General features: G+C 41.8%; 3 protein-coding genes and 1 long non-coding RNA gene across 4 annotated transcripts; all 4 read right to left on the bottom strand.

The window, feature by feature from the left end:
- Positions 1–2,951: 2,951 nt before the first annotated feature.
- Positions 2,952–3,881, bottom strand: LOC120545475 (olfactory receptor 142-like). Its single transcript, XM_039779826.1, has one exon. It carries the CDS (start codon positions 3,879–3,881, stop codon positions 2,952–2,954), a length of 930 nt encoding a protein of 309 aa, XP_039635760.1.
- A 14,465-nt stretch (positions 3,882–18,346) lies between these two features.
- On the bottom strand, positions 18,347–28,173 carry LOC120545448 (olfactory receptor 142-like). Its single transcript, XM_039779777.1, has 2 exons — positions 27,277–28,173; positions 18,347–18,466 (listed from the first exon to the last, which is right to left on the bottom strand). The coding sequence occupies exons 1-2, from the start codon at positions 28,171–28,173 to the stop codon at positions 18,347–18,349; spliced, it is 1,017 nt and encodes a 338-aa protein (XP_039635711.1).
- Positions 28,174–36,783: 8,610 nt separating this feature from the next.
- LOC120572178 lies at positions 36,784–37,644 on the bottom strand. The gene is made up of 2 exons (XR_005641380.1): positions 37,133–37,644; positions 36,784–37,009 (listed from the first exon to the last, which is right to left on the bottom strand). It is a non-coding gene; the product is annotated as an uncharacterized LOC120572178 (long non-coding RNA).
- Positions 37,645–57,612: 19,968 nt separating this feature from the next.
- Positions 57,613–62,525, bottom strand: LOC120545443 (olfactory receptor 11A1-like). Its single transcript, XM_039779763.1, has 3 exons — positions 61,609–62,525; positions 58,749–58,875; positions 57,613–57,642 (listed from the first exon to the last, which is right to left on the bottom strand). Exons 1-3 carry the CDS (start codon positions 62,523–62,525, stop codon positions 57,613–57,615), a joined length of 1,074 nt encoding a protein of 357 aa, XP_039635697.1.
- Between the last annotated feature and the right edge of the window lie 9,564 nt (positions 62,526–72,089).

Raw genomic sequence — 72,089 nt, 5'->3', positions numbered from 1 at the left:
AATATGGTAGATAATTTGCGGGGGAATTATTACTTTACAAATTACAGACATGACCGATTCGCACGGGATTAAGATCACAGACAACCTCCGCAATTATTACAAATGACTGGAGGTCACCAGGTAATACTTATCCTGTGCGAATAGGGCTTAAGCTAACTATAGAACTATATCTAATCTCCCCTTTCTCTCCAAGGTCCTTGAGAAGGTAGTCACTAATCAGTTACTGTATGTAACTTTCTACATAACAATAGTTTGATAGTTTTTGATGATACCAAATTATACCTATCAATCAAGCCAGACAAAACTAGTCAGTTAGTTAAACTTCAAGCATGCACTAAGGCCGGGACACATATAGCTGATGGCCGACCGTTGACAGAAAACCCCGTCGATATGATCAGTCGCGTCCCCGAGGTCCAAAAAACTGCCACAGAACAGACCAAAAAGACGAGAGGAGAGCGAGACGTAATACATCTCCATAACAGCAGGCGGCGCTAATCTGTAATGTTGCCCAAGAAATGAAAACCGGCAGCTGATTGGATGAACGCGTCACATGGGTTTGTTTTCTCCGGATATTGAGAACCAGACTGTCATGGCGGCTCATTCAGAATACAATCTCATATTTTACTAAAATAGTTCACTGAAACATGTTTCTGAAAACATTTTAAGTGAGAAATAGGCCATGCAGTTGCTGAATCTGTCTTCATTTCAGATCAACAAAGGTCTGTTTAAAAGATTTTCATCAGATTTTGAGAGACTCTAGTCACGCTCATTGCGCTCGTCATTTCCGGGTGAGTCCCGATTTCCCTGCCGCCGACTGAACATGTCAGGTCGGCCAAAATGAACGCCGACAGCCCCCCAGACGGACGACGGCACGGGACACACTGAACAGATTTGAGTCACTGACCTCACCAGACTGTCCCACGGCCGATAATCGGGTTAATGTGTCCCGGGCCTACAGGACACAAAATCCTGGATGACCTACAATTTCCTGATGTTAAACTCAGACAAAACCGAGGTTATTGTGCTGGGCCCTAAACATAGATATAGCTACTCTGGATGGCATTGACAACTGTCAGAAATCTTGGAGTTATTTCTGATCAGGATATATCCTTTAATGCCCAGTTAAAACAAGTCTCAAGAACAGCTGTTTTTCACCTGGGTAACATAGCCAAAATTAGGCACATCCTGTCACAAAATGATGCTGAAAAACTAGTCCATGCATTTGATACTTCCAGGCCAAATATGTCCCTTAAGACTCTCCAGCTGAAAATAGATCATATGTCTCCTGTATTAGCTTCTCTATATTGGCTTCCTGTAAAATCCAGGATTGAATTTAAAATCCTTCCACTGACCTACAAAGCTCTTAATGGTCAGGCACCATCATATCTTAAAATGCCCATAGTACCTTATTGTCCCACTAGAGCACTGCGCTCTCAGAATGCAGAGTTACTTGTGGTTCCTAGAGTCTCTAAAAGTAGAATGGGAGCCAGAGCCTTCAGCTACCAGGCTCCTCTCCTGTGGAACCAGCTCCCAGTCTGGGTTCGGGGGGCAGACACGGTCACCACATTTATGAGTAAACTTAAAACTCTCCTCTTTCATAAAGCCTTTAGTTAGGGAGTGAGGAGTTGCAGCGTTTGCCTAGAATGGTGGGGGAGTGTGTATTACTACAGACACAGCACCCCTTCTCTTCTCTATTACTATTTCAAACTTTTTAATACAGGTGCACGGGAAATGTCAAAATGTGTCCTATGTATCCATCGGACAAAAGGGCATACTTAAGGAATAATTTAGGACACTTTGGAAAGACTTTTGGGAAGACTTTTACAGTTTAGTTCAGGATACTTCGGAGGATTCAATACCCCATTTAAAAAAAAGTGAATTTGCATCTATTCAAGCGTTGACTATGAATGTGGTCGCATCAAACAAATATTTTATACTCCGTTTGGTGTGAATACAGCATTAAACATGACTGGTCTACCCTGCAGCATTTGTGTACATGCTTAGCACATTCTTGTGCAGATGTTCTTCACATTTGTGGATTCAAGTGCCCATTATCAATAATATCAACTACCAACATGACCAACCGAACCACTGGCAGGGTCCATTACGGTTCTTATAACAGTCAAGCTGGAAATATGCTTCTAAAAAGTTACAGCTAAATATCTCTGAACTAGGGCTGCAACTAACAATTATTTTCATAGTTGATTAATCTGTGGATTATTTAGTGTTTTCCTAGCCAAATATGACATCCTGAAATGTCTTGTTTTGTCCATAACTCAAATATATTTTTACTGTTTACTGTCACAGAAGAGAGAAGAAACTAGAAAATATTCACATTTAACAAGCTGACAACAGATAAGTTTGACTTTTTTTCACAAAAAAATGGCTCAAACCGATTAATAGATGATCAAAAAAGTTGGAGATTAATTTAATAGTTGACAACTAATCGAGAAAGCTTTGAAGCACCATACATTATAATAGCTTAGGTCACACGCTTGTGATTTATGCAAACATTAGTACAAATGTATATGTGCTGACATGAGTAGTCGTGCGAATCCAAAGTCCTTGACTGAATTATTAACGGTCTGAGATAGGCAAGTAGATAGGTATATGTATGTATGTATGTATGTATGTATATATTATAAAGATATATATATATATATAAATAAAAAATAAAAATATTAAGTTAGGTGTTAACTGTAAATTTGATTTCATGTCCGATAGTAAATACCTTAGAAAAGCTTATTCTGACATGACATGGTGCACACTAAAATTTCTATAAACGTAAGATTAAGAGTATTGTGGATGTTTTGTTCCTGTATTGACAGAGTAAAAGCAGGTAGAAAAGCTTAGTAAACTTTATTTGTCACATTATACACAGTGCACAGTTCTACAATAGAACAGTCTGATAAAATTTTTTCAAACAAGAAAACCTGTTTTACTACTTTTTATTAATAGGCTGCTTTTGATATGAGACTTTTGCATATGACACGGATTTTAGACATTTGCAGGCCGTACAGTACAGGGTTGAAAAGTGGCGGACATGTAAGAAAATACAATGACAGAAAAATGCGCAACATATTGGGTAAACTGCTCATATCAAACCTGCTCTGTAATACTTCAAAGCAAGCTCCAAAAGAAAAGTTCAAGAGGGAAGCGAGGTGAGGTGTGCAGGTACTAAGAGCTTTCTGTCTGGTCTGCTTAGAACCAGAAAAACACACTTTAAGAATGCTCATGTAAGTGTAAAGGATTAACAGTAAAGAAACAGAGATTGTACTAAAAGTGGCAATGAGTCCATACATGTTGATTGCATTTGAGTCAGAGCAGGACAGCTTCACAACAGAGTGTGTATCACAGTAAACTTTGTTAATGACGTTCCCACACAGCTGTAAAGGAGAACGCAAAGACAGCAAAACAACCATTGCAAAACAAGGATATAACCATGTTACAGCAATAAGCACGGCTATCTTTTTAGATGTCATACGAGTGTTATATTGTAGAGGATAACAGATGGCAAGGTATCTGTCATAAGACATGATGGCTAAGTTTAAATATTCAACAGCTCCATAAGAGTGTGCACAAAATATCTGCAGGAAACAGAAGGGAGCAGAAACAGTGTGAATGTCAGAGAGGATCTGAACAAGAAGGAATGGAAACAACCCTGTACTACCATACAGTTCATTTACAAACAGGCTGCACAGAAAAAGGTACATAGGTTCATGTAAGCTTCTGTTCATACAGATAACCACAATCAGCAAAACATTGGCCCAAACTATGAAAACATATAAAGACAAAATAAGCAAGAAAAGTAAGTATTTAAAACCCCCGGTGTCAAAATAGGCAGCAAGTATGAAATATGAAACCTGTGTAGAGTTTATCATGGTCCTCACCTTGGTTTATAACAATTAGACACACCAACAAATAATTGTTAACTTTTGTTCTACATTTGTAAAACTATATGTTAACTAGTTTAAATGTGGACTAGGTTGGCACAATGTGTAACTTAAACACCAAGCACATATGAACATAAGTCAGTGAAGTAATACTAAACAGATTCATTATCATGGAAACAGTTTTAACAAACACCCCCAAATGTACCATTTAGTTCAACATAATATTCAGGTTACAAATTATTAATAAAACATCTGTGACATTGTGTAAATTTGAGCTTACACCCACTGTAGTCAGACTGAATCCATCCTAACTGAGCTGAAACTTCGTTGTGACTTCTTTTATCCTTTTCGATCCAGAGGAGGACACCCACAGCAGCAGAATGACCTCATTATGAAAAGGTCCCATTGAAAGATTCTGTTTGGTCAATGTCAGCAAAAAGTAAACTTTGTAAAAGGCATTTCAAACAACAGAAACATAAAGAGAAAAAAATGGTTTCTATTAGAGTTGTTCCAATACCGATATCAGTATCGGAAAAGAAACTTTAAAGTAGTTTCCCCCTGATATATCGGCCGTGATAATTGATATTTTTAGAGATTATGTTTGATCAATGTCCGCAAAAAAGTAAACTTTCGAAATGCATATAGAACATTTCAAGTATGGGTGGGGAAGTGGAGAACTCCCTACTACATCTTGCTATGTCCTGCTACGCCCTGCAGTGCCCTGCTACGCCATGAACTACTACAACTACTATTTCTAGTCATAGTTCCATTATCTTTATTTTGACTATTATTGCCACTGTTCATCACATCCCCAACCAGCACCGTCAGACACCGCCTACCAAGAGCCTGGGTCTGTCCAAGGTTTCTCCCTAAAAGGAAATTTTCCTCACCACCTGAAGTTTTTCCATCGCCACTGTCGCACTAAATGCTTGCTCTTGGGGAATTACTGGATTGTTGTTGGGTCTTTGTAAATTATAGAGTGTGGTTTAGACCTACTCTATCTGTAAAGTGTCTTGAGAGAACTCGTTATGATTTGATAATATAAATAAAATTGAAATGTAAGTTAAACATGAGTCTTTTTGCTATACTTGTATAACATGAGCACGTATGTTTATTTGGTTAATTTTGCAGTCGGTAATGATTTTGGTAACGTATACCATGTTATGGAACGACACAGAAGGTGGGACCCAAAAGCAGATGACCAACACAAAAAGTAAGATTAAATTATTTAATGCGTGAAGTATATACAATAAATGTGCTGGTGGCAAAAAAAAGGGGAAGTTGAGTCGAGGGAATCCAGTGGCGAGTGGTGGGTGCTGTGTGCTCTCCAGAGCGTGCCCCGTGACGTGATTGTGATGACCATGTGGTAGGCCTCCTCCAGAGTCCAACAAACAATTGAGTCCAATCCTTACTGAGAGAGAGAGAGAGAGAGAGAGAGAGAGAGAGAAGCAGGTGTGTGGAGCAAGCAGGCAGGCACACTAGTTGACTGTACAATCTGGCGACGAGTGGATCACAGAGCCAGCCTTAAATACTGCAGGAGGTTGATTAGGGAATGAGCTTCACCTGGAGCCACCTGCCAGCTAAGCCACGCCCACAGCAATCAGCACAGAAGGGAGAACATGAGTGAAAAACAAACAAAAAACACACAGAACAAGAAGCAGCACAGGCTGCCATGATGACATCATGACATACCATATTTGTATCGTTTTGTAACATTCTAGCAAGCTAACCTTAGCTAACAGCAGCACAGTTTAACCACTGACGAATAAGTTATAACTTAACGTTACATGTGTTGTAGCCATACTGGAGAGTCTGAAGTCCACCCTCATGTCACTTTCCCCATCAAACTAAAGTACAGTGCCAGCACTGGGACTGTATCGATTAGCTGGCAGTAACATTATGCCCTGGGGATTGGAGCCTGTACTATAAGCACAGGACCATCTTTTAAATAAAATTCTATTAAATGTATTTAATGTGTTATCTTTTGCATTGCACTTTGCATGACTGCAGCATATAAAAGAATAGAAGAATGGGATCTATTTAAATGTTAATTTAAATTAACATTTAAATACAATGGGATCCATTTAAATGTTAATTCTGTTGCCTTTATAAAATGCGCAAAAACGAAGCAGGAATGTATTTTTCACAGAAAACAATAGGTGGCTGGAATGCTCTACCCGGGTGTAAATTCACAATTTTACTGAAGAAGGGGTAAAATGTTGTGATCGTCATTTCCAGTAATTGGACACTGGCTGTGCACGATTTGAGAAAACACTCGCCTGTCGAAATTTACGCACTATACAAGTGTACAAAGTTTACTGTCTGTTAGTGCACTTGAAAAGGATTTTGGGTGATGAGGGAAGTAGTTCTTAATTTCCGGCAGCAACCACTACAGGGTGTCCAGTCAGAACACAAACACCAGGCTTGCCAAGGTCGTTCAAAGATTTATTGCACATTAAGTCTTCACACCCACAACAACACAGAACAGAGATGATCAGGTGAATGAAAGCTTGGGAGCTTGGGTGTGGTTCTGGAATTAACAAGAGAAACAGCCGCCCCCAAATCTGTTGTGCAGATTTGTTTCTGAAAATCCATCTATCCATGGTCGTTTGGAAGCGCAGGAAGACTGATCAATCTGGCCACTGGTCGGAGATAGGTACGGTCCTTGACCAGTACTTCAGCTGCCCTCACTCTTCCATCAGAGCCGGGATGGACTGCCTTGGCGGTTCCAACAAGCCAAAGGGCTCTCGGTGCCTGAGGGTCCACGATCATCACCACTGTGCCATTGGTCAGGTTCTCTTTCTCCTTTTGCCATGTCTGACGTGTCTGTAGCGTTGGCAGGTACTGGCGGACAAATCTGGCCCAAAACTGGTCAGCCAGGACTTGACTGTGCCTCCATCGTTTGCATTTTAGCAACTCATACTCTGGATAGATCACTTGGGGCAGAGAGGTGTCAGGCCGTCCAATGAGAAGAGAGTTTGGACTCACAGGCTCTGGATCCGAGACATCCGAGGACACGTAACCCAAAGGTTTGGAATTAAGTATGCCTTCAATCTCTACCAAGACTGCCCTGAGCAGCTCTTCTGGCACAGTCTGTGCTCCAAGGACTGTGTAAAGTGCTGCCTTAATGGATCGTATTTCCCATTCCCATGAGCCGCCAAAGTGGGGAGCACTTGGTGGGTTGAAGCAGAAATCGATCTGTTGGGCTGTCAGCTGCTCTTTCAGGTCTGGCTGGAGGACCCGGAATGCCTCTTTAAGCTCCTTGTCACCGCCCTTGAAGTTTGTTCCTCTGTCACAAAGGATCTCATGTGGCTTTCCTCTTCTGGACACAAAACAACGGAGCGACATTAGGAAGGAGTCAGAGTCAATGCATGAAAGAAGGTCTATGTAGACTGCTCTGGTTGAAAGGCACTTGTACAATATGCCCCAGCGCTTTTCATTGCGCCTCCCCACTCTGATCTGAAGTGGGCCAAAACAGTCTATTCCGGTGGAATAAAAGGCTGGTTTGTAGAGCCTTAGACTGGAGGAGGGCAAGTCAGCCATCCGTGGGATGTCGGGTGTTCCACGCCACTTGCGGCACTCAGGGCAACTGTGTTGGAACTTGCGTATTGCCTCCTGGCCTCTCAGGATCCAAAAGCGCCGCCTGATCTCTGCGAATACCCTTTCTGGACCAGGGTGGTGTAGGTCATTGTCGTAGCATTTGATGATCAGCTTGGTAATGGGATGGGCAGGATCAAGCACGATTGGATGTTGCACTTCCTGATCTAGTTGATCACATCTACGTAGGCGGCCTCCAACCCGAATGAGCTGGGTATCAGTGTCAAGCGCAGGGGCAAGTGTGACTAGTCTACTATTCGCAGAGACTGGATTTGCCGCTTGTAACTGGGCCACGTCATCTGGAAAACCCTCAATCTGAGCTCGACTAGGAATATCCAATTCAGCTGTCCTGAGGTTTTCTGCTCACAGGCAGTGGGTCTCCGAAGCCGCCCCGTGTAGTGGACAGGCTGCAGCTTCAAGGAGCTCCTGGAATGTGTTGTACTGACTGACATCAAGCTGCGGTGGACCACTGTTGACATTGATGTCATCAGCTGATTCAACATAGCGCCAGGTTCCTGCATCAGACCATTCCTGCACTTCTGCAACCCTAGTACCAACAAAGACTTTGTATTTGCAAGATTCAGATTGCAACCAGGTAAGTACCGTCATAGAGTCTGTCCAGTAGATGGAGCTGTGGACTTCGAGGGTCAGCTCTCTCTTCAGGACTGACGTCAGTTGGGCACCTGTTAAGGCAGCAGAGAGCTCCAGTCTCGGGATAGACAGTTGCCGTTTAGGAGCCACTCTAGAGCGTGCGGCAATAAATGCAACTTGGATCCGTCCACTGTTTTCAGTGCGAAGATACGCAACAGAGCCATATGCCTTTTCTGATGCGTCACAGAAGACGTGGATGCTACGTTTGCAGGGGTTTGCATCCAGCTCTGCTGTGGTGTAGCATCTCGGCAATGTGATGTGTGCCAGCTGTGGGAGTTCCTCTACCCAGGAGAACCATGCTTGAAGGAGGTCATGAGGTAAATCTGGATCATCCCATTCACGCTTCCGATCCCATAGCCTCTGTACCAAGATCTTGGCCCTGGTAGTAAATGGCACAATGAAGCCAAGTGGGTCATACTGCTTGGCAAGGATCCTGTAGATACTGCATATTGTGGGCTGTGTGTTAGTCTCCAATTGGCCATGCTTGTAACAGAGTGTGTCCGACTGCCAGTGCCATATCTGTGTAGACAATTGTCTACACAGAAGCACTGCTCAACTGAGGTGCGCAACTTGTCTCCAGCCTCCGTATGGTTGGCCACATGTGTCTGAAGAGCAAAAGTGGCGCAGCAGGGGCTTGAGGTTGTGCCGAAAGGCAGCACTTGCCACTCATAGTCAGGGGTCATTTCTCCTCATCTCTCTCCAAAGGAACCTGAGGAGTGGCTGGTCCTCTGGGAGAAGGCGGACCTGATGGAACATGCCCTTTATATCTGAACTGATCACAAAGGCACGTTCACGGAAGCGGAGGAGAACACTGAGCAGTGTAGCACCCAATACAGGTCCAGGAAGGAGGTGATCGTTTTAAATGATACCCTTGTGGGAGAAGGAACAGTTGAAGACGATTCTATTCTTCCCATTATGGTGAACCATATGATGTGGAATGTACGACACGGAACTTGTGGCCACTTACTCCATTGGGATCTTCTTAACATAACCAGCTTCAACCAGCTTGCTTATCTCCATGTTGTAAGTGGCAGCTTTCGCAGGACCACTAGAAAGCCTCTTCTCGGTACCACGCAGTTGGGCCTTGACTGATTCCTTCGGAGCAGCTAGGGGGGGTAGGTCTCTTTTCCACAGCAATGGAGTAGCATACCGCAGAACTCCTTCCACTTTCATGCGAACTGTCTTTTCCTCCAGAATCCGAATGGCCTCTGTGTCTTGCCTGGATCGTGTCACAAGTTTCTCGCTTCGGTAGGGCAGAATATCTAATTTCCACAACTTTTCTACATGGCTGAGTAGCTCTGAAGTCACAGGAGCAATGGATGTCAGAAGGCATTGCTGGGTGGTCAGGCTGTGTTTCAGCATTTTCGAGGGACCCTGAAGTGACCATCCCAACCACGTCTTGACCGCAGCTGGCCCTCCTGGGGGGTCAGTATATGGATATCTGCTGTGACTGTAGGAGTCAGCGATGAGTAATGCTTCTTCCACTTTCAGGTGATCCAGTAGAATCTGGAATTTGAAGCGCTCTGTGGCATCAGTAGAAGTAGGTTGTCAAGAGCAACCTTGAGCCTTGCGAACTCACGTGGATCTTCATGAACAAAGTCGGGAATCTTTGGCTTTGGGCACCGGTATGTGAACTCCCTCTCCCCTGGAATACGTCGAGGATGCCGCTCAGGTGAGTAGGAAGGTTCACGGTCTCTGGGGCTGTAGTGCCGACTCGTGGTATAGTCTCTTGGGGTGTCATATCTATGTTTGCTTGAATAGTCATGACGATAGTTGGCAGATGCACTCACATACTGATATCCATGAGACAGTGAAGATCTGCTAGGGCAACCTGTCCTCCCGCTATGGTGGTCTCGAGAGGGGGCTCGGCTGAATGGTCGTCCCATCCTTTCCAGACCATGGGCAATGTCATCAGCGATGTCATCAACATCCCCTCTTTCCATTGCATGCTGTAGCTTGCCCTCAGTAGCTGTCGATTCGTATGGATACATTGGAGGATGTGGATCCTGTCAATCTCTTGGAGACATCTCCATGCACTGCGAAACCGGCGACCTTGATCTGGAGGGTGAGGCCCTGGCCCCAGCGCTATGATGCCTTGGACATGAGTAGTACACTTGTTGCTCCTTCATTTCCTCTAGGCTGCGCCTTAATACTGTGTTCTCTTCAGCGAGGATAAGTAGACACCTCTCAAGGCCCGTGGCGTATGATCGTCCTCCTTCTGTGTCTTCGTGTGTTGTGGGTGACTGACGCTCCTCTTTGGCCGTCATGGTTAGGCTGTAGAACTTGCTACTCCGGCTTGAAAGACCATGAAAAGGATTTTGGGTGATGAGGGAAGTAATTCTTAATTTCCGGCAGCAACCACTACAGGGTGTCCAGTCAGAACACAAACACCAGGCTTGCCAAGGTCGTTCAAAGATTTATTGCACATTAAGTCTTCACACCCACAACAACACAGAACAGAGATGATCAGGGCCTGTTTCACAAAACCATGATAAGGGATTAAGCCAGGATTTCCCAGTTATCCTGGATGAATTAAGCCTTGATTCGGTTTCACGAAAGCAGAGGCACATAAATCACCATGGAGATTTATTCTGTACAGCTAGCCTGCTCCTGACCAGGCTTACAGTCAGGATTTATTTAATCCTGGAGCCTTTTCTGATCACCCAGCAGTGGTTTTACCCTATTGTTATTATCAGCCTGGATTAAAATACAACAGGTGCATATTGCTGTTTATTTAAGTACTGTTATTTAAAGTTGTGACCATTATTTTTTTTATTTCTAATTATTCATGTGACAGTCATTGTTACTGTTATATTGCTGTATGAAGACTGCTGTTCATATTGTTGTTAGAAGTTTGATGAATATATTATGGCAGTTGTTGAGATAATTAGAAAAGGCTGATACAATTTCAAATGTGTTTTAAATGAAGTCTGTTACTAAGGGCAATACATACAATGCTGTACATTTCTATAGTTGGCCAATGCACCTTGAATTATTTTAGTTGATTAATTTTTTTTAAATTCTTTAACAATAAGGATCATGTTTGTTCCTCTTCCATGTACATTGTATTTGGCATTCTTAGCACACAATTTATGTTGTCCAGTAAACTGGGAATATAATTTGGGAGGATTGTACAATTTAAGAACATATCCTAATTGTACAGTCCTCCCAAATGATAGTCTTAGTTCACTGGACCAGTAACTATCTAGTGATGTAGGCTACTGTACATTCATGTAACAACAGGGAGAGGACACCTCAATGGTTTTTGACCTCATATTTGGGGGGAAATAACTGATGAATACTCTGTTCCATTCAGTGTGCATGGAATTTATCACTTAATTATCTTCATAGTTTCTAGATTTTAGAGTCCAATTTCTTCAGTGTCTTTATTTTCTATGTCCATATATACAGGGAGCAAGGCATATAATATGTAGAGAAGGAAACTCGGCCTCTATAAAAAATAAAAAAATGAAACGCGAGAAAAAGCGTGGCAGATATCGGACCGACTGAATGATAGCCTAAAAATATACATTTATGAACTACTGCTCTTAATTGAAACCATTCAATGAGTCACTGTCATTTGCAAAAACGAACAGTTGTACACTTTGCATTAAAAGCGAGCAGTGGAAGTTAATATGACTTAGGAAACTTATATTTTAGCCCATGAGAGAGAGGGAGGAACAGAGTAAAAGAGATATTTACGCATCATTTTCTGGCGTTGTAGAAAATTGATCTTCATTGTAAATTTCCTGAGTAACATTATCTTCTGCTCACTTTTAAGGCAAAGAGTACAACTGTTAATGTGTGCAAATGATTAGTAGACTAATCCTTGAATGGAATGATTATGACGACTTCAATTCAGAGCCGTGGTCAGTTAATGTATATATTTAGGCTACAATTACGCATTCAGTCGGTCCGTGATCATCTGCTACGCTTTCTCTCGCTGTTTCATTACAGCGGCCGGGTTTCTTTTCTTTTTATACAAATAATGTGTTTCACGTCGTCATACTTCCACAAGAAGCTGCTGCTCACTCTGTATAAAGTATGAACAATGCGTATTCTCCATTTTGGCATCAGTAAATCTGTGATCGACCTCGCGGTCTTTTGAGGAAAGCCGTGGACGCGCATCTATCTGAATTACTTCAGCCTGGCTCAACCTAGTCGCTCCTCCTCAGCCTGGCTTGGCCTTCGTGAAACGCACCAAGCCAGGATGTACAGATTAGACTAGGTCAAGCCTCGCTTTATCAGTTATCCTGGATTTATATATTCTGCTTTTGTGAAACAGGCCCCAGGTGAATGAAAGCTTGGGAGCTTGGGTGTGGTTCTGGAATTAACAAGAGAAAAGACGATTCAATGTCTTATGAAAACATGCAATTAGCATAGGTAACATTACATCCTGGCCTGCTAAGCTAATACACTGCCTAAGGCTAAGCAGCTTGGCTAACAATAGCTAACAATGAAACAACTAAAGCTAGCATATTAGCAATTAGCATGTCCTAGCATTAGCATTAGCATAGCAACATTAGCACAAACAATTTAGCACACTTCTGTCGATGGGCTACATAAACTTAGAGTGGTGTCTCTAGTAAGCAAATGCAACAACATTGCAGCTAGAAACATACATTGAGTAACTGGTATCAACTCACTATTAGATGCACGCACACCAAATAACTATACTGCATGAAAAAGATCTAACCTGATGCTGCACAATCTTGCCCTGCACATGTGTGAATGACTTTAGAAAGGAGGGTCCTTCTTCTTCTTGAGTTATAGAATAGAATAGAATACACTTTATTGTCCCCGAGGGGAAATTTGTCTTGTGCACAGTGCCACATCCGTTGCTTCACAACACAGACAATATGTAACATAAAAACATTCTCAAGTTAAATACAGTCAAATAAAGTGAAATAAAATAAAATCAACATAAAAGTGAGATCAGCACAGCGTCCTGAGACACAAGGACACAAAAGCACAAAAGACAAAGAGGACACACATGACAGCACAGAAAGCACAACATCCTGAGAATTAACTGTAATAATTAAAGTGCGAAATGCTAAAATAGCTGGGGTATTTACTACACCCCTGCTCTGCTGGACTAAAATGTACTATTGGAGTTCAGCAGCTTAACAGAAGTTGGAATAAATGATAACTTTAGTCTGTTTGTTTTACATCTTGGCACACGGAATCTTCTGCCTGATGGCAGAAGTTCATATTCAGGGAAGAGAGGATGTAGAGAGTCTGCGGTGATTCTTTCAGCTTGTTTTCTGACTACTTGCTCATACAGGCTCTGTATGGGCTTGTACTCTTTCCTCCCTATTATCCTCATAGCTGCCTTGTGTGTGCTGACCAGCCTGCTTTTTAGCTGCACTGTTAGGTTGCCAAACCATGCTGTAATTCCATATCTAATAATGCTCTCCAGAATCGCCCGGTAGAACATAAGCATGATCTGGCTACTTACTCCATACAGTCTCAGTCGCCTTAAAAAGTATAATCTCTGCTGCAATTTATTACACAGATGGTCAATGTGTGTTTTCCAGCAGAGAAGATTGTCTATGTGGACACCTAAGTATTTGTAAGACATGACCTTGAGTTGCTTGTTTAACGGCGGATGCGGACTAACTTAGCGCACTACCACCACCCTCCAGATAAATTCTGCATGACCATCACTATGGCTTACATCCTTGAGAATACTGTAGCCTGCAAGCTACAAAAAATAAACTAACAAAAAAAAACCTATAAAGGAGGGTCCTGACAGAGTGCCTGATCAAAATAATAAGACCTAGTCACAGAAATTGAATAACATTGCCTGACTGAAATACAATAACAAGAAACAAAATAAACAGAACTGGCTGATGGGCTTTTGTACAGCACTAATGGAAGTGTGCAGTTTGAGACACACTCCCAGCCTATTTAACTCTTCCGGGTCGCCGATCACGCCGGCGTGATCAAGTCACATGAACAGTTTAAGACGTCGAAGCATAACAACAAAGTCACGTTGAGCGCTGCTGTCCGCTTCTGTCGAAAGTGCAGGCTTGAAACTCCATTCTAGTTTTTGTTTTATGTTGATAGACCAAGAAAAAAATGGAGATATGATCATTTAAACTTCATATAAAAGAACACAAGATGGGATGCGGCGGGCGTTGCATTTATTTTAATAACTTTGAAGTGGCTGGTATAATTGCCTCAGCATTGCTTCTGAGTTTAATTGTTTTACAGGCTTCTTCAGACGGTGATCTACATGCCAACACTTTGAGACCGACTGTGAGGGTCAGCACCTCCAAGTCTGAGTCTATGGTAGCCTGCTGAAAATGGTGTATTTCTCCCTGCGGATTGGTAGTGCAAACCCGGCCCGGTGACTCTGTAAATGCGGTTGTTTCTCTGTCTTTAGGTTATCTGTTGATGTATTTGTCTGTGTATATTACCATGTGCATGAAAACAGACGGATAAATCTCCCTCATGTAACAATAAATATCTATCTTACACAAATGACTGTGTTTTACAGAATCATGTAAAGAGCTAAAACGGCTAGCATTACAATAGATGCTATGAACAAATACATGTAGAGCAATAAACCAATTATCTGATACATTGAAACAAAAATGACATCCATCCATCATCCATCCATCGTCAACCACTTATCCCGCGCACAGGGTCGTGGGGGGGCTGGAGCCAATCCCAGCATACGTCGGGCGAAACAAAAAACTTGCTTAATCTCATCTAGTGTTACTTCAAATCATATTCACTGTATGTTATCTACACAGCAACACTCACATGCTCAACTACATGTGCTAAAAACATTCACAAATACAATGGTGTTAAGCATCACCTGCCACAAATACCCTTCAATTCAAGTAAAAAAAAATAAAAATAAAAGGTTCACTTACAGCCAGTGATTTACTAAGCATTGCAACCAAGGATTGAAAGTGATTACTTCTGGGGCTGGCGTATTGCTTACAAACAGAGAAGCATGAGGATGGGAGGCTTTTAAAAACTACCTATTTCCTACTTCCTGTTCCCTGCTTCACGTGTGCAACAAACCTGCATGGGAAAGTCCAATAGGTATCATGATTTCACATGATTCCAGGCAGAGGACAGAAGAGCTGTGTTTTAGTTGTTAAAATAGTGTAGTGATGTAATATACGATCGGGAGTCTTCACAGGGTGTTTATTTTGAAAATAGGGTGGGGTTGGCAACCTTTTTATGAAGTGGAATTTTAATGTTCTTGTTAATCAGCATTAAGCCTGCCATCATCTACCAAGCTGGCTCAGGCAGTGTTATTTTTTCCCCTCTTTGCGCCGCATTCTGTGAAGAAGGCAATGGATACTAGCCAATCAGAGGCAGAGTAGGACGGGTCTTCTCTGATCAACATTTGTCAGCAAAACGTGTTAATTTTGTCTTTACAACATGTGCATCTGTGGGTATCATCAAAGATATACAAAAGTCCATACCAACAAAAGGAGTCCACAAGGCAGCAGGCAAAATCCCTCCAGAATATGGAGGACAACAAAAGACAGGAATACCAAAAACTGGAACACAGAGACAACGGGGTAGACTGCACACATGAATACAGAACAGAACAGAATACAATGATCTGACAACAGACAGGTAAAACATAAAACGGTAGCGTAATAGGTAACAAGGTAGACACTACGGGGTAACGATCATCAGGGTGGACAAGGTGAAAAACAGACGGCAGGAACCAAAACCATATAGGGCTAAAAACAGGGGAGAAAAGACAGACTTCAAAATAAAACAGGAAACAGAACATACACAACCATGACAGTGGGCTTCAAGGAGTTGAATCAAAATATAATTATTACAACTGTTTCATGTTTTAATTGAAATTGTGTTGAAAAACAAAAGAAGGATAATGATAAACTCTACACAGGTAGTATGTAAGTGTAAATATTAAAAGTATAGGAATAATTTGTTATTTACTATGGTGTTGGAGTATGCCAGTTTAACGATGGAGTAATTGTCACAGTACACTTTGTTAATGACATTGCCACACAGCTGTAAAGGAAGACTCAAAGATATCAAAATATATATAGCAAAATATGGGTATAACCATGTTAGAGCACTACGCATGGCAACCTTGTTAGATGTCATACGTGTTATATTGCAGAGGATAACAGATAGCCAGGTATCTGTCATAAAACATGAGAAATAAGTATTTAAAGAGCCCAATATCAAGGTTTGTTGTGTATTTTGAACGGTTGAATGGGGAAAGAAGATGGCTCGGGTCTGTGTTGCTTGGCTTCGTTTTGATGCTTGCATGGCTTCTTGTTCTGAATGGGGATACTGTTGATGTGTAACTGTGCTAAAGACTTGCTGCTTCCTGTAGCTCTGCATGGCTTACTGAAAAAGCTTATTTGTTGCTCTAGCTGTCTGTATGGTGTTTTGTTGACTTCTCTCTGTATAGTTTAACCTGTACTGATGTCTTGCTGTTTCCTGTTGCTCTGGTCTAACATCATCTGGCCAAAGGACTACATTTGAAAATTAGCCGGCTGGCTCACACTGGCACATTTACAGAAATGTTAATTAATGTGTGTTGTCCTTTATAAAATAAAGAATAAGAATATTTTGGGCAACAATCCGATCTGTAGTTGAGATAAACCTGATGGATTGTAGGTAACTGTAGCTTCCGTTGTTGATGTTAGCCACGCTGCTGTAAACACATGCAGTTGAGCTAAGAGAGGGTTAAAATGCCATCATAGTCCAGGTAATCATTGTTATATGAATGAATATGAATTAATGAATATTTTTTATTATTGTGTCATGCATCCAATAAAATATGCCCAGCCCACACAGGCTTACTCACCATTACTGAGGACAAAGGACAACATGCCAAAGTAACCATATACTCTCTATATAGAGTAAAACCTTCTAGTCTTTTTTGCCAAGCTTTAGAAAAAAAGTCCCCAACTTATAAATATTAAATTTAAACAACCACTCCAATTGGTCCTCATCCGTGCACAAGAACATTTCAGGATTTTGGACAGACATTTCACGTAAGATTGGTGTTCTTAACTCATCATAATACGGACAATACAGAAGAAAATGTGATTCGTTCTCAACTTCTCCTAGTTCACATAGTGAAAGTGTAAACTATTTCGAATTTCTTTGGGTAGGACCACCAGACCCCCTGATTAATGTGTGACACCCCCTCACCCAACAGGTCTATTCTGAGCCAACAAAAATCCTGAATATGACAAATATAAACATAAAAAGACAGAGGAAATAGAACCCTGTCCGCCGGAAAAACATACCCATAGATAATTTGTACAAGCAGTAATTACGACACATATTTAAGTTTTGCAGCAGCGGCTCACCCTATCAAAATTATTGCTGAGGCTTCCCTCAAAATTTTATCAAACATGTCTAGCTGAGCTGAGCTAGAGGGAACAATGTAGTTGGCATGCACATTATATGACAGCCACCACGTCCCCCACATGTTTTATTATTATAGTACCCTATCTTCTCTGGACCCTCTACAGTTTGCCTACCAGCCTCGTCTGGGAGTGGACGATGCTGCCATCTATCTTCTGCAGCGAGTTCATTTGCACCTGGATGGCGGTGGCGGCACTGTGAGCATCACATTTCTTTGATTTCTCCAGCACATTCAAATCCATCCAGCCACTGATACTAGATGAGAAGCTGCAGATGATTGGTGTTGGTGTGTCCACGGTCTCCTGGATCACTGACTACCTGACAGACAGACCACAGTTTGTCCGTCTGGACCGTGTTCTGTCTGATGTGGTGGTGATTGGTACGGGGGCTCAACAGGGGACTGTGCTGTCTCCCTTTCTGTTCACATTATACACCACAGACTTCCAGTACAACTCAGAGTCATGTCACCTACAGAAGTTCTCTGATGACTCTGCAGTTGTTGGGTGTATAAGGGATGGACACGAGGGACAGTACAGAGCGCTGGTGGACAACTTTGTGGAGTGGTCTGGTAAGAATCACCTGCTGCTGAACGTGGATAAGACCAGAGAGATGGTTATTGACTTCAGGATGAAGGGAACAGCTCATGTGGACATGGATGTGGACATGGTTGAGGAGTACAGATACCTGGGTGTCAACATCGACAACAGGCTGAACTGGAAAAACAGCACTGCTGTTCACAAGAATGGGATGAGCAGACTCTATTTCCTGAGGAAGCTGAGATCCTTCAACGTGTGCAGCAGACTGTAGGTGAAGTTCTACCAGTGTGTTGTGGCCAGCGCTCTGTTCTCCTCCGCCATCTGCTGGGGCAGCAGCATCGGAGCCAGCCACACAAACAGACTGTACAAACTCATCAGGAAGGCTGGCTCCGTTATTGGCTGCAAACAGGACACATTTGAAGCTGTGGTGGAGAGGAGGTCACTGAACTAACTGTTATCGATCATGCATAACCCCGACCACCCTCTCCACCCCCACCCTGTCCAACAGAGGAGCACCTTCTCTAAGAGGCTCTGACAGCTTCGATGTCGCATGGACCGCTCCAGGAAATCATCCTACCACAGCCAATTAAACTTTTTAACACGTCATCATTGAATGTTAGATAAGACTCATATACATCACAGCTGCACTAAGTGCACCTTGCACAACCTTGCACAATAGGTTTATCTACATCTTTATCAATACTAGTTAAACAGTTGTACATTTTTATTCCCAACTTGTATATGTTTTAAATATTTGTTCTTGTATTCTATCCTATTATTATTTCATGTACATTGTATCCTATTTTTTAATGTATATTCTGTATGTGTGCTGTGTGTCTGATATTTTGCTGCTGCATGTTATTTCCCATTTTGGGATCAATAAAAATCTATCTATCTATCTATCTATCTATCTATCTATCTATCTATCTATCTATCTATCTATCTATCGACCCAAAAGTTTAATAATGTGTGCAATTAGTATTAAAAAAAAAAAAGATACTTGGCTTCAGTGCATCAATATAGGAAAATATCTGGATACTATGCTGTATTGATCCCCACCCCCCACCCCTAATATTAATAATAATAATAATAATAATAATACATTTTATTTATATAGCGCTTTCCAAGTTACTCAAAGACACTTTACAATAAAACACATTAAAAGCAAGTAAAACAGTAAAACCAGCAAATAACAGCAGGTCACTTTAATATTATTACAGGGTTAAGGCTTATCTAAAGTGTTAGGCTTTGATACGTGATTAGCATGTATCCAGCTCAGTTCAGTTACAGATGTGTATGGGTAGGGAGTTCCAGAGGTATGAGGTCACTCGCCAGAACACCTGCCCAGTTCTCCACTGGTTCTCACAACTCAATTGTTTGCAGAAGACTGTTTCAGTTCTACATAATTTTCCTACAAATTGATTTATGGGGGTCACCAACCAACAAGACGCTCTTTAACATTAGTTTACATTTTACCACGGATAATACTTTTACATATGCTACGTATTTTAGTCATTTGCAGTCCATAAATTAAAGGGTTGAAGATCGGTTGGCAAGTCAGGAAGTATAATGACATCAACATCATGGGTACACTGCTCATATCAAACCTGCTCTGTAATATTTGAAAGAAAGAACCAAAAGAAAAAGTTGAGTAGAGAAGCGAGGTGAGGTGTGCAGGTACTGACACATACTTTAAAGATCTTAAAGTATGTGTAAAGGATTAAACTGAGAGGACCAAAGATGATAAGACAAGTGGAAATGAGTCCATACATGTTATTGACTCTAGTTTCAGAGCAGGCCAGTTTGACAATAGAGTAGTTATCACAGTAAACTGTGTTAATGATGTTCCCACACAGCTGTAGAGGAACACTCAAAGATATTGTGACAGCAACTCCAACAAATGGGAATAACCATGTTAGAGTAATAAGCATGGCAACCTTGATGGATGTCATTTGTGTGTTATATTGCAGAGGATAACAGATAGCAAGATATCTGTCATAAGATATGATGGATAAATTATGAAATTGTATAGTTTAATATGCATACACACAATAAATCTGCAGGAAACAGAAGGGAGCAGAAACAGTGTGAATGTCAGAGAGGATCTGAACCAGAAGGAATGGAAACAACCCTGTACTACCATACAGTTCATTTACAAACAGGCTGCACAGAAAAAGGTACATAGGTTCATGTAAGCTTCTGTTCATACAGATAACCACAATCAGCAACAGATTGGTAGAAACTATTACAGCATAAAAAAACATAATAATCAGGAAAAATACATATTTAAAGAGCCCAATATTAAAGTATGCACCAAAAGTGAAATATGTAACCTGTGTAGAGTTTATCATAATTAGTGTTTGGTTCACAACACAACCTTTCAAGTTTGCAAAGGATGAACAATTAACAGTGTTACATTTTGTAAGAGCTATATAGAAATCAAACTATTTTAGATGTCACATTCATGCTCATTCTGGATTCACTGCATTAACACACAATCAATATTCAGCCTGCAGACAGTAAAGATATCAATTCTTACAACACAGATTCTCCAAACTTACCATTTACCTTATTTAACAGTTTATGACATTGCATGAATATTTACATTCATCATCTGTCTAGCTGCAATCATGCTGTGACTGCTTTGTAACTGAGATGAAACTCTGTGTCTGTTTCTTTTAAATCTTTTCAAGTCAGAGGGTGTCTGAACATCTACTCTGACCATACAACAAAATTATCAGCAAACATGAATTGATTCTTTCTTTCCCATTTCACATGGCTGTAGTTGTTAAAGGTCCCATGGCTTGAACATTTCACTTTATGAGGTTTTTTAACATTAATATGAGTTCCCCCAGCCTGCCTATGGTCCCCCAGTGGTTTGAAATGGTGATAGGTGTAAACCGAGCCCTGGGTATCCTGCTCTGCCTTTGAGAAAATGAAAGCTCAGATGGGCCGATCTGGAATCTTCTCCTTATGAGATCATAAGGGGAAAGGTTACCTCCCCTTTCTCTGCTTTGCCTGCCCAGAGAATTTGGCCCACCCATGAGAGAGAGAGACATCATGGCTTTCAAACGAGGCAAAGTGGCAGTTGGTCAAGGCCACACCCCCACCCTCCACCTTGCCCCCCCACCCTCTCTCCTCAATACCTACAGACACAGAAATGGCACATTCTAAGGAAAGCTCATTGTGGGACTGGCTCTAGTGGCTGGAATTCTGCACCAAGGCTGAATTTCAAGAAAGAGACTTCAGATACAGTATTAGAGGACCACTAAGGCCTATATAAAGGAGACTTCAGATACAGTATTAGGGGACCACTAAGGCCTATATAAAAGAGACTTCAGATACAGTATTAGGGGACCACTAAGGTTTATATAAAAGAGACTTCAGATACAGTATTAGAGGACCACTAAGGTTTATATAAAAGAGACTTCAGACACAGTATTAGGGGACCACTAAGGTTTATATAAAAAAGACTTCAGATACAGTATTAGGGGACCACTAAGGTCTATATAAAAGAGACATCAGATACAGTATTAGGGGACCACTAAGGTCTATATAAAGAGACTTCAGATACAGTATTAGGGGACCACTAAGGTCTATATAAAAGAGACTTCAGATACAGTATTAGGGGACCACTAAGGTCTATATAAAAGAGACTTCAGATACAGTATTAGGGGACCACTAAGGTCTATATAAAAGAGACTTCAGATACAGTATTAGGGGACCACTAAGGTCTATATAAAAGAGACATCAGATACAGTATTAGGGGACCACTAAGGTCTATATAAAAGAGACTTCAGATACAGTATTAGGGACCACTAAGGTCTATATAAAAGAGACATCAGATACAGTATTAGGGGACCACTAAGGTCTATATAAAAGAGACTTCAGATACAGTATTAGGGACCACTAAGGTCTATATAAAAGAGACTTCAGATACAGTATTAGGGGACCACTAAGGTCTATATAAAAGAGACTTCAGATACAGTATTAGGGGACCACTAAGGTCTATATAAAAGATCCAAAGAGGACCATGTCATGGGACCTTTAATCAAATAGTCAATCAACAGAAAATTATATTAACCTAGAAATCATTAGTAATTTTTCAACATAAATAATAGTAACAATAATTGAAGTAATATTGTTTATACTGAATATAGAACATTTCATACAAAAATCTGCAATATATTGTGATTCACAATAGATGACAAATACACTTAAAAAGACAGATGAAGAAATACGACCATTAAAACATGTCCTCCTCCTCAAAAAAATGTTGTTTGTACAAGCAGTAATTATGACCTATATTTACATTTCTTGGTAGGCAGCGGCGCCTTCTAGTGGCCATACCAATTATGATGGGAGCAAAGCAATAATAATGAAAAGGGTTTTTCCTGCATAGAGACATTTTTGGCGCCCCCCCAAAGAGGTTTTAGCCAGTGTCAAAGTTTAATCACCAGCGCATAAAAGTGTTTGAGTTCAACTCCCCTTTTGCCATGACAACATGCTGGTGGTTGCGTCCATTCCAACACAACTCTGCAGACAGCATGTTGTCATGTATATTGTGTACAAAAACAGTAATATATTTGCCATATGTCCTCTCTGCACTTTATTTATTATGCAGTCCCACTGTAGTTGTATTTGTATCCCTCCTTTTTAAGTGCATTTGTATTGTGACTGTACTGTATTAATAGTAGTGTTTAATGTTGTAACTGTATTTAAATACCTGGCTGCGAAGACACCTTAATTTCACCGCGGGATAAATAAAGTTAACTATCTTCAGGGGCCAGGGTGTTGTAGTTTTGGACTTTTCTGTTGCCTGTTATTCTTATTTCTGTATGTTTCCTGTTGTGTTTATTGTATCCTGTGGTCTGTGTATATTTTGTTGTGTATAGTTCTGTTCCCTGTTTTGTATTATGTTCTGTTTCCTGTTTTATTTTGATAGTCTGTTTTCTGTCTTGTCATGTCTAGTCTAGCCCTGGTGTCACATGTCTTGTGTTACCTAGTTTAGTTAGCCCCTGTGTTTCCTTTGTCTGTTGTCAGATCGTTTTGAGTCTGTGCCCTCTTTCCTTGTATCCGTTTGTGTCCTTGTGCTGTCAGTTTGTTCCTGTTGTTCCTGTATCCTGTCTGCGTGTTGTAGCCTGAGCCTTTGTTTTTGGATTCCTCCCTGCTTTAGTTTTGTAAGTTTTCCCTCAGAATTTTTCGTTGTGTTTTTCCAGTCTCTGGGCGGCCATTTTTGGTTATTAATAAATCCCTAAGCTCCAACCATCTCCTGCCTGCCTGCCTCATCTCTGCATTTGGGCCCACTATTCCTGCCTCCAGGTAACACAGGGTGTAGTTGATGGCTGCCACTTCCAGCGCTACTTGAGGTTCAGATTTTCCTGTTTTGTAATTGTAATAAACAAATAAAATGTAAGTCCAAATAACAAGATAATGATGCAGATTTGTAAAAAGTATGAAACACAACAGACACATTATTTCAGTACTTACCAGGTACTACTTACTAGTTGCGTATTTCATAAATTTCACTCTTCGCTAGTTTTTCTCCCACTTGCTCTGTCTCTAAGGCCGGTTACACACTGCCTGCGTGGCGTGAGCGTGGCGTTTCTGTTGCGTGTCAGCTGCGTGGCGGCTGCGTGAATTTTTCTATGTCTTTACACACCAGAAAGGTGTCTGACGCGGCGCTGCTGCTGCTAGCCTTGTCTGGACCAACCCATTCTCATTCCGAACTCGTAAAATAAGTACGTTTGGTCAGTGTCCTTCAGCGTCTGATGCAACGAAAAAGGCACCCTTCGGGGTATTTGTGTAACGTACTGGGGAGAGCCGCAGTTGGATGAGACTTAGCGAGTGGTATGTAAGGGGAAATTGCTGGTGGTTGGGGTGGTGGTTGGGGTGGTGGATGGGTAAAACACCGGACTTTCACTCAGGAGATTCGGGTTCGCGCCCCGCGTGTGGTGTTTTGTTTCCCCGTCTACGGCGTGTGTTTCCCGGCTTTTGAGGCGTCCTTTCCCCGTTGTTTTTCTCCTAAACCTAACCTCCGCGATTCCGTTATTGTCGCGCTTCACCCGCAGTGTGTTTCCCGGCTTTTGAGGCGTCCTTTCTCCGAAAAAGGGACGGCAATAGTGGCGACCAAGCACGTTTACATGAGACGCTAAAGGAGACTTTTAACGTCAAATAAGAACGAGAAAGGCTCCTGACCGAACGTCCTTATTTTACGAGTTGGGTGTGAGAATGTGTTGTCTGGACACATGTATGTTTCCCATTGATAAAATGAGATACCATGTTAAACATAAATATATACTGATTTGATTACATCAAAGACAACGTCGGCAGTATTGATGGCAAAAAAGGCTCCAGAATATTTCCTTCTGGATTGACAGGTGCATTATTACAAAATCGATTTTTTTTTTTTTAAATTACATTTATATCTGCATTTATATCAAAACCTAGAGACTTTCAAACATCAACATGTCATTTATTAATATGTATTCGTGTCTATATATTCGCATTGGTTCTATTTCTAGCAGGCACATGTTTTCGGCACGGCTCGAGCCGCGCCTGAGACGCATGTCATGCAGGCAGTTTGTAAGCTCTAACCTGAACATAACCGAAATGTTGAAAAAACAGAACTGAAAATATAAACGGACACGCCACACAGCTGACACGCTCGCGCGATGCATCCAGTGTGTAACCGGCTTAAGAGTCTTATAATTTACAAATCATACCCCCATTGAGGTGCCATGCAGCAGCTTTCTGGGCAGGTGGAGAGGTAACAGGGATACATAAAGGCTTCTTCTTCTGACTCAACCTCTGTTAGTTGATTCTGAATGCAGTTACGAGATCATCGGGGAACAAAGTCACACCAGTTCACAATGTTCTAAAAGTTTAAAGGTCCAGTGTATAAAGTGTTTAGTTGTTCATTATCTAAATCTGTGTTGCTCGTTCACAAACTTGTCCTTTTTCATGAATATTTACCACCATCATCAATTCCAAGTATTTCTTTTGGCTTGAAATTTTACATTTGCATTTGCATTAACTGGGGTAGACGCTCCATATTCATGCTCCATCTTGAAATACATTAGCCGGTAAGGGACATACAGGACATACTGCTCCGCCTTTAGCGTTTTCGCTGTCACATGATAAACTCACAGGTGCTGCTAATGCTGCTAATGGGTATCGTAGCTTCCCGGCCCCTGTGGCAAGTTTGAAGAAGGAAACATGGAGAACCCGTAGTCAAAATCCAAATTTCAAGAAAAAAGAATATTGAAAAGAGCAAGAGACCGGCTTTTTGAAGAGTGAAGGCTACCGTAGCTGTAATACGTACATTGAACTGCATGGTGCGAGAGAGTTGATTGCGATATATTATCTCAACGCTAGATGCGAGAAATTCCTACACATTGGACCTTTAATGAGGCACCCAAGAATATATACATTTTCTAACAGTCACTCCATTCATTTCGATGACGTGAGAGTAGAAAGATAAGAAAGAGGCTGCGGAGGCAAGGAGGATTGGCTCAATGCTGGTTCACGCAGATAAATGTTTAGGAAGGAAAACTTTGGAACAGTTTATGATACAAGTTAAACGCCTGGATTATTGCAACAGCCTCCTTTACTTGCTTGAACCATTAATCTATTACTCCACTCCAGCCTGTACTGAACTTAGCTGTCAGGATTTTAACCAGATGACATCACTGCCAGTATGTTTTAAGGCCTAAATGCACTGAAAGCGTCTGACGCCCGTCGATTTTGGAGTGTCAAAATGAGGACGCAGCGTGACCAAAGCTGTCTTTTTTCTGCAGCTGTACTACATGTTTGGAGAAAGTTACTGTAATATGCTATATGATATATATGATGTGATTCAAATAAAAATGTATATAAATCAAGTGATAATTCAGGCGCAGTGGTGCCGGTAGGATTCTATTTCATAATATGCACAAAAACCACCTGCAAGTGGTTTACCGCGCAAGAAATCGGCTGTTCTTACGAAGGTATACAACCCTGTCCGTCATTGGAGAAAGTCTTCTGCCCTCACTGATAGGGGGATCTGTAACATACAAAATCTTTGTCTAAATAGCGACCTTTGCTGGTTCTGTGGTGTTGAAGCTTCAAATCTGATGCCTGAAGTGTGCCATAGAAACATCAACTGAGGCGCATCAACTATCGCTTTACGTGTGTTTGGGCCTTTAGAAAATATTTTAAGATTTTGCTGACCACTTTTGAGGCTCCTTATGGCCTCGCACCCTTGCATATCTCTGACCGCCTACTGTACACGCTGGTACGTACTTTCAAATCCTCAGGCAGAGGTCTGTTGTCTGTTCCAGAGGCCCGGCTGAAAATGAACCGGTACAGAGCGTTTGCAGACTCTGGAACGATCTGCCCGAGGATATCAAGTCAGCAGAATTAGCGGAAGGAAAGTCTGAGGCCATGTTGTGGCTGGATGGAAAAAAATCACAGTTACAGTTTGTCACAATACATTTATTTTTTGATTGATGATGAGCAAAGCCTATTGTTGTCAGACAACATTTGTAGTAAGTGAGTAAGTAAACCATATTTATAAAGCACTTTTCAAAACTATGCTTACAAGGTGCTATTCAGTGCATCAAAAAAGATAAATACACAGATAAAATGCAAACAAAAACAATGAAAATAATAAAAACAACAAAGTTAAAGGCAAACAGGGATTAAACACTCAAACAGTAGTAACTATATCAGAAGCACAGCACACATTAAATGACATAAAACAGATGAGTTTTTAACAGCTTGTTAAAACCATCAACTTTTAGTACTCACACACATTTTCTATAGGTTATAGGGTCTGAGTCAGGTTCAGGTTCAGGTGGCTTTAAAACAAAGACATGAAGCACATGGTAGCTTTGACAAACTGGCAAAGAGTGAATGGAAAAGAGCTGATTTAAATATCTGCAGAACAGAGGAGGAAAGTGGCAACAGGAGTCTGATAATAATAGAATTGCTAAAAAATAATTACAAAAATCCAAAAGAAGAACACTGCATGAATCTACTTTTGGTGATTTAAAGAAAACTTTTGCTGAATGGTTCAACTCATCCTTGCAGATACAGTCGACAAAAGTACTGTCAAAGGTAACTCATTTAATGAATGTATTTCTTGTTATTTATGACGAGCAAAGCTCTTAGTTGTCAGATAACATTTGTAGTTACCTTTTCCCCCCAAAGAGCAGACGTCTACATACAATGCGTATTTTGGACATTTTCAGGCCATACAGTAAAGGGTTGATGAGTGGTTGGCATGTAAGACAGTACAATGACAGAAAAATGCGCAACATATTCGGTAAATAGTTCATATTAAACCTGCTCTGTACTAATTCAAAGAAACCCCCACAAGAAAAATTCAGCAGGGAAAAAAGGTGAGGTGTGCAGGTACTGAGAGCTTTCTGTCTGGTCTGTTTGGAACCAGATAAACAAACTTTAAGAATTCTCATGTAAGAGAAAAGAATTAAAATTATAAGACCAAAGATTACTGTAAACATGTGAATGAGTCCAAAAATGTTATTGGCTGTTGTGTCAGAACAGGCCAGTTTGACAACAGAATAGTTGTCACAGTACACTTTGTTAATAATGTTTCCACACAGCTGTAAAGGAGCTGTCAGACCAAACACTATCAAAACATATCTAAGAAAAGAGTACAACCATGTTAGAGCAATAAGCATGGCAATCTTTTTAGATGTCATACGAGTGTGATATTGTAGAGGATAACAGATAGCAAGATATCTGTCATAAGACATGACGGCTAAGGTCCAAAATTCACTAGCTCCATAAGAGTACAAACAGAAAATCTGCAGGAAACATAAGGGAGCAGAAACAGTGTGAATGTCAGAGAGGATCTGAACCAGAAGGAATGGAAACAACCCTGTACTACCATACAGTTCATTTACAAACAGGCTGCACAGAAAAAGGTACATAGGTTCATGTAAGCTTCTGTTCATACAGATAACCACAATCAGCAACAGATTGGTACAAATTATGAAAACATATAAAGACAAAATAAGCAAGAAAAGTAAGTATTTAAAACCCCTGGTGTCAAAATAGGCAGCAAGTATGAAATATGAAACCTGTGTAGAGTTTATCATGGTCTTCACCTTGGTTTATAACAATAAGACTGTGCACACCAACAAATAATTATGTTCTACATTTGTAAAACTATATGTAACTAGTTTAAATTTGGACTAGGTTGGCACAGTGTGTAACTTAAACACAAAGCATTCATGAACATAAGTCAGTGTGGTAATACTAAACAGATACATTATCATGGAAACAGTTTTAACAAACACCCCGAAATGCACTATTTAGTTCAACATAATGTTCAGGTTACAAATTATTAATAAAACATCTGTGACATTGTGTAAATTTGAGCTTACACCCACTGTAGTCAGACTAAATCTGTCCTACTGAGCTGAAACTTCGTCACGACTTCTTTTATCCTTTTCGATCCAGAGGAGGACACCCACAGCAGCAGAATGACCTCATTATGAAAAGGTCCCATTGAAAGATTCTGTTTGGTCAATGTCAGCAAAAAGTAAACTTTGTAGAAGGCATTTCAAACAACAGAAACATAAAGACAAAATATGGTTTCTATTAGAGTTGTTCCAATACTGATATCAGTATCGGAAAAGAAACTTTAAAATAGTTTCCCCCTGATATATCGGCCATTTGATAATTGATATTGTTAGAGATTATGTTTGATCAATGTCAAATCAAAACTTTCTAAACGCATAGAACTATGGGTTGCATATATTGCATTATTTTCCGTGCCAATACTGTATCCATACACGGAGAGCAAGTATCATTATTTTATTATATAAATTGCACATGAGAATTTAACTTTTTGGGTACAAGAAGAATAAAATCAATTGCTTTTTTGGTGCACTAGATGGTGCAATTGAGTTTTTGTCCCCGGTGAGGTCAGCGTTCACGAGGAAGTTGGTAAAAGAAAGATAGAGACATCAGAGAAAGAAATAAGGAAAGCACAGTTCTCGTTTGAATAAAATTAAAAAAGGCAATTAATTGCAATTTATCGCAGAATATTGCAATATGTTTATTTTAGTATCATCTCGTGATTGTATCGTGGGGCCCATACCTAATTTTCAAGACAGTTCAAGAAGAATTAACATCACAAAAAAAGAAAATACCACCAATACCCAATATTTCCTATTCCTTTTTTATGTGTGCTGTTTAGGTCACCTATCACAGCACACATTGGCCGAGAAGCTGGGTACACTGGATTGGGGGTGTCATGATTCTAAAAATCCAAAATTCTATTTTACTTTATCTAGAATGCTGCAGCTCATGTTCTGACAAGAACTAAGAAAAGAGATCATATTTCTCATGTATTAGCTTCTCTGGATTGAATTTAAAATCCTTCTCTTGACCTACTAAGCTCTTAATAGTCAGGCACCATCATATCTTAAAGAGCCCATAGTACCTTATTGTCCCACTAGAGCACTACGCTCCCAGAATGCAGAGTTACTTGTGGTTCCTAGAGTCTTTACAAGTAGAGTGGGAGCCAGAGCCTTTAGCTATCAGGCTCCTCTGCTGTGTTTTTTGTCAGCCAACAGTTTTCCTTTGATTAGGGTGGCACCTAAATCATGGTTGCAGCTGTCGCAGTGATCCTGCTCTGTGCCCTGCTATGCCCTGCTACATCCTGCTATGCCCCGCAGTGCCCTGCTACACCCTGTAACACCCTGCTGTGCCCTGCTACACCCTGCCGTGCCCTGCTACACCATAAACTGTTAGAACTATTTCTAGTCATAGTTCCATTATCTTTATTGTGACTATTATTGCTACTGTTCATCCCACCCCCAACCAGCACCATCAGACACCGCCTACCAAGAGTCTGGGTCTGCCAAGGTTTCTCCCTAAAAGGAAGTTTTTCCTCGCCACTGTCGCACTAAATTCTTGCTCTTGGGGGAAATTACTGGAATTTTTGGGTCTTTGTAAATTATAGAGTGTGGCCTAGACCTACTCTATCTGTAAAGTGTCTTGAGATAACTCTTGTTATGATTTGATACTAGAAATAAAATTGAATTGAAATGTAAGTTAAACATGAGTCTGTAGAACTGCACAGGACAGTCTTTTGAATAAAATTCTATTAAACGTATTTAACGTTTAAAGAAGAAGGGATGAAATGTTGTGATCGTCATTTCAGGTAAGTGTACAATGGCTGTGCTCGATTTGAGACAACACTCCCCTGTCAAAATGTACACACTATGCAAGTCAGTACTTAGTGTACAAAGTTTACTGCCTGTTAGTGCACTAATGGAAGTGCGCCATTTGAGACACACTCCCAGCCTATTTAAAGGGAAACTTCACCGCTGGAAAGCTGAATATATCTTTAAATTGGGTCACTAATGTAGTAGAAATGTGAAAAGAAAATTGAAATTGGTGCCTTCTAGGCCGAGATCAGCCAGAAAATGTGTTTTTGGCTCATATGGATGAAAGACACCAAATCCCAGAATGCACTTGCTTTGCTGCTGTATGAGGCCACTCCCAAGCCACGCCTACCTGTTCAAGAGGGCAGGGGGAGGGAAATTCAACTAGGCTGGCTAGCTAGTTGACTCTGAAACTGAGAAGAAACCGGTTTAACGTGAGTCTCCATGACAGTTGATACATTAGTTCGAAAACAAGCGTTATTTCCATCAAAATGGTGAGAAATTGCTTTGTACCGGGATGTACACTCAAATCCAAAAAAGGACAAGCAGTGACTTTCCATATTTTTCCGGTTAAAGATTTGGAGCGATGCAAACAGTGGTTGCGGGCTATCAACCACCCAAAGTTTGGAGAAGGCACCGATATCGAAAAAATGAAAAACAAGAGGGTTTGCCGTCGCCATTTCATCCAGGAAGACTACAGTGCCTTGCGAAAGTATTCGGCCCCCTTGAACTTTTCGACCTTTTGTCACATTTCAGGCCTCAAACATAAAGATATAAAACTGTAATTTTTTGTGAAGAATCAACAACAAGTGGGACACAATCATGAAGTGGAACGAAATTTATTGGATATTTCAAACCTTTTAAACAAATAAAAAACTGAAATATTGGGCGTGCAAAATTATTCAGCCCCCTTAAGTTAATACTTTGTAGAAGCGCCAACTTTGCTGCGATATAGCGTCAGTCGGGGTATGTCTCTATCAGTTTTGCACATCGAGAGACTGACATTTTTGCCCATTCCTCCTTGCAAAACAGCTCAAGCTCAGTGAGGTTGGATGGAGAGCATTTGTGAACAGCAGTTTTCAGTTCTTTCCACAGATTCTCGATTGGATTCAGGTCTGGACTTTGACTTGGCCATTGAACACCTGGATATGTTTATTTGTGAACCATTCCATTGTAGATTTTGCTTTATGTTTTGGATCATTGTCTTGTTGGAAGACAAATCTCCGTCCCAGTCTCAGGTCTTTTGCAGACTCCATCAGGTTTTCTTCCAGAATGGTCCTGTATTTGGCTCCATCCATCTTCCCATCAATTTTAACCATCTTCCCTGTCCCTGCTGAAGAAAAGCAGGCCCAAACCATGATGCTGCCACCACCATGTTTGACAGTGGGGATGGTGTGTTCAGGGTGATGAGCTGTGTTGCTTTTTACGCCAAACATAACGCGTTTTGCATTGTTGCAAAAAGTTCGATTTTGGTTTCATCTGACCAGAGCACCTTCTTCCATGTTTGGTGTGTCTCCCAGGTGGCTTTTGGCAAAATTTAAACGACACTTTTATGGATATCTTTAAGAAATGGCTTTCTTCTTGCCACTCTTCCATAAAGGCCAGATTTGTGCAGTATACGACTGATTGTTGTCCTATGGACAGAGTCTCCCACCTCAGCTGTAGATCTCTGCAGTTCATCCAGAGTGATCATGGGCCTCTTGGCTGCATCTCTGATCAGTCTTCTCATTGTATGAGCTGAAAGTTTAGAGGGACGGCCGGGTCTTCGTAGATTTGTAGTGGTCTGATACTCCTTCCATTTCAATATTATCGCTTGCACAGTGCTCCTTGGGATGTTTAAAGCTTGGGAAATCTTTTTGTATCCAAATCCGGCTTTAAACTTCTCCACAACAGTATCTCGGACCTGCCTGGTGTGTTCCTTGTTCTTCATGATGCTCTCTGCGCTTTACACGGACCTCTGAGACTATCACAGAGCAGGTGCATTTATACGGAGACTTGATTACACACAGGTGGATTCTATTTATCATCATTAGTCATTTAGGTCAACACTGGATCATTCAGAGATCCTCACTGAACTTCTGGAGAGAGTTTGCTGCACTGAAAGTAAAGGGGCTGAATAATTTTGCACGCCCACTTTTTCAGTTTTTTATTTGTTAAAAAAGTTTGAAATAGCCAATGAATTTCGTTCGACTTCATAATTGGGACCCACTTGTTGTTGATTCTTCACAAAAAATTACAGTTTTATATCTTTATGTTTGAGGCCTGAAATGTGGCAAAAGGTCGAAACGTTCAAGGGGGCCGAATACTTTCGCAAGGCACTGTACGAACCCAATGTACTTGGAATGAAGAGAACCACTCTAAAGGGCACCGCAATTCCTTCAATATTCACCTTCCCAGATGACGAACAGCCCGGACCATCTTGTAGCAAACGCATTCGCCTAGAGGTAAGACTCTTGCTAATACCCGACTCTATTTGTGATCACACAGATCACAAAGTTAGCAAAGTAACATTAGACAATGACATATAAGTTGTATATAAGTTAGCTGTTCTCAAAGTAAAGCCACTGTTAGCTACTGATATTCAGACATTATTGATCCGGTGGTGGAATTCAAAAATTACCTGCCAAGTCAAAGTTCCGCTGTCATTTTGGTGAAAGTAATGCAAAAGTAGTGTAAAGCATTACAATTCATAGACAGTAATATTGTTATATAACTAATTACTCTCAAATGACAGTAACTAGTAATCTATAATGTATTATATTTTGGAAGTAACTTGCCCAACACTGGTCATTGTGTTCAAACCTTCCTAAATTTCTCAAGATAAATTAGATCATGTCTGAAATTTAGCAACCATGACAAAGCTCCTTTTCACAGCAGAAATCAACCTTTTGTCTCCATCTTGGACCCCTGCTGTCCTGCAGACTAGATTAGAACAAAAGAATGCTAATTCCTTTAAACTTCAAAAGAATTGACACCCACATGGTCAACTATGTCCGGGTGTAACCCTTTAAATGTGCATACAGTTGTGTTCAAAATTATTCAACCCCCCCAATGCTGTAAATGGTTTTAGGGAATTTAGTGTACATTTGTAATTGTATTCATAATGAAATCCTACAAGGACTTCTTAAAGAACCATATGCAACTAAAATGACATCAATTGGTTTTGTAATACAGTAGTAAATGTTTATTTTGTGAATTCTTCATTGACACAATTATTCAACCCCTTAAAGACTACCCCTCTGAAGAACAGAGGTTCATTGAAGTGTTTTCAATCAGGTATTGAAAACACCTGTGGATGTCAGGGAGCAGCAATAAAGCCTAATAAGCACCAATTAGGCAGCTTTAAAATGACTGTGATACTCAGCTCCTTCTAGACATTTACTGGTGTGGTTACAAACATGGTGAAGTCAAGAGAATGGTCCAGGAAGACAAGAGAAGAGGTGATTACTCTTCACAGGAAGGGCAATGGCTATAAGAAGATTGCAAAGATGTTAAACATACCAAGAGACACCATAGGAAGGATCATTCGCAAATTCAAGGCAAAGGGCACTGTTGAAACGCTACCTGGTCGTGGCAGAAAGAAGATGCTGACTTCGACTGCTGTGCGCTACCTGAAGCGTAGAGTGGAGAAAAGTCCCCGTGTGACTGCTGAGGAACTGAGAAAAGATTTGTCGGATGTAGGTACTGAAGTTTCTGCTCAGACAATAGCGGGCGACCCCTGCGTAATGAAGGCCTCCATGCCATAACTCCCAGGAGCACCCCTTGCTGTCTCCAAAGAATAAGAAGAGTTGACTGCAGTATGCCAAAAGTCATGTGGACAAACCACAGAAGTTTTGGGATAGTGTTCTGTGGACTGATGAAACAAAATTAGAACTGTTTGGGCCCATGGATCAACGCTATGTTTGGAGGAGGAAGAACAAGGCCCATGAAGAAAAGAACACCTTGCCTACTGTGAAGCATGGCGGGGGGTCAATCATGCTTTGGGGCTGTTTTGCTTCTGCAGGTACTGGGAAGCTTCAGCGTGTGCAAGGTACCATGAATTCTCTTCAGTACCAGGGGATATTGGATGACAATGTGATGCAGTCCGTCACAAACCTGAGGCTTGGGAGACGTTGGACCTTTCAACAGGACAATGATCCCAAGCATACCTCCAAGTCCACTAGAGCATGGTTGCAGATTAAAGGCTGGAACATTTTGAAGTGGCCATCGCAGTCACCAGACTTAAATCCGATTGAGAACCTCTGGTGGGACTTAAAGAAAGCAGTTGCAGTGCGCAAGCCTAAGAATGTGACTGAACTGGAGGCTTTTGCCCATGATGAATGGGCGAAGATACCCGTAGATCGCTGCAAGACACTTGTGTCTATGCTTCACGTTTAAAAGCTGTTATAACTGTAAAAGGATGTTGTACTAAGTACTAAGATTGAATGTTACTTGGGGGTTGAATAAAACTGATAATAATGTGAGCACAGAAAAGACATTTGTGGTTATTTCATTATGAATGTTATGTTATATTTGTCTGACCTACACGTGCCTCTTTGATTTAATTGTAAGCAGGATGACTGAATGATCAAAATCAATGTCAAACCGGCCAAAACAATCAATTTCAGTGGGGGTTGAATCATTTTGAACACAACTGTATGTTAGAGGTGTGCCCTTGTTATTTTGGCAACGTTATTCTTACGTTCAGTTCATTCAAATGTTTTTAACGTTATTGAATTTATGTCATTTCAGACTCCAATCACGTCTAATCCTTTAGTGTCATCGTCGGAGGATGAAAAACAATTGTTGCTGACTTCAACACCAGTCAGAATTCCTGCCTCTGGCCAAGAACAATTTGTAAGTTTTTGAAGAACCAGCATACTTCACAGCATATTCTTTCTAAATAAATTCTAAAGCAACTATATGACAATAATTAGAAGAATTTAAAATAAAAAAGAAACCTGTTGTGTTTTTTTAAAGTCACCTGGAGGCCTCAATACCAGCATCAGCAGCATTGAAGCCGTAGGAGAAGCTGATGAAAGCTATCAGCCTGAATCAACCATCACCCCCTCATCAACATCAACAACATCATCATCAGATGATGAAGGTGGAAAGGACTGGCGCGAAAAGAAGATAATTGTCAATTATTCTAGCCTCATGGCACTCTTCAAATTTTGCCAGATGTGCGGGAAACCAATTTCAACAAAGAACATTGTTGACATTGGGGCACAGAGGAAGGTGGATTGGACATGTCTTGGGGGGCATTCTGGGACATGGACATCTTCACGTGACTTTAGGGGAATGCCAGAGGTGAACCTCCTTGCAGCTGCAGCTGTTCTGTTCAGGGGGGGCACATATACAGAACTATCAGACTGGTGCAAGACAATGGGTGTCCAAATGATCGGACAGACCACCTTTTACAATATCCAGAAGGTCTACTTGCACCCTGCCATCGAGGAACTATATAGTGAACAAAGAAGAGAACTCTTGGCAAGAGTGTTTTTAGAACAGGAGGATGGGAAGGCGCTGCACTTGACGGGTGATGGACGATGTGACACGCCAGGTTTCAGTGCAAAATACTGTCAGTACACCTTCATGTTGGATGATACAAAGGAGATAATCCACACAGAACTGGTGCAGGGAAAATAAATTGAAATAGCAGCAGAATTATAATGTAAAATTACAGATGCTATTTGGAAAATTGTGATAACATCCAAGTAATTACTGAACTTGACTCTTTAGGTTACTGAGGCCACCAGCTCTGTTGCCATGGAACCACTGGGTTTCAAAAGAGGCATGACTGAGCTGATGGACATGGGCCTTGACGTGGAGGTAATGGCCACGGACCACTCCACATCAATACAAAAAATTATGAGAGAAAAATTTCCTGATGTGAAACATCAGTTTGACATCTGGCACACAGCCAAAGGTATGTATTTGTTTTGCCATCCCTGTACACACAAATCTCCAGCCCTACCGCCTGAGACACGTCATGGTCTCAGTCTGTGTGTGTGTGTGTGTGTGTGTGTGTGTGTGTGTGTGTGTGTGTGTGTGTGTGTGTGTGTGTGTGTGTGTGTGTGTGTGTGTGTGTGTGTGTGTGTGTGTGTGTGTGTGTATATATATATATATATATATATATATATATATATATAGAGATTTTGCTTGCTTTGTTTTTATATTGTGCACATATGTTTATATTAGACGTATCTCCTTGTTTATTGTGACACAATGTTATTCCTTTGTGAATAAAAAAATACATGTCTTCATCTTCACCTGTACTCTTTTGTACACCAAAGTTCTACCTTATACACTTTGTGGAAGAGGCTGAATGGTTATTGTCACTGTGATTTAGCTGTCATTACTTATTGTACACGCTCTACCTGGATTATTTGCCTTGTTGGAATTCATTTGGGTTTAAAGGAAAGCCAAATGTTATGTATATTACACAATTTAGACTTGAACTTTAAAAAGAAAATGCAAGGCATGACCATGTCATAAGAGTAGCTTAGTAGCTATTTCGCTAGGCAAATGAATACTATAATGGAGCAACACTAACATTTTAAACTTTTAATTAAAAAACATAATATGATCAATTTCACACTCATAGCTCATCCAGAGCTTCAATAGTTTCTTTATAGCCACAGTATTGTCCGTCAGGAGCTGGATATCTCCGTCTGATGTCCTGAACAACACAGGCAGGAAAAACAAGACGATAGCCTTTTCCCAATCTCAAAGGACCCATTCCACGAAGTGACGGTAGGCTGTTAGGCGATATTGTCTAAAAAACAGTAAGCACAACGTTAGCAATGCAAGCTACTTGCACGTATAGTAGACTAGCATAGATGTAAATATAACAGCAATAGCTCAGCTGACTGACGTGAAAAAAAAACAAAATACTCACTTTATACTCAGGCGTCAGTTTCTCCCTGCGGGCTTTGGTTGGCGTTTCCAATTCACTTTCGGGATCCTGAAAGCAACAGGACTCTCTGTGTCCATTTGCGCTCTGCGAGAACACTGACACCACCAATCCGCCCCAGCTCGAGTCTGCCCGGGATCTTCCTCAATACCGCTAGGCAAGTCTCGCTCCTCTGCTACAGCAGCTGCTCCGGCAGCCTCTTGTTCCTCTATCATCCGCAACTGTTCCTCGCTGTAATTCGGCTCGTACAGGTAGCCACGAGCATCAGATTCGCGCACCAGATCTTCAAAATCACCTTCTGCCATATCGTCTTCAGAACTACCTTCTGCCATCGTGGTGAATCTACTACTCTGCTTTCTCCACAAGAGCAAGAGCGGGGTAGCTTAGCTACAGGATGGCTGACACTGTTTACAATCTGGGAGGGAGGTCCCCATACTGGCTATGGGTCCCACCCATTGGTCCCACCCCCTATGGGCGGGCTGGAAAAATGCAGAAGTAGCTCCTACTACTGCTGTAGTCTATAGCCTCTGGGCAAAAAAGCCTCAGATGATGCCAAAATCGTCATATTGCGTCATCTGAGGCTTTTTTCCAGACCCACAATACAGATATCTCCCCTCTCAGGGGGACATGAGGGAGGGAAGCATGGTCATTCAAAAATACTACCAGGTTTCTACTGATACAAAGCTTAATGCTAATCGGTGAAGTTTCCCTTTAAGATATTTTCAGATGGGGAGTGATTGACGCGCCTACTAGTAATTCATATTTCAATGAGAGGCGAGCAGGCAGGTAGGGATTGTGGGCAATCTGACAGGCCGAGCGACAAGTGGGTAAAAACCTGTGGGTGCAAACCCGTGAAACTGTCGCGACTGTGTCTGTCTCAGACACATGTCAGCCCGCTGCAAGAGTTGAAATGGGTTTCAACTTTTTCTGCGAATGACGCACAGTGCAAATCAATGGCTGGGTCATAAAGTAAGAGCTGTGTTAGCATTCTCATCAGCAACAAACAGCAAAAGGTGACACATCTCTCTCCCTAACTAACGTTACCTGCTGTCGAGTGTTAGTTAACTAGCGTCTCGTGCGGCGATGTTTCAATTGACTCAAACGTCCATTTTCAGAGCATCAGAGAGAAGCGCAGGCATTTAAGTGGCACCAAAATCATTGCTATTCGGTCCGTTAGATAACGGTTGTCAAGGCACCGGTGCCGTATTAGCACCGGGTCTCGGACCGGAACCTCCCCCAAATAAAAAACTCTTCAGATCTACACGATTCACGTGGATGACATTTTCCCATTCAAAACAGCGATTTTTGCCGAAAAGTGACTTTGCAGGTATGCATCAGGAAGTGTCTGGTATAATTGCCTCAGGATTGCTTGTCTGAGTTTAATGGTTTTGCAGGCTTCTTCAGACGGTGATCTGCATGCCAACACTTTGAGACCGACTGTGAGGGTCAGCACCTCTAAGTCTGGTAACCTGCTGAAAATGTTTTGTATTTCTCCCTGCGGATTGGTAGTGCAAACCCGGACCGGTGATTCAGTGACTCGGTGTCGCTGTAAATGTGATTATTTCTCTGTGTCTTTATGTTATCTGTTGATGTATTTGTCTGTGTATTGTGACAACCCCTCCCAATCTGCCTGCCTGTCATGTTCTGCTCCTTTTGTTTGCAGGTACTGGGAGTGGGCAGGTAGGTGGAGCTGGGAGGGTCATCTACACCTGGCCATCTGGGCGTGGCTTACAGAAGGCATAAAGGACTGCCTCCCTGGGAGTCTCACTGTCTCTGAAATGTTCAGTACACTGGCCGTTCCCAACCTGGCACGCGCAAATGTGACGTCACGGGAGCGCCGTAACCGTTTATACTGGTATGGTGGTCGCGACACTAGTTGCAGTCTTCTCCTGAACAGAGGTGGTGCTAACGAGGAAAGGCTCCCGACTTTGCTCTTTCTACAGACGAGAAGAAGAAGAATAAGGTAAACGATGGCAGAACTGGCAGCAGCATTGCTGTCAATGCTTCGATTTCATTGGACAAGCTACTTGGTGGGATCAAGCCTTTCATTCACCATAAAAGAACTCCTCTTAACCCAGTAAGTTTACAAGAGAGACTTGCAGTCACTCTGAGAGTCCTGGCATCACGTTGTCAGCGAGCTCGTCCATGCTTCCTGTTTCCGCTTTGTCGTGTGACCCTGGAAAAAAAACAAACAGAAAATCCTGGCGTGCCAGCGAGATCTATGTCATTTTGACATCACATTGGTGCACGTGTGGCATAGCCGGGCGGCGCTAGGGGAGAAGCCGCCACCTGAGTCTAACTAACCAACAACGCCACCTGGGGACTTGCACCCCAAGATCTGTTTATTTCTAGTTCAACAAGAATTCACCCCAATTGTACAATGGCTACACAGGTTCACTTCTGAAACAAGACAAAAGACAAAAGAAATAGTAGTTTATTAATGAATCAATGATAATTGGAAGTGCCTGTAAAAGAGGATCATTAGAAATGAGAAGGTTTAATCAAATTGCAATTTAAAATGTAGAAAAGGTTTTATTTCAATATATATTTAGCATTCAGATTGATTATTTTAGAACAATACACTCCCAGTTATGGTTTTTATTTAAAATGACTTTAAAAGAAGTGGGCAGAAGCCAGCTGTGGAGAGGCAGTATACTAAGGGTGTGTTCCAGGGATGCACCAACTTACCCACCGCATGTGCCCACTGCAACCGATAGTCACTGCAAACCAATTCACTACAAATCGTGTCACCGTGCTATTATCACTACAATCTGTGAAGGGAACCACGCTGGCGTACCTAGCCTCCACCACAAGCTGGCTACTAACTCCACTTAAAACAAAACAATTTAAAAAGAATCAAGCAAAATAATAAACCAGTTGCTAAGCTAAAATACAATCACTCCAAACAGGGAGAGTATCCTGGGGTCACTAACAAAATGTACTAAATGATTAAAATCTAAAAACAACTAAGCTAAGGTAAAACAGCAGCTGACCACCTACAATTCAGACAGAAGATTACATTAATGACAAGTTTAAAAGCAGTGGTCAACAGGAGGTGATAACCTACTAAAGTAGTGATCATACCAGACTTGCTACTTTAAGTTACATACCTTCACTCAAATGTACTCAGTAGGCTAAGAGGGAATTCATCACACCATTCCAGGCCAGGGAGCTTGGAATCCCTTCCAGGCCCAAGCAGACAACAGTCAGGTAAGCAGCAGACTGCTGCAAAATACACATCTCACTATTTAAAAACACTTTAAAAGCATAAACCAACTTAAAACAATTACCTACCTACCTAAAAGTCAGAGATGATCCCATGTGGCAACCAACAGGCAGAGACAAAGCCAAGAGGCAGCCATAATGATACAGGTGCTTTATATAAACTCAGCTAATGAGGGGGTTTGGTCTAGTTAAGGTGCGTTCAAGAACCAACAGGGTGCAAAGCTCACTGCACCCACCACTACACACGCAAGCTTGGATGCTGCGACTGTAAAACGGCCTTCAGCTGGTCCTGCTGCATCCATCCACCATTTTGTTCTTTGTTTGGTTTGCTGCACCTTACAACACACATCATACCATTCATTCACTCATCCACACATGGCAAACACAACTGATGTCTTCTACACTTACACACCCCACCATTACAGTTATGTTAAGTTGTGTAATTAGTCTACTTAGTTAAATAAACTTCTTTTTGACTAATCTATCTGTGTGTGACCTCCCTTTTGTTGCCGGCCTTGAGCCAGACGGTAACAGTATATTATGTGCATGAAACAGACTAAGAACAAATCTCCCTCGTGGAACAATAAATATCTATCTTACACAAATGACTGCGTTTTACAGAATTATGTAAAGAGCTAAACTACTAGCATTACAATAGATGCTATGAAGAAATACATGCAGAGCAATAAACCAATTCTCTAAAACATAAATGATATGATATACAAACAACATGCTTAGTCTCATCTAATGTTACTTCAAATCATATTCGCTGTATGTTATCTACACAGCAACTGTTAAGGTTCAGTTCTGACCCAAAACGCAGAGATAAACACACAGGAAGCTCAGTCCAGTTTTAAAGGTCCAATATGTAATATATGTACTGTAATAAATCCAAAAATGACACCAATGCCTCATCAGATATTAAGGAAACATGTTAAGCTGAAATACTATCTTTTCTGACAACATTGCTTATGTCAGTATTTTTTCTTTTTGAAATTTACGTTCCGTGACGGAATTTATGTTTTTGTTTTGGCCTGTGTGTTGTTATCAACTGCCTAGTTTGACAGCCAGGCCGTGTTGCCAGATGTACCTGTAAAAACATAAACCCAGCGCGCTACAGCTGTAACGTTAGTACAGCCATGAAAGCAGCACACAAACGAACAGGATCAACGGAGATAGATTCTACATGACATAAAAAAACGGGACCAGAGATGTAACAAACCCTGGATAAATATTGGAGATCTATTTGAAAGATGGAGACTGCTTAGAGCCCCAAAGGGATGCAGAGTTGGCTAATTTACTCCTGAACAGGTAAGCATTAGCTTCAGGCTATTTTATCACAGCTACAAGGGACGGCCATTTTATGTCATTTCAACATTTGTGTTCTCACATTGAATTATATAGCTAGAGTACCCGAGTTGGTTACTCGCAAAAACAATTGAGACACAGCTAGTAAAGTGATCCCGACTGGTCCTGTCTAACGATACAATGCTAACCCTGCTAACTGCTAATGTTACCGGAGTAAACAGAGTAAACAGTTTACAATGTGTACAATGGTGAGTTATTTTAAGCCAAGAGAGGGAGGCTTTGAATCGGGAAGAGAGGACCGTGAGTTTGCAGTGTGTTTAGCAATTGTTGCTGCAATCAACCTCTCTCTCTTCCATCATCATCCTTCTGGACCTTTCTGCTGCCTTTGACACAGTGAACCACCAGATCCTCATTTCGACACTCTGGGTGGCTCAGGCTCTGCGCTCTCATTGCTCACATCTTACCTGGCAGACCGAACCTACCGGGTAACTTGGAGAGGATCTAGCTCAGAACCTTGCCCACTCAAAACTGGGCTTCCTCAAGGATCAGTCCTGGGTCCCCTCCTCTTTTCTCTGTACACCAACTCTCTCGGGTCTGTCATTCACTCGCACAGCTTTTCTTATCACAGCTACGCCAATGACACCCAACTAATTCTCTCCTTTCCTGAGTCTGAAACTCAAGTAGCAGCACGTATATCGGCCTGTCTGACTGACATCTCTTCTTGGATGTCTACACACCATCTTAAACTCAACTTTGACAAGACTGAGCTCCTTTTCCTTCCAGGGAAGGGCTCTCCTACCCAAGACCTTACAATAACAATTGACAACTCTGTGGTAGTCCCCACCCAGACTGCTAGAAACCTGCCAACATTGCTGCAACCACCCGATCGTGTAGATACATGCTGCATAACATCAGAAGGATACGTCCCCTTCTAACGCAGAAGGCGGCTCAGGTTCTGGTTCAGGCTCTAGTCATCTCACGTCTAGAATACTGCAACTCCATCCTGATTGGTCTGCCTGCATGTGCCATCCGACCCCTGCAGCTCATTCAGAACGCAGCAGCTCGGCTTGTCTTCAACCTCCCCAAGTTACTCTCACACTACACCGCTCCTCCGCTCTCTTCACTGGCTACCAATTGCGGCCCGCATCCACTTCAAGACACTAGTACTTACATACAGGGGCATGAACGGATCAGCCCCAGCTTACATCCATGACATGGTCAAACCATATACCTCAACCCGCCCACTTCGCTCTGCATCAGCCAAACTGCTTGCTGCACCCACAGTGAGGGAGAACTAATCTCTCAACCAAATCCCAACTGTTCACTGTCGGGAACGGGCTCCCTATCGACATCAGGATGGCTGAAAGCCTACACGTCTTCCGCCGAAGGCTAAAAACACATCTCTTCCGACTACACCTCAGATAAAAAAAAATAATAAATAATTATTGAACGTGCACTTTCATATGTCTCTTTGTAGCTTTGCTTATTTAAAGCTAATGTACTTGCACTTACTACTTGTTGTCTGGAGTTTGAACCTTCACAGTTGAAAGCACTTAATTGTAAGTCGCTCTGGATAAAAGCGTTAGCTAAATGACATGTAATGTAATGTAATACAATTGTAAGCCGATGAAGTGTGTTCAGTTGGGTGGAATAGGATGGCAAGTAAAATAGTATAGTGATGTAATCAGTCCCTTCAGGATTTCGCGATGTTGCGATCGCGCCAATTCACGCGAATTCAACCAATCATCGTGAATTTGGTGCGACTCACAATTTTGACCAATCACAGCAACTTTTCCGCAAATTTGACCAATAACCTGAAGTTTCCAGCGACTTCAACCAATCCCAGCAGTCCCATGCAGGGCTGGACTGGCCATCTGGCATACCGGGCATTTTCCTGGTGGGCCGACGCACTTTTGGGCCGAATTCTTTTTTTGGGGGCGACGCCGGCCCATAAAGAACTGACAACGGCTCATTGGTTTATGGTCGTCATTGGCACTGGCCTGACCCAATCAAATCCAGGAACCCCCTTCCCCACTCCTGGCCCTGAGACAAGAGCTGTAATAGTTATGCTTATGCTGGAAGTTTAGCATCCACGTTAAAATGGACAAACGACCAACAAAGCGCAAGGGAGGTGCAGAGAAATGTTTGGGGCTGTAGTAGCTGCTTCAACATCAGCATTACCTGAAGCCGAGGAGGAGGAGAGGTGGCTGGCTATACAGAGAAGCAGAAACAACATCATGATGAGAGGAAAGAAGCCAAAGTGGAGGCGAGTGACCATGACAGGGCCATGGGAGCGAGTGAGGAAAAGATGGAAAAGAGAGTAGATGACGACGTGGTAAAGAGTACGCAAATTAACAGGGACTCTCAGGAAAGGAGGGAGGCTGTGTGTGTGTGTGTGTGTGTGTGTGTGTGTGTGTGTGTGTGTGTGTGTGTGTGTGTGTGTGTGTGTGTGTGTGAGCGCACGCGTTATTTGCGCCTCACGTCATAACGATAACAAGCAGTTTGGCTGTAACATTAAAGTTAGTGGCTGTCAGGTAACCTAACTGCTTAAGCTTACATTGAAAATGCTAGCGGTTAGCCTGTTGGCTAGCTGAAAAGTCTGTGGATCTATAAAATCAGTGATGATACAAGCATCAATGTTCCTTGAATGGCATAATTACCTTCTCTTGTATCGGTGCTCTTTTCCAGGGCATATACTACTCTGAGCTTTATTCTAGCTTTTGGGAAGGGTTATAGTTATTGTAATTAGCAGACACTTTGTCCAAAGCGACAAAATATTAATCTTACAATAGTTAAAATTAACAGTAAACAGTTTTTTTAAATTGCTAAGCCAATATTAGGCAAAACAGTAATAATAACAATAATGGCAATATAATATCAAATATCAATAATAAAAATAAAAAAAATACCATAAATATACAAATCATAACTCTAAGAATTAATTATTTAAGTGTAAGATCAACAGATAAGTCCTGAGACCCCTCTTGAAGGATCCAAAACGATCACATGAACGCAGAACACTAGGCAACTCATATCATAGAATGCACACATATTTTAAGAGGACTGTCTGCAGGGAATGTGTCCGACCAATCACAGTGGGTGTGGGCCGCCTGGGCTGATTTTTTTGTCCCAGTCCAGCCCTGGTCCCACGTGCACTCTGTGAGCCACTGACCAAGCGGGAGTGAGAATGTGTTGATCATTTTCTTGTGATTTCTTGTGTTTATGAATGTGTGTCCCAGGCCAGGTTAGGAAATGAACTAACAATGTAAAGATCAACAAGCCACTGACAGACATGTTCAAATTTTAGATATATTCCCACCAGCCATTTTCATATTATACCAACATTTGCAGCATCCTGAGTCTTTTTAGTAAGGTTACTAAGAAATCTCATCCCAGAGTAATTTTATTCTCCCCAAAATAAGTTTCCTTTTTTATTTTTAAATAACTATACAAAAACAAAGATCCCAACTTTTTTTGCAACTTTCACTGTCTCCCGCAACTTCACTGCAACAAACATACAAAAGACATCGCAATTTTTTACAAAAGCTCCAGCGAAATCAGGCATTTTGGCCTGCAACAATCTCAAAAAAAGGCAGCAAAATCCTGGAGGGACAATGTAATATACGATCGGGATTCTTCATAGGGTGTTTATTTTGAAAATATACCGGATGTTCTAGCTCAGGATTCGGCAACCTTTTTATGAAGTGTAATTTTAATGTTCTTGTTAATCAGCATTAAGCCTGCCATCATCTAGCGAGCCGGCTCAGGCAGTGTTATTTTTTTCTCTTTGTGACGCATTCTGTGAAGAAGGTAACGAGTACTAGCCAATCAGAGGCAGAGTAGGACGGGTCTTCTCCGATCAACATTTGTCAGCAAAACAAAAGTAAATTTTGTCTTTACAACAGGTGCATCTGTAGGCTTCAAGGAGAAAATATAATTATTACAACTGCCATAGAAGCATCAACTATCGTTTTCAGTGCGTTTGGGCCTTTAGAATACATTTTTTGATTTTACTGATCACTGTTGAGGCCCCTTATTGGCCTCGCAACCTTGCATATCTCTGACCACCTACTGTACACGCTGGTACGTACTTTCAAATCCTCAGGCAGAGGTCTGGTGTCTGTTCCAGAGGTCTGGCTGAAAATGTACCGGTACAGAGCGTTTGCAGACTCTGGAACGAGGAACTCAAGTCAGCAGAATCAGCTGAAGGAAAGTCTGAGGCCATGTTGTGGCTGGATGGAAAACACACAGTTACAGTTTGTCACAATAAATCTATATTTTCTATTGATGAGCAAAGCCTATTGTTGTCTGATAACATTTGTAGTAAGTGAGTAAGTAAACTTTATAAGGCACCTTTCAAAACTATGCTTACATGGTGCTATTCAGTGCAACATAAAGATAAATACACAGATAAAATACAACACAGCAATATAAGAAGCAAACAAAAACGATGAAAATAATAAAATAAAGTTAAAGGAAAACATGGGTTAAACACTCAAACAGTAGTAACTATACCAGAGGCACAGCAAAAGCAAAAGTACTGTCAAAGGTAACTCATTTAATAAATGTATTTCTTTTTATTCATGACGAGCAAGGCTCTTAGTTGTCAGATAACATTTGTAGTTACCTTTTCCCCCCAAAGAGCAGACGTCTACATACAATGCGTATTTTGGACATTTTCAGTCCATACAGTAAAGGGTTGATGAGTGGTTGGCATGTTAGCCAGTACAATGACAGAAAAATGCGCAAAATATTGGGTAAATAGTTCATATTAAACCTGCTCTGTACTATTTCAAAGAAAGCTCCACAAGAAAAATTAAGCAGGGAAAAAAGGTGAGGTGTGCAGGTACTGAGAGCTTTCTGTCTGGTCTGTTTGGAACCAGATAAACACACTTTAAGAATGCTCATGTAAGAGAAAAGAATTAAGATTATAAGACCAAAGATTACTGTAAACATGTGAACAAGTCCAAAAATGTTATTGACTCTGGTGTCAGAGCAGGCCAACAGGACAACAGGATAGTTGTCACAGTAAACTTTGTTAATAATGTTTCCACACAGCTGTAAAGGAGCTGTCAGACCAAACACTATCAAAATGTGGACAAGAAAAGAGTACAACCATGTTATAGCAATAAGCACGGCAATCTTTTTAGATGTCATACGAGTGTGATATTGTAGAGGATAACAGATAGCAAGATATCTGTCATAAGACATGATGGCTAAGGTCCAAAGTTCTACACCTCCATAAGAGTGCAAACAGAAAATCTGCAGGAAACAGAAGGGAGCAGAAACAGTGTGAATGTCAGAGAGGATCTGAACCAGAAGGAATGGTAACAACCCTGTACTACCATACAGTTCATTTACAAACAGGCTGCACAGAAAAAGGTACATAGGTTCATGTAAGCTTCTGTTCATACAGACAACCACAATCAGCAAAACATTGGCACAAACTATGAAAACATACAAAGACAAAATAAGCAAAAAAAGTAAGTATTTAAAACCCCGGTGTCAAAATAGGCAGCAAGTATGAAATATGAAATCTGTGTAGAGTTTATCATGGTCTTCACCTTGGTTTATAACAATAAGACTGTGCACACCAACAAATAATTATGTTCTACATTTGTAAAACTATACTGTATGTAACTAGTTTAAATTTGGACTAGGTTGGCACAGTGTGTAACTTAAACACAAAGCATACATGAACACAAGTCAGTGTAGTAATACTAAACAGATTCATTATCATGGAAACAGTTTTAACAAACACCCCCAAATGTACCATTTAGTTCAACATAATGTTCAGGTTACAAATTATTAATAAAACATCTGTGACATTGTGTAAATTTGAGCTTACACCCACTGTAGTCAGACTAAATCCGTCCTAACTGAGCTGCAACTTCGTCACGACTTCTTTTATCCTTTTCGATCCAGAGGAGGACACCCACAGCAGCAGAATGACCTCATTATGAAAAGGTCCAGTTGAAAGATTCTGTTTGGTCAATGTCAGCAAAAAGTAAACTTTGTAGAAGGCATTTCGAACAACAGAAACATAAAGACAAAATATGGTTTCCATTAGAGTTGTTCCAATACCGATATCAGTATAGGAAAAGAAACTTTAAAGTAGTTTCCCCCTGACATATCGGCCATTTGATAATTGATATTTTTAGAGATTGTGTTTGATCGAACAAAAAAGAAAACTTTCTAAACGCATATAGAACATTTCAAGTATGGGTGGGGAAGAAAAGAGATACAGCATACTCTCCTCCTTGATAAAGCTTATAGTTAGGGAGTGAGGAGATGCAGCGTTGGCCTAGAACGGCAGAGGAGGGTGTATAGCTTCAGACTTGGCACCCTTTTCTTCTCTGCTTCTCTTCATAGTCGTCAGATTCATCTACCAACCCTGTAGATGTGGTCCAGCTCCGTGCCCTGCTACGTCCGCTATGCCCTGCTACACCCAGCAGTGCCCTGCTACACCCTGCTATGCCCTGCTACACCCTGCTATGCCCTGCTACACCCTGCTATGCCCTGCAGTGCATTGATATGCCTTGTAATGCCCTGCTACATCCTGCTACATCCTGCTATGCCCTGCTACATCCTGCTACATCCTGCTACGTCCTGCTATGCCCTGTAACGTCCTGCAGTGCCCTGCTACACCATGAACTACTACAACTACTATTTCTAGTCATAGTTCCATTATTTTTATTGTGACTATTATTGCCACTGTTCTGTGGTGGAAGTTTTCCGTAAAGCAGCAGTTTAGTAATATCAATGATAAGAATGAAAGCGAATAAAAGACTGTTTGAGAATTAAACCAAAGTTTGGTCTTTGAGCATTTATTTACATTTGCAAATGCAGAGAAAACAGTTTCACAAGTACCACGGCACATCTGAAAGGGTCTTCTAACCTAAAGTCTAAACATCCAAACATCATATAGTAAAAACCTCTGTTAAGCCAGCCCTCTAAATGTATCTTCTAGCATGGCCATAGTTGATCACCTTCCCCTCTGCTCCTGTTCTTTTCATTAGCCTAAAAAACAGTTTATCTCAGGAGACAGAAACCTACATAGTTCTCACTGTCGTAAACAGTCATCGGCCTTCTCCACTTCTATCTAAGCAAAAGACAACAATGTGAGGAGCTTCAGGCTAGTAAAACTAAATAACTCTACTAGGCTATAGTTGACGGCTGCAGCTGTTCCCCTCTCTAGTGCTTTAAAAGTCTACAGGAAGGAGCAGGATTTTGTGGAGGTTTAAAACAATCTTTAAACAAATGGTTAATATCATTAAACAGATGGTTAAAATAAAATTTGCCACCACAGTTCATCACACCTCCAACCGGCACCGTCAGACACCGCCTACCAAGAGCCTGGGTGTGTCCGAGGTTTCTCCCTAAAAGGAAGTTTCCTTATGTCCTTATTCCTTATATAACAAGTTGTACATATTCAGCTGTGAGCGTTAGCCTGGCAACGCAGCGATCAGCTGATGATTGTCAGCCAGTAACGTTAACGGAAACGTAATGTTATAACGTATCAGCTGTTTCTGCCTTAATCTGATGTATATAATCCATCTCTTTAGGGACAAACGAGGACTAGAGGTCCCTCATTTAGGGTCAACGATGGCCATTAGAATGTAGAAGGATCCCCTGGAGAATCTGAAGTCCACCCTCATGTCACTTTCCCCATCAAACTAAAGTACAGTGCCAGCACTGGGACTAGGGTTGGGTATCTTTTTTTTTTTTTGATACCGGTGCTAAAGCGGTACTTTTAAAACGGTGCCCGGTGCCTAAACGGTGCCTGAACCGATACTTTTTAAGAAAGTTTAAAAAAAGAAGGGTACTAAACAACAGTAGGCGACATTAAAGAACAACTTGTTTATTACTAAGGCCATATGGTCAAAATTTAATTATTTAATAGTAATGTAATAACTATAACTCATAATAATCAATAACTTATTTCACCAGTAAATTGCTGTTGAATAACAAAAACAACCACCAGATGGGAAAAGGGTATTTTACAATAACTTTGAATGCACCGCAAGGCTGTAGGTTACCAGTTTCAGTGAACGCACCATCTGTGTTTTCATCCGCGTTTCGGTACCCAACCCTAACTGGGACTGTATCGCTCAGCTGGCAGTAACGTTACGGCCTGGAGTTTGGAGCCTGTAGAACTATAAGCACAGGACCATCTTTTAAATAAAATTCTATTAAATGTATTTAATGTTGTGTTATCTTTTGCATTGCACTTTGCATGACTGTAGCATATAACGTTAGTTCATAAAAGAATAGAAGAATGGGGTCTAAAACAGTTGAGCATTAAAATTACTACTCAAATGAACAGTAATACATTACCGTTACTCATTTTAAAGCAGATACATGAAATATACATAAAATAGAGGGATCAACAAAGAATAAATATAATTAATTAATAGAAAACATTGAATGGAGAGCAATAACAAAAAATAAGGTACTGTTACATTTTACAGCTAATAAGAGGCGGATGACACAATGGCGTTGTCATAATCGTCTTATCCTCGCGTGACAAGGAGAAAATGCAACAATCAAAAAAATCACATTTTTAGTAAAAATTCCCAAAACGAAGCAGGAATGTATTTTTCGCGGAAAACAATAAGTGGCTGGAATGCTCTCCCCGGGTGAAATTCACAATTCTACTGAAGAAGAAGAAGGGTTGAAATGTTGTGATCGTCATTTCCGGTAAGTGTACACCGGCTGTGCACGATTTGAGACAACACTCCTCTGTCAAAAATTACACACTATGCAAGTCAGTACGTAGTGTACAAAGTTTACTGCCTGTTAGTGCACTAATGGAAGTGTGCAGTTTGAGACACAATCCCAGCCTATTTAAGGTCTTTTCAGATGGGGAGTGATTGACGCACCTACTAGTAATTCATATTTCAATGAGAGGCAGCAGGCAGGTAGGGATTGTGGGCAATCTGACAGGCGGAGCGACAAGTGGTTGCAATCCCATGAAACTGTCGTGGCTGTGCTGGTCTCATGCACATGCCAGCCTGCTGCAAGAGTTGAAATGTGTTAAACTTTTTCTGTGCGAGTGACGCACAGTGCAAACCAATGGCTGGGCTTTCATAAAATAAGCGCTGTGCTAGCATTCTCATCAGGAAGTGGCTAGTATAATTGCTTCAGGATTGCTTCTCTGAGTTTAAAACGATCCCTGACTAGTACGACATGTTGGCCTTATAAGATTAACGTGGGCGTCAGCTATAAAAAGGTGGTACAAAAACACTCCCAAATGTTTTGTTTTTTGTTAAAAAAACTGCAGAAAATCTGTTCTCGTAGGCCGCCATGGTTATTTACGTCTAAATGCATTCTGGGGTAGTGACGTGTAATGGTTGCTAGCTAGTATTCGGGGCACAGGGAAAGTAAAAACACATCGCTATTTATACCACTAAAAAGGCTCAAAATATCACCAAACTTACCAAACAACGGAAGCATAGTAAGGGTCTCTACATGTTAACCAAAGCATTGAGAACTCTGTAAGTGTACAGACAGTTTATTGAACGAAGAGCTGCGGGAGCTCCATGAAAGGGCTACGAGAGAGAGAGAGCTACCGGTAGTCAATGCCGCAACACAGCCTTGTACTTGGGGAAACTGGTGGTGTACCTGCGGACATTGTGAAGCTATGGCCACCCAACAGGAGCGTCTGTGTTGCACGGAGTGGGACCTGTTGCGTCCCAACACCCAAGAGACACAGTGTTTTGTACAGTCTGAAGATTTCCCCTCTCTGATGAACAGGGAAACCTTTTTCCAAGTCCCGAAAATGAATTGGAGACGGCGACCCAGACCGGAGGGACAAGATGGACAGTTATCCACTGAGTAAGTAAACTAGCTAGCTAGACAAGTTATGTTTACATCGGTAAACATAACTATTACGATTATTTCAGATATATTGTACAAATTGCTTTTGATTTTAAGTTGGCATCGCCAGCAGTAAGTCATGAATGGTTTCCCGAAGTAGGAGGCTCTGTTGCGGCTCTCTCTCTCTCTCTCTCTCTCCCTCTCTCGTTCTCACGTTCTCAATGCTTCGGTTAACATGTAGGGACCCTCACTATGCTACCGTTGAAGTTTGGTGATATTTTGAGCCTTTTTATTGGTATAAATAGCGATTTGTTTTTACTTTCCCTGTGCCCCGAATACTAGCTAGCGTTGTAAGCTAGGTTAACCAGCGGTCCGCGCTAGCTTCGTTGAAGCTCCAACACAATCAATTAGCATGAAAACATGTCCCAGAGAACGACAGAGTGGGTACACATCTGTTATTGACCCCTAGGTTCGTCCGTTAAGCCTACGATCAAACTGAATAGGCTGAATGGCAGACGTGTTCATCTCGCTGTTACTGTACTGTCAATAGCCGGTACGCTGGGGTACAACCATTACACGTCACTAGACCAGAATGCATTGAGACGTAAATAACCATGGCGGCCTACGAGGGAACAGATTTTCTGCATTTTTTAACAAAAAACAAAACATTTGGAGTGTTTTTGTACCACCTTTTTATAGCTGACGCCCACGTTAATCTTATAAGGCCAACATGTCGTACTAGTCGGGGTTCCTTTTAATGGTTTTGCAGGCTTCTTCAGACTGTGATCTGCATGCTAACACTTTGAGACCGACTGTGAGGGTCAGCACCTCCAATTATGAGTCTATGGTACCCTGCTGAAAAATTGCACATTCCTCCCTGCAGATTGTGCATGCATAATAAAATGTCTGTTAAAACAAGGAGCTTGATGCACCAGGATCAGTTTTCTAGATGAAAATGTATGTTTACTTTAAAACAACCACAAGTAGATTAAGTGTTCATAAACCACATAAGTGCCACAAAGTAACAGACTTTGGAAAATCTTTCTTTTCCGACAGTATGTGACACATTCTGAGTTTTAAAGCTTGGCCACCACTTCCCGCACCTATGGGTGTCGCTGTAAATGCGGTTGTTTCTCTGTGTCTTTATGTTATCTGTTGATGTATTTATCTGTTTATATTGCCATGTGCATGAAACAGACTGAAAACAAATCTCCCTCATGGAACAATAAATAATCTCCATCATGGAACAATAAATATCTATCTTACACAAATTACTACGTTTTACAGAATTATGTGAAGAGCTAAACTGCTAGCATTACAATAGATGCTACGAACAAATACATGCAGAGCAATAAACCAATTCTCTGATAAATTGAAACATAAATGACATGATATACAAACAACATGCTTAGTCTCATCTAGTGTTACTTCAAATCATATTCAATGTATGTTATCTACACAGCAAAACTCACATGCTCAACTACATGTGCTCAACAAAACATACACAAATACAATGGTGTTAAGATAGCCCTTACGTTGTCATACTCAGATTCTAGTCAGAATGTGAGTCTGAAACCGCTCCATTGGGCTGTGATTATGGGGCGTGTTCCAACCGAACCAGGAAAAAAAAATGCCTCTGCATTCATTGGATAGACCTCCAACCAATCAGAGCAACAGAACTCAACTGTCAACAGAACTCAACACTGTATATCGTCTCCATAGCAACCACTCTTTGCACAATGCATTCGTTCTAACTTCCAACTCTTAGACTTTTTTGAAGCTGGATATATCATTTGTTTCTTGTAAATATAAATGTGGATAACGTTAGTGATAGTGACATGCTCGCTACAGTTGCATTTCTAGAGATGAATCGGCGAAAACACGTTTTATTTCTCTGATTCACGGCTTTGTTCTAGCACCGGCGGTCCCTCTCTTCAGTCTCTCTCTATCTCTCTCCACCATATAACGCTCTCTCTCTTCAGTCTCTCTCTATCTCGCTCCACCATATAACTCTACCATGCTTTCGGGCAGTTGTTGAGGCTCCTTAGCTGAGGATTTTAAAATGAATGCGCTGTCGATATCTTCTGTAACAGACGCGATGGTGGAATCTACACATCTCAACAAATCCAACCCAAGCGTTCTTTGGTGACGTGGTTGATTCTGTTACTGTTGATCATCTGTCCGACAATCTGATTGGTGCTTCTCAACGGAGCGACTCCAGACCGAACTTCCCGACCTCGAATTTTGTGGGCGGGGCTAAGTTCGGCTGGCATCCAGGCTATGAAACCGCTCCATTGGGCTGTGATTATGGGGCGTGTTCCAACCGAACCAGGAAAGAGAATGTTTCTGCATTCATTGGATAGAGCTACAACCAATCAGAGCAACAGAACTCAACTGTCAACAGAACTCAACACTGTGTATTGTCTCCATAGCAACCACTCTTTGCACAATGCATTTGTTCTAACTCATGACTTTTGACTTTCTCTCTCTTCAGTCTCCATCTCTCTCAGCCATATAACGCTACCGTGCTTTCGGGCAGTTGTTGAGGCTCTGTCTAAATCTCTGCCATTTCGTAAAGCTATTTGTAACGCAGAAATAAAATGGATTAATGATCATTTTATTCATATAGTTTATATCTGACTTTACCAGCTGACTTCTCTATTGGCCGTTGAAACAGGTGAAGCCTCTTACATTCTAAAACCAGCCTCTGCCACTTGAACAGCTGAGTCGCAACCACACCATCAGCTGGTTTGAGACAGGCCGGTTGAGGATTTTAAAATTAATGCGCTGTCGATATCGTCTGTAACAGACGCGATGGTGGAATCTCCACATCTCAATTCTCCAGCGGCAGCCACCTGTTGTAAACAAATTCAACCCAAGCGCTCTTTGGTGACGTGGTTGATTCTGTCACTGTTGATCATCTGTCTGACAATTTGATTGGTCCGAACAGATCTTGTTCAAGCATAATTGCTCCTCAACGGATCAAGTCCTTAGCGGGGCTAAGTTCGGCTGCCATCCAGGCTAGTGTTAAGCATCACCTGCCACAAATACACTTCAAATCAGGCTGCTATACATTGGTAAAAAAGGTTCACTTACAGCCATTGCTTTTCTAAGCATTACAACCAAAGATTGAAAGTGATTGCTTCTGGTACTGGCATTGATTGCATTAATTGCAAACAGAGAAGCATGAGCATTTTAAAAACGACCTATTTCCTACTTCCTGTTTCCTGCTTCACGTGTGCAACACACCTGAAAAGGAAAGTCCAATAGGTGGCATGATTTCACATGATTCCAGGCAGAGGACAGAACAGCTGTGTTTTGTTGTTAAAATAGTGTAGTGTTGTAATATATGATCGGGAGTCTTCACAGGGTGTTTATTTAGAAAATATACCGGATGCTCTAGCTCAGGGGTCAGCAACCTTTTTATGAAGTGGAATTTTAATGTTCAGCTTTAAGCCTGCCATCATCTAGCGACCCGGCTCAGGCAGTGTTTTTTTTTTCTCTTTGTGACGCATTCTGTGAAGAAGGCAACGAATACTAGCCAATCAGAGGCAGAGTAGGACTTATCCGATCAACATTTGTCAGCAAAACAAACGTTAATTTTGTCTTTTAATCAAAATATAATCATAACAACTTTCATCCTGTTTTAATTGAAATTGTGTTGGAAAACAAAACAAGGATCATGATAAACTCTACACATGTAAGTGTAAATATTAAAAGTATAACAATAACTGTTTACATAAACAGTTCCATTAACTATGGTGTTGGAGCATGCCAGTTCAACGATGGAGTAATTGTCACAGTACACTTTGTTAATGACATTGCCACTGAAGGGAATTACAGTATGTAAAAAATAAGGCCCTAAGGTCTGTCAAATCTGACTCCAATTTATTAATTCCCCCGCCTTCTTATATCGGACTTAAGTTTACCAGAACACTAGGATCAATCTGAGACGAAGAGTTCAGTTAAGCAAAGTTTACTGAAGTCCAGCATTTAAATCACAACACATGTGTGGATTCTCAAAATGACTAAGTTTCTCCAACTTCAGACACCAGTATATGGAGTTCAAGTCAGCAAAGTCTATGTCAAATTATGACCCCCCCCTAACCATTTCCCTAATGTTTTATTATCTTCCTTGAAGAGGCGTCCCTCTCCTGTCTCCGGGAAGATCTTCCAGCTCTCACACACACAGACAGACCCAAGGGCCACCACCTGCATTCCAACTCTCTGCCTGGTACAGAAAAACACATTCCTGAACTATAAGGTAATCAAAGCTTTATCTAACTATCCTGTGTGTCCCATTATACAGGGAATACAACTTTAATACTGAAATTAACACATCTAAATTATAGAAATATTTCTACACCACATAGCTGTAAAGGAAGACTCAAAGATATCAAAATATATATAGCAAGATTTTGTTATGTAAATTAATGAATGACATTTTTTATTATAGTACCCGGAAGTTTAAATAATATCTGCAATTACTATATATATATATATATATATATATATATATATATATATATATATATATATATATATATATAAAAACGATACTTGGCTTCAGTGCATCAATATAGGATTGCCACAGAAAATATCAGGATTTTATGCTGTATTAAATCCCCCCCCCCTAGCATTTAATAATAAGAATATTAATAATTATAATAATAATAATACATTTTATCTATATAGCACTTTCCAAGTTACTCAAAGACACTTTACAATAGAGCACATTAAAAGCAAGTGAAACAGTAAAACCAGGAAATAACAGCAGGTGAAATGTTATCTTAATACAGGGTTAAGGCTTATCTAAAGTGTTAGGCTTTGATAAGTCATTTTAATGTGTCCATCTCAGTTCAGTTACAGATGTCTATGGGTAGGGAGTTCAAGAGGTATGACAAGTTAATGATACTTTACCTTTCATCATCGCTGGTGAAAGGTTAGGTATCATTAGCCGGTCACTCGCCAAAACACCTGCCCAGTACTCCACTGGTTTTCACAAGTACATTTTTCTCAGAAGACTGTAGTTCTACATAAGTTTCCTACAAATTGATTTATGGGAGTCACCAACCAACCAAACCCTCTTTAACTTTAGTTTACATTTTACCAAGGATAATACTTTTACATAAGCTACGTATTTTTGACATTTGCAGTCCATACATTAAAGGGTTGAAGATTGGTTGGCAAGTCAGAAAGTATAATGACAAAAAAATGCGCAACATCATGGGTACACTGCTCATATCAAACCTGCTCTGTACTATTTCAAAGAAAGAACCAAAGAAAAAGTTGAGCAGAGAAGCAAGTATAATTTTTTTTTTGAGGTACGTGTACATTTTTAAACCTGTTGAATGGGTCCAAAAAAAAAAAAACTAAAAACATATGTAAACAAAATAGTCCATAAATATTATTCACTCTGGTGTCAGAGCAGGCCAGTTTGACAATAGAGTAGTTATCACAGTATACTTTGTTAATGATGTTCCCACACAGCTGTAAAGGAGCACTTAAAGATATCAAGACAGCAACTCCAACAAATGGGTATAACCATGTTACAGCAATAAGCACGGTAACCTTGTTAGATGTCATACGTGTGTTATATTGCAGAGGATAACAGATAGCAAGATATCTGTCATAAGACAGGATGGACAAGTTATGAAATTGTATAGCTGCATATGCAAACACACAATAAGTCTGCAGGAAACAGAAGGGAGCAGAGACAGTGTGAATCTCAGAGAGGATCTGAACCAGAAGGAATGGAAACAACCCTGTACTACCAAACAGTTCATTTACAAACAGGCTGCACAGAAAAAGGTACATAGGTTCATGTAAGCTTCTGTTCATACAGATAACCACAATCAGCAATAGATTGGCACAGATAATTAAAGCATAAAAACACATAATAATCAGGAAAAATAAGTATTTAAAGAGCCCAATATTAAAGTATGCTCCAAAAGTGAAATATGAAACCTGTGTAGAGTTTATCATAATTAGAGTGTGGATCACAACACAGCCTTTCAAGTTTGCACAAGATGAACAATTGACAATGTTACATTTTGTAGGAGATTAGCAGAAATCAAACTAGTTTAAATGTCACATTTATGCTCATTCTGGACTCACTGCATTAACACAAAGCAGTATTCAGCCTGCAGAAAGTAAAGACATCAATTATTACAATAACAAAGATTCTACAAACTTACCATTTACCTTATTTAACAGTTTATGACATTGCATGAATATTTACTTTCATCAGCTGTCTAGCTGCAGTCATGTTGTGACTGCTTTCCAACTGAGATGAAACCCTGTGTCTGCTTCTTTTAAATCTTTTCAAGTCAGAGGGTGTGATCATCAGCAGTCTGGCCTCATTACCAGGGATACACATCTAACTGATGTCTGAACATCTACTCTTAGCATGTTAAAAAAGAAGATAGGTCAGTAAAAAAAAATATAAACAAACATGAATTGATTCTTTCTTTCCCATTTCACATGGCTGTAGTTGTTAATCAAATAGTCAATCAACAGAAAACGTATGGCTATTTATGATACCCAAGAAATCATTAAAGTCATTTTTCAATATTAATAATATGAACAATAATTTAAGTAATATTATTTAGTAAATATTATGTAATTATGACTTATATTTACATTTATTGGTAGGCAGCAGCGCCTTCCAGTGGGCGTACCAATTATGAAGGGAGCAAAGCAATAATAATGAAAAGGGTTTTTCCTGCATACAGACATTTTTGGCGCCACCCCCAAAAAGGTGTGAGCCAGCATCAAAGTTTAATCACCAGCGCATAAAAGTATTTGAGTTCCAGCAGTTAACTCCTTTCTCATCCACAGCTGCTATATTTGACATGCGTCTGGCGCCGATAAGCCAGCGCTGCATTGTTTTGACTGGACCTGAATGCTCCTCTGTGAAGCAGGGGCTAATGGGATCTAACTTTTACCGTCCGGAGTAGGGTTGGGTACCGAAACCCGGTTCCAATATGGTTCCAATTCGGTTCCTCATTTCGGTTCCACTTTCTCTGTAGTCTACCGTTACCTAGCTACCGTGAATGTAGGCTACTTTTAAAATGCCATATTTTCCCTCTGGGCTCACCAAAACGGATGTAAAAGCCTTTCTTTGATGTCATTTTTCAGTTTTTCAAGAATCGGTTTAGGAATTGGAATGGTTTTAAAAGTACGGGTTCAGCATTGGAATTATAAAAATACAAACGATACCCAACCCTAGTCCATAGTCATTCTGTACCGAACTCTTCCGGTGACTCTGCTGCCCCGGGGACCGGCGGCGCAGCAAGATGAAGCTCTGCTCCTGGACGGAGGAGGAGCAGCTGCTGTCTGCCACGGAGCTCTCAGCCTCCCGCTGGATCAACCAACTGTGCCCGGTAGAGTACGCAGTGTGCTCTTCAACTAACTGGACTTTGGGGTCAAGTGTACTCTGGTTAGTGTTAGGGTTGTTATTTTCTTAGGACATCTATTATAATAGGCCAGGAAATGTTGTGTATTTTGGGCTACAATCAGATCCGTAGTTGAGATACACCTGATGGTTTGTGGGTAACTGCAGCTTCTGTTGTTGATGTTAGCCACGCTGCTGTAAACACATGCAGTTGAGCTAAGAGAGGGTTACCCCCAATTTCCACTGGTTGCGGACCTGCTGAATGGCAGATACGCAGAGCTTCTATTTTTGCCGGAGAGCTCCGCAGCATTTCAGCACACGACAGATAGTGCGGGATAGGAAGTCGAGCACAGATACAAAATAAAACATCTGGTTACTTTTCAAAATAAAATATACTGTGCTCATGGCGGATTATATTTCCTTGCACTACACCTTGAAAACACAGCACAGACTGGTGGAAATGAACTGTTGTTGGTTTTGTGGTTCTATTCTACCTGAATTCGCGAGATCTTGTGGGTCCTTGTGATTTCAGCAGTCAGTCATGGCTGCAGCCGTTACGCAACAAATCCGGACCTGGTGGGTATTGACGGACGGCAGAGCACAGAGCCGACACGCAGCGGAGCCGGTCTGCAGACAGGGGGGTGCTAGGTGTCTAAATTACCATCAAATTAGAGGAAATTACACAATATCTTACAGTCGTCTATCCATACAGCTATCGTTACATGGCAAACTTAATTATGGGTCAGCCCAGTGCTGTTAACCATAGTTAAAAAATCATGTACTAAAAGAACCTTAATGAGCATGTTGTGTTATCAATACATTAGGTCTCTGCTGCATTAATAAATATCAATACTACCTATTGTACCTTTAAAACATATCAACAGTGACTGGAATAGGGCAATAACAACACAAAGTGTTGATTTATTAAATTAAAGCAACGGAAATGTACATCATGCTTAGTTCAGAGTTTCTTTTAAAAACATTTTGCAGCAGCGGCCCACAGTTGGACCAACTGGACTTTGGGGTCAAGTGTACTCTGGTCTGGCCCACAATCGGATGTAAACGCCCTCATCCAGAATTTTGTGTCGTTTCCACCATTTATTTGGTGCATACTTGTGTATCAGGATGCAAGAGATAAAGTATTAGATGCTCAATGGGTATGACCACCAGAACACCCCCTCCCTCTTAATATGTCTCCCCCCCCAAAGGCCCATTCTGAGCCAAGGAAAATCCCAAAGATAACAAATACACAAAAAAGACCATGTCCCCAAAGGAAAAAGTTATCATCTGTTTTATCTTTAAAATATACATTTTCTTTGATTGTTCATCTCACTTCAATTTTTCTTTTTTTCTTTTGTTATTCTAGTACCTAAAAGTAAAATTCTCAAGTGCAATTTGTATTTAAAAATAATAAATACCTGGCTTCTGCGTAACAATATGGTATTGTCACGATACATGTTGCTATACTATGCTGTATCCATTTCCCCCCCATCCCTAGCATTAACAGTAATAATACAATTTATTCATATAGCGCTTTTCAAGGTACTTGTTAGGATAATTAGTGGAGTCAGTTCTACTGCACTCACAGCAAGTACAGAAAAATTACTGAAGATTTGCTCACAACAGTGTCTTTTTATAAGAATCAGCGAGTAATATTACAAAAGACATACTGTCTTTATCTCTGGTCAGGCCCGGTGTCTTCTCCACACACACTCTGCCCTCAGGGGCATTCTGTGCTTTTCACAAGGTCATGATTATCTCGTGGGAGACAGAAATAGTTTGCACACAGATGAAGCAAATAGTTTAACACTAAAATGAAATAAGCATAACTTTTCTAACAGTACTCAAAGACACTTTACAATGAAGCACATTAAAAGCAAGTAAAACAGTAAAACCAGCAAATAACAGCAGGTGACACTTTATCTTTCTACATGGTTAAGGCTTATCTAAAGTGTTAGGCTTTGATAAAGTATTTTAATGTATCCAGGTCAGGGGCGCTGCAGTGGTGAAAGGTGAGGTATCATTAGCTGGTCACTTGCCAAAACACCTGCCTGTTTATCCACTGATTCTCACAACTCAACTTCTCTAGATGGTGCTGCGTTTTCTTGAATTTTGAGGAAAGAGAGGATTGGTCCAATGAAGATTAACAAAAAGATTTAATAAGAAAATGGCATGACAAAAACAACTTTTAACGCTGCAGTGAACTGAAAAGATGCTTCTCCCTTCTAAGTTTTACAAATATATTCCCTTGAAGTTGTGGGCGGCTTCTTGGATGAAAACTTCCTCCACTGGTCTGTCGTCGCCCAAAAGACAACGTTATTTCCAGAGGTTTTTGAGGTTACTTCCAGTCACAAACAAGATCCTACCATGTGGATGTTGATTCTTTTCAAGTTAGTCTTTTGGTCTTAATCTAATCAACACAATCTTCCTGCCGTGTAAACAAAGAGCTTCCTCCTGTATGCTAAGTGACAGACATGATATAATTAGCACAATAAGCTGCAGAGGGCAGGATGTTGATTGAAATGCAGTTTTCCTGCCTAACTCAGCTGCAGCATACATTGTCAATATATCAAAACATAAAAGTACATTGATATCAAAGATCAGCATTGTTTTAACCTTTTTAAACTCAACAATGGCCATTATTTCTAGTTTCTACGTCATTTTCCAAATAATGTATCGACAAGGTCTGTTTGAATCGTTACTAAAGTATGACAAGACGACTTTACATAAGCTACGTATTTTAGACATTTGCAGTCCATACATTAAAGGGTTAAAGATTGGTTGGCAAGTCAGAAAGTATAATGACAAAAGATTTCGCAACATCATGGGTACACTGCTCATATCAAACCTGCTCTGTAATATTTGAAAGAAAGAACCAAAAGAAAAGTTGAGTAGAGAAGCGAGGTGAGGTGTGCAGGTACTGACAGCTTTCTGTCTGGTCTGTTTAGAACCAGAAAAACACACTTTAAGGATCTTGATGTAGGTGTAAAGGATTAAACTGAGAGGTCCAAAGACTACAAGACAAGTGTAAATGAGTCCATAAAGGTTATTGACTCTAGTTTCAGAGCAGGCCAGTTTTACAATAGAGTAGTTATCACAGTAAACTGTGTTAATGATGTTCCCACACAGCTGTAAAGGAGCACTCAAAGATATTGTGACAGCGACTCCAACAAATGGGTATATCCATGTTACAGCAATAAGCATGGCAACCTTGATGGATGTCATGTGTGTGTTATATTGCAGAGGATAACAGATAGCAAGATATCTGTCGTAAGACATGATGGATAAATTATGAAATTGTATAGTTGCATATGCATACACACAGAAAATCTGCAAGAAACAAAATGGAGCAGAAACAGTGTGAATGTCAGCAAAGATCTGAACCAGAAGGAATGGAAACAACCCTGTACTACCAAACAGTTCATTTACAAACAGGCTGCACAGAAAAAGGTACATAGGTTCATGTAAGCTTCTGTTCTTACAGATAACCACAATCAGCAATAGATTAGCACAAATAATTACAGCATAACAACACATAATAATCAGGAAAAATAAGTATTTAAAGAGCCCAATATTAAAGTATGCACCAAACGTGAAATATGAAACCTGTGTAGAGTTTATCATGATCATCTGTTTGGTTCACATGACAACCTTTCAAGTTTGCACAAGATGAACAGTTGACAATGTTACATTTTGTTGGAGATTTGCAGAAATAAAATTAGTTTAAATGTCACAGTTATGTTCATTCTGGACTCACTGCATTAACACACAAGCAATATTCAGCCTGCAGACAGTAAAGATATCAATTCTTACAATAACACAGATTCTCCAAACTTACCATTTGCCTTATTTAACAGTTTATGACATTGCCTGAATATTTACATTCATCAGCTGTCTAGCTGCAGTCATGTTGTGACTGCTTTGCAACTGAGATGAAACCCTGTGTCTGCTTCTTTTAAATCTTTTCAAGTCAGAGGGTGTGCACATCAGCAGTCTGGCCTCATTACCAGGGATACACATCTAATTGAAATCTGACCATCTACTCTTAGCATGTTAAAGAACAACATAGGTCAATAAAATACAATTTAAGCAAAGATGAATTCTTTCTTTCTTTCCTTCTTTCTTTCTTTCTTTTCTTTCTTTCTTTCTTTCTTTCTTTCTTTCTTTCTTTCTTTCCCATTTCATGGCTGTAGTTGTTAATCAAATAGGCAATCAACAGAAAATGTATGGCAACTACTTATGATAACCAAGAAATCATTAAATCAGTTTTTCAATATTAATAATATAAATAATAATTTAAGTAATATTGTTCATACTGAATAAAGAACATGTTATACAAAAAGCTGCAATATAATGTGATTCACAATAGATGACAAATACACTTAAAAAGACAGATGAAGAAATACGACCATTAGCACGTCCTCACCAAGCAGTAATTATGACCTATATTTACATTTCTTAGTAGGCAGCAGCGCGTTCTAGTGGCCGTAGCTATTATGACGGGAGCAAAGCAATAATAATGAAAGGGCTTTTCCTGCATATAGACACAATGAGCTCTTTGGTCTTCTTGGTGTTGAGAGGCAGGTTGTTGTCAGTGCACCACGATGTTAGGTGGTGGACCTCCTCCCTGTAGGCCGTCTCATCATTGTTGCTGATTTGACAAATCAATTTAGTGTCATCTGCAAACTTGACAATGATGTTAGAACCATGTACAGGTGTGCAGTCGTAGGTGAAGAGGGAGTACAGGAGAGGGCTCAGCACACATCCCTGTGGTACGCCAGTGTTCAGGGTGATGATTGAGGACGTGTGATTATCTAACTTAACAGACTGAGGTGTGTTGGTTAGGAATTAAAGAATCCAGTTACAGAGGGAGGCATTGATGCCCAGTTCACTGAGGCCACGTCCACACGTACCAAAACGATCTTTTTTTTACCCGTCGCGCTAACGTTAGCTCTGCTAGCTAACATCGGCAGTCAAACAAACACCAATGATCCATGAATGATGTTTTTTTGATAATCTACAATTTTCTTGCGGTAGCCTTTCTACAATAAGCCGAGGTAAAAGTTACTATAATCCGTTCAAGGAGTTGATAAGCAGAAAGATTAGTTAGCTAGTTGATAAATTGTCTACTTCCACTTTATAAACAACCATAGCAGCTAACTTTAGCTACGTCGCTGCTCTAGCGGTCAGCTACTTTAGCGATGTTTAACGTTGGCTACAAAACATTAGCAATATATCTTGTGTAGAATCCAGGACCGGCAGGGCAGAGGGAAGGGTCAGGGAGCAGAGACAAAGTATTTAGATGAAGTGAACTGGTTTGAGCATGGAGATGGGAAATGCTCGCTTAGCTTCACCGCAGTCGTGTGTGGCCGTGCACTAGCACTAATGCTGGTAAGAGGTCGAGGGGTGTGGCGATGACATCATCGATACGATGTATTCATATTCACCGTCCAAACAGAGCCAAACAGAGCCAAACGAGAGCCGTTTTCGAATTTTTTCACCCTGAGACCAGGTTTAAAAAAAGTGCGTTTTCAGGCAGTGCGTTTACAGGATTCGTTTAAACGGTCGGCCCAAACGATGCAAAAGATGTGCGTTTGCACAAAAAATGTTTCCGTGTGGATGGCCCCTGAGTTTGGTGATCAGTTTGGAGTGGATGATGGTGTTGAATGCTGAACTAAAGTCAATGAACAGCATAGGTGTTGCTATTGTCAAGGTGGGACAGGGCAGAGTGAAGTGCCACAGAGATGGCATCCTCTGTGCTCCTGTTCTGACGGTAGGCAAATTAGAGTGAGGGTTTAAGCAGGTCTTGAGATGGGCCAGGATCAACCTGTTGAAGCACTTCATAATGATGTGGGTGAGTGCAACTGGACGTAACTCAATAAGGCTTGTTGGAGTGGAGTGTTTTGGCACCGGCACGATGAAGGTGGTTTTAAAGCATGCGGGTACAGCTGCCTGGGCTATCCATCCATCTTCATCCGCTTATCCAGTGTCGGGTCGCGGGGGGAGCAGCTCCAGCAGGGGACCCCAAACTTCCCTTTCCCGAGCAACATTAACCAGCTCCGACTGGGGGATCCCGAGGCGTTCCCAGGCCAGGTTGGAGATATAATCCCTCCACCTAGTCCTTGGTCTTCCCCGAGGCCTCCTCCCAGCTGGACGTGCCTGGAACACCTCCCTAGGGAAGCACCCAGGGGGCATCCTTACCAGCTGCCCGAACCACCTCAACTGGCTCCTTTCGACGCGAAGGAGCAGCGGCTCTACTCCGAGCTCCTCACGGATGACTGAATTTCTCACCCTATCTCTAAGGGAGACGCCAGCCACCCTCCTGAGGAAACCCATTTTGTACCTTGTACCCTGTATCTCGTTCTTTCGGTCATGATCCAGCCTTCATGACCATAGGTGAGGGTAGGAACGAAAACTGACCGGTAGATCGAGAGCTTTGCCTTCTGGCTCAGCTCTCTTTTTGTCACAACGGTGCGATAAATTGAATGTAATACCGCACCCGCTGCGCCGATTCTCTGACCAATCTCCCGCTCCATTGTCCCCTCACTCGCGAACAAAACCCCAAGGTACTTGAACTCTTTCACTTGGGGTAAGGACTCATTCCCTACCTGGAGTAGGCACTCCATCGGTTTCCTGCTGAGAACCATGGCCTCAGATTTAGAGGTGCTGATCCTCATCCCAACCGCTTCACACTCGGCTGCGAACCGATCCAGTGAGTGCTGAAGGTCGCAGGCCGATGATGCCATCAGGACCACATCATCTGCAAAGAGCAGCGATGAGATCCCCCGCAACGAACTGCAACCCATCCCCACCCGACTACGCCTTGATATCCTGTCCATAAATATTACAAACAGGATTGGTGACAGAGCGCAGCCCTGGCGGAGGCCAACCCTCACCTGAAACGAGTCCGACTTACTGCCGAAAACCCGGACACAGCTCTCACTTTGGTCGTACAGAGATTGGATGGCCCTGAGAAGAGACCCCCTCATCCCATATTCCCGCAGCACCTCCCACAGTATCTCCCGGGGGACCCGGTCATAAGCCTTTTCCAGATCCAATTCAATTCAATTCAATTTTATTTATAGTATCAAATCATAACATAAGTTATCTCGAGACACTTTACAGATAGAGTAGGTCTAGACCACACTCTATAATTTACAAAGCCCCAACAATTCCAACAATTCCAGTAATTCCCTCAAGAGCAAGCAGTGCGACAGTGGCGAGGAAAAACTCCCTCTTGGGAAGAAACCTCGGACAGACCCAGGCTCTTGGTAGGCGGTGTCTGACGAGCCGGTTGGGGGTGTGATGAACAGTGGCGATAGTAGTCACATTAATAATGGAACAGTGACTGGATGTAGCGGTTGAAGAGGAACAATGCGGATCCACAAAACACATGTAGACCAGTTGGGCATACTCCCATGCTCCCTCCAGGATCCTTGCGAGAGTGAAGAGCTGGTCCGACCAGGACAGAATCTGCATTGTTCCTCTTCAACCTGAGGTTCGACTATCGACCGAACCCTCCTTTCCAGCACCTTGGAGTAGACTTTACCGGTGAGGGTGAGAAGTGTGATACCCCTGTAATTTGCACACACCCTCTGGTCCCCCTTTTGAAAAAGGGGAACCACCACCCCGGTCTGCCACTCCTTTGGCACTGTCCCAGACTTCCACGCAATGTTGAAGAGGCGTGTCAACCAGGACAGCCCCTCCACACCCAGAGCCTTGAGCATTTCTGGACGGATCTCATCAATCCCAGGGGCTTTGCCACTGTGGAGTTGTTTGACTACATCAGCGACTTCCGCCTGGGAAATTGACAATGATCCCCCATCATCCTCCAGCTCTGCCTCTAACGTATTAGTCGGATTCAGGAGTTCCTCAAAGTGCTCCTTCCACCGCTCTATTACCTCCTCAGTTGAGGTCAACAGTGTCCCATCCTTACTGTACATAGCTTGGATGGTTCCCCGCTTCCCCCTCCTGAGGTGGCGAACAGTTTTCCAGGAGCACTTTGGTGCCGACCGAAAGTCCTTCTCCATGTCTTCTCCAAACTTCTCCCACACCCGCTGCTTTGCCTCTTTCACGGCAGAGGCTGCAGCCCTTCGGTACCCTGCAACTGCCTCCGGAGTCCTCTGGGATAACATATCCCGGAAAGACTCCTTCTTCACTTGGACGGCTTCCTTGACCACCGGTGTCCACCATGGTGTTCGTGGGTTACCGCCCTTTGAGGCACCTAAGACCCTAAGACCACAGCTCCTCGCCGCAGCTTCAGCAATGGAAACTTGGAACATTGTCCACTCGGGTTCAATGTCCCCAGCCTCCACAGGGATGCACGAAAAGCTCCGCCGGAGGTGTGAGTTGAAAGTCTGTCGGACAGGGGCCTCCTCCAGACGTTCCCAATTTACCCGAACTACCCGTTTGGGCTTACCAGGTCTGTCCAGAGTCTTCCCCCACCCCCTGACCCAACTCACCACCAGATGGTGATCAGTTGACAGCTCCGCCCCTCTCTTCACCCGAGTGTCCAAAACGTACGGCCTCAGATCAGATGAAACGATTATAAAATCGATCATTGACCTTTGCTCTGGTACCAAGTACACTTATGAGCATCCCTATGTTCGAACATGGTGTTTGTTATAGACAATCCATGACTAGCACAGAAGTCCAACAACAAACAACCACTCTGGTTTAGATCAGGGAGGCCATTCCTCCCAATCACGCCTCTCCATGTGTCTCCATCATTGCCCATGTGCGCGTTGAAGTCCCCCAGCAGAACAATGGAGTCCCCCACTGGAGCCCCATGCAGGTTTCCAGTCAAGGTCTCCAAGAAGGCCGAATACTCCAAACTCTTGTTTGGTGCATATTGTTGGGGACCAAGAAGCTGGTTAAATCTGATTTTAACCAAAAGGCCTCAGATTAAACTGACCTCTGGATACAGGACACACATGTGCTCCAAGACAAAGGAATCTTGGCCTGCATGTAAACCCCAAAGCCGGGGTAATTCACACCTCTATGCGAAAGTGCCAGCCAGAAGGGAAACGTCTCACAACTGGCAGGAAGTCAAGGAACTACAAGATTGTAGTCTTCACCCTTTCAAGAGTTTCGAGTCTTCCTATTGGTTCAGCGGGACCATAAACACAGCAGGGGGTCTTAACCTATAAATAACCTGACCCTAGGAAACTCCCTGGTCTTCACTGCAACTCCCGTTGCTGAAAGGAGGCGCGCAAGCGCTTGTGCTGAACTTCCATTTTCTGGAGAAAGTGGATCCTTGAAAACGCACCAGTGTTTTCATATCTGCAGTGAGAAGGAAACGACGTATTCTTCTCAAAGTCGACTAAACTTGCCCCCTTGTTGCCTTTTTGGAGGGAAGTTTCTCCGTGGCTGCTGATGAGCGCCAAGGGAGTCGTTCTGTTTCATTTCTGGGGAAATCTATGGACAGAAACAAACGGACTGAACACACCGTAAGAAGGCTTACGTCTGGGCAGAGATAAGTAGTGTGTTTATTAATGAGCAAAGGGTTCGCTACCAGTTGTTGCCATTAAGGTGATCTGATTTAATCATGTACTGGTCCATATGTGATTATTAATCTGTTCTGTGAATGTATCAATAGATCATGGTACTGTTGATGTTGTGTGAAGTAGCTGGGTATAACTGTAATTGCTACCTGCTTAATCACTCCTTTCATAGAGTTTTAATTACTGTCAGCGAGAAACTCGCGAAAATCAGATGTTAGCCACTGGAGTGGTTATAGTGACGTTTTCCTCAGCAAAACAAAAGTCTCACAGTCTGTCCTAACTACACGTTAGCCCAGACCTGAGTGGCTGAGGGGAACTGGGTCATTATCAATAACTAAGATCAGAGTGTTTTCCCTTCTTTCCGTATCTGCGTCTCCTTTTACTAATTATACACACACACACACACACATACACCTACACGGACACAAGCTAGCTTGTAGCTCCCGAGCTAATGGGGCTAGTTTCACACGTGGAGTCGGCATCACCTTGTACAGAGCTAACACATGACCTAGCATACTAGGCTAAGCGTGCGCGTTGCCTAGCAACCCCCTCGGCTTCTTCAGCCCCTCCCCGTGCACGCAGCACCACTACCGCCCTCTTGAGGCTAAATAGTTTTGTGCAGCTCACAGGAGTAGCCAGTTTGGTTTTTGTGTTAGGACTACATTTTGACTCCGGCTCCTCTCTTGCGCTCACACACACACACACACACACACACACACACAACACACACACACACACACAGACGTGTCCATGACACATGCTGCTTTGTTGTTTTTTTTGGTTTTGTTTTGGTTGTGATATGGTAAAAGATATATGTTTATTATTGAAGGATTATTGATTAGCTACTGATAATTGTGACGTTAATAAATCTTATTATACTTAATTAGCAGTTGCTTGTGATTATTTGTGTACTTGTTGTAATAATCGCTGGTCGATCAGGTCCGTGCTTGGATTCACCCCTTCCTTTATTTCCTTTTTAAAGGATTACCACAGAAATGAGACTGTTCCACAGTTTGATTATTGGTCCCTGACTTGCAGGGTGGTGCCCCGTTTTGATTGTTTGTCGATTTGATAAAGTTATTAATAACCATATTCATAACTTTATTAATATTGATAAAACATCTTTGATAATTTGCCAATGATCAAATCTGTCCCCTACGAGAATCCTACAATATGCACAAACAACAGTCAGAGTTTCCGCCCCCACAACCTGCAGGCGTAGGAAGGCGACCCTCTCGTCCACCGGGGTAAACTCCAACATAGCGGCGCTCAGCCGGGGGCTTGTGAGTATCCCCACACCCGCCCGGCGCCTCACACCCTGGGCAACTCCGGAGAAGAAAAGAGTCCAACCCCTTTCCAGGAGTATGGTTCCAGAACCGAGACTGTGCGTAGAGGTAAGCGCCACCAGATCTAACCGGTAGCGCTCCACCTCACGCACCAGTTCCGGCTCCTTCCCCCACAGAGAGGTGACGTTCCACGTCCCCAGAGCCAGCGTCTGCCGCCCGGGTCTGGTCCATCGAGGCCCCTGACCTTCACTGCCACCCATTTGGCAGCGCACCCGACCCCAGCGGTTCCTCCCACAGGTGGTGGGCCCATGGGCTGGAGAGATGGGAGCCACATAGCTTTTTCAGGCTGTGCCCGACCGGGCTCCGTGGCAAATCCAGCCACCAGACGCTCGCTGATGAGCCCTCCGTCTGGGCCTGGCTCCAGACGGGGGCCCCGGGCTTCCTCCGGGCAGGGTCACTCCATCGCTACCTCGTTGTGTCATAGGGTTTTTGAACCATTCTTTGTCTGGCCCCTCACCTGAGACCACTTTGCCTTGGGAGACCCTACCAGGAGCACAACGCTCCAGACAACACAGCCCTCAGGGTCATAGAGATACACAAACCTCTCCACCACGATAAGGTGATGGTTCCCGTCACCTTATCGTGCCTGGGCTAGTGACAGATTAAATATGTCAGTCCAAACCTCAGTCAAAGCAAAGGCCTTAAGTATGCATCCGGGGATACCATCAGCCTTTCATGCATTAGTCCTGCTCAGTGCCACACAGACATCATTGGTGGAGAGTGTGAGGGGCTGGTGATCTGCAGAGACCACAGCCTTGATGGCCACCTCCTTGTTGTCCCTATCAAAGCGGCCATAGAAGTTGTTCAGCTCATCAGACAAGGAGGTGTCGTTGACAGAGGGGGTGGATTTAGTAGTTCTGTAATCTGTGATGGCCTGGATGCCTTGCCACATGCTTGGGGGTCAGAGTAGTTCTTGAAGTGATCCTCAATCTTTAGCTTGTGGTTGAGCTTGGCCTTTTTGCCCCTTTTCAGGTTAGCCCTGGATGAGTTATAGGCTTGAGCATCACCTGATCTGAATGCAATATCTCGTGCCTTCAGCAGGAGTGTGACCTCACTGTTCATCCATGGCTTCTGATTAGGGAAAGTGGTAATCCGTTTGAGAGTGGTGACAATGTTGATGTTTGAGTTGATACAGTCCAGAATGAAGGAGGCATATGAATCAATGTCTGTGTGGGAGTCATGAGTGGCCTGAGTTGCGAACACTCTCCAGTCAGTATGCTAGTCATAACGCTGCTGAAGTGCCAAGTCAGCTCCCTCTGGCCACACTTTGACTGTTCTTACTGTTGGTTTCACACGTTTGATGAGTGCTGAATACTTCGGCAGTAGACACAATGAGAGGTGATCTGACTGTCCTAGATGGGGGAGGGGAGCAGCTTTGTATGCATCAGCCATATTTGTGTAGACTTGGTCTAAAATCTTTTCTCCTCTTGTAGGGCATGATACATTTCGATGGAATTTATGCAGTACAGTCTTTAAATTTGGGTGGTTGAAGTTACCCGCGACAATCTAGGCTGCCTCTGGATGCAGGGTTTGTTGTTTACTAATAACAGAATGCAGTTCTTTCATGGCAATCTTAGCATTAGCATCCGGTGGTATATAGGCCGCTGTTACTACAGTAGATGTAAACTCTCTGGATCTGCAATCATGATGTTGCAGTCCAAAATCACTCTGTGTGTGGTGATCCGCACCCGCCGTTCATCCATTTCGTTCGCCAGCGAGCAAACATTGGCGAGGAAAAGGCTTGAAAGAGCGAATCGATGTGGAGTTAGCTTTAGCCTTGCTCGATTTCCACTGCAAGACTCTCTCTGCAGCGATGTTTGCATGTCCATTTGGTCGGTGTGGGGATGTTCGGAGGTGCCGTTAGTTTAGCGATCTCTGGTATTACGCTAATAACGATATCAGAATTGCAGGAATCAATGTCCAAAAGTTCCTGTCGGGTGTACAATATGTATGCTAAACGGTTTTTACCAAAAACACTTGAGATAAGCATATTACCACTAATTTGCAAGATCTGGAGAGACATGAAGCGTCGCAATGTGCTCGCACAATCATCTTTATCCTTACGTTACGTGGCAAACTTAATTATGGGTCAGCTCAGTGCTGTTAACTGTGGTTAAAACAATCATACTAAAAAAAACCTTAATGAGCACGTTGTGTTATCAGTACAATAGGTCTATGCTGCATTAATATATATAAATATTACATATTGTACCTTTAAAACATATACCAACAGTGACTGGAATAGGGCAATAACAACACAAAGTGTTGATTTATTAAATTAAATGTAGTTGGCATGCACATTATGACAGGCACCATGTCGTAGTCATTCCCATCCTCACGTTTGC

The sequence above is a fragment of the Perca fluviatilis genome, chromosome 2, assembly GCF_010015445.1.
Source record: "Perca fluviatilis chromosome 2, GENO_Pfluv_1.0, whole genome shotgun sequence".
NCBI lineage: Eukaryota > Metazoa > Chordata > Actinopteri > Perciformes > Percidae > Perca > Perca fluviatilis.
This window is presented reverse-complemented; position numbering and strand designations above follow the sequence as displayed.

Excerpts from the sequence above, each read along its gene's own strand:
- LOC120545475 (XM_039779826.1), bottom strand. The coding sequence starts at position 3,881 with ATGATAAACTCTACACAGGTTTCATATTTCATACTTGCTGCCTATTTT.
- LOC120545448 (XM_039779777.1), bottom strand. The coding sequence starts at position 28,173 with ATGATAAACTCTACACAGGTTTCATATTTCATACTTGCTGCCTATTTT. Across the intron at positions 18,467-27,276 it reads AAATGTCCAAAATACGCATT|CCAATAACGGAGCCAGCCTT; the intron begins GTATGTAGACGT and ends TCCTGTTTGCAG.
- LOC120545443 (XM_039779763.1), bottom strand. The coding sequence starts at position 62,525 with ATGATCATGATAAACTCTACACAGGTTTCATATTTCACGTTTGGTGCA. Across the intron at positions 58,876-61,608 it reads AGCTTATGTAAAGTCGTCTT|TTGGTTGATCCAGCGGGAGG; the intron begins GTCATACTTTAG and ends TACCGGGCACAG. Across the intron at positions 57,643-58,748 it reads AGAGTCACCGGAAGAGTTCG|GCTGAATACTGCTTTGTGTT; the intron begins GTACAGAATGAC and ends TACTTTCTGCAG.